The sequence below is a fragment of the Triticum urartu genome, chromosome 4 (genome assembly GCF_003073215.2).
Source record: "Triticum urartu cultivar G1812 chromosome 4, Tu2.1, whole genome shotgun sequence".
In the NCBI taxonomy this organism is placed as follows: domain Eukaryota; kingdom Viridiplantae; phylum Streptophyta; class Magnoliopsida; order Poales; family Poaceae; genus Triticum; species Triticum urartu.
This window is the reverse complement of record NC_053025.1, coordinates 408,171,660-408,243,748: the sequence shown is the minus strand read 5'-3', so window position 1 is coordinate 408,243,748 and position 72,089 is coordinate 408,171,660. Positions and strand designations below refer to the sequence as shown.

General features: G+C 45.4%; 1 long non-coding RNA gene across 1 annotated transcript; it reads right to left on the bottom strand.

Moving 5' to 3' along the window:
• Positions 1 to 26,173: 26,173 nt before the first annotated feature.
• LOC125553881 lies at positions 26,174 to 28,131 on the bottom strand. Its single transcript, XR_007304251.1, has 2 exons — positions 27,692 to 28,131; positions 26,174 to 26,493 (listed from the first exon to the last, which is right to left on the bottom strand). It is a non-coding gene; the product is annotated as an uncharacterized LOC125553881 (long non-coding RNA).
• Positions 28,132 to 72,089: the final 43,958 nt, after the last annotated feature.

Here is a 72,089-nt window from a genome sequence, read left to right as displayed (position 1 = left end):
AGGTCCTGTCCACGAAAAGCGGATTGAATGAGGCCTTCGTGAGCCTGCTAAGAGGCTTCGAGGTTTGTGTTGTAATATGTTCGATTGTGTTTTATTCACAAAATACACATGTGTACAGATAGTAGCCCCTGAGACTTGCTACCTCTTGAGCACTGCGTTGGTTTTCCCCGAAGAGGAAGGGATGATGCAGTAAAGTAGCGTAAGTATTTCCCTCAGTTTTTGAGAACCAAGGTATCAATCCAATAGGAGGCTACGCGCGAGTCCCTCATACCTGCACAAAACAAATAAATCCTCGCGGCCAATGCGATAAGGGGTTGTCAATCCCTACACGGCCACTTACGAGAGTGAGATTTGATAGATATGATAAGATAATATTTTTGGTATTTTTATGATAAATATGCAAGGTAAAATAAAAGCAAAGTAAAAGCAAAAGGAAATAACTAAGTATTGGTAGATTAATATGATGAAGATAGACCCGGGGGCCATAGGTTTCACTAGTGGCTTCTCTCGAGAGCATAAGTATTCTATGGTGGGTGAACAAATTACTGTTGAGCAATTGACAGAATTGAGCATAGTTATGAGAATATCTAGGTATGATCATGTATATAGGCATCACGTCCGAGACAAGTAGACCGACTCCTGCCTGCATCTACTACTATTACTCCACTCATCGACCGCTATCCAGCATGCATCTAGAGTATTAAGTTAATGAAAACAGAGTAACGCCTTCAGCAAGATGACATGATGTAGAGGGATAAACTCATGCAATATGATGAAAACCCCATCTTGTTATCCTCGATGGCAACAATACAATACGTGCCTTGCTGCCCCTACTGTCACTGGGAAAGGACACCGCAAGATTGAACCCAAAGCTAAGCACTTCTCCCATTGCAAGAAAGATCAATCTAGTAGGCCAAACCAAACTGATAATTCGAAGAGACTTGCAAAGATAACCAATCATACATAAAAGAATTCAGAGAAGATTCAAATATTGTTCATAGATAGACTTGATCATGAACCCACAATTCATCGGTCTCAACAAACACACCGCAAAAAGAAGATTACATCCAATAGATCTCCACAAGAGAGGGGGAGAACATTGTATTGAGATCCAAAAAGAGAGAAGAAGCCATCTAGCTACTAACTATGGACCCGTAGGTCTGAGGTAAACTACTCACACTTCATCGGAGGGGCTATGGTGTTGATGTAGAAGCCCTCCGTGATCGATGCCCGCTCCGGCGGAGCTCCGAAACAGGCCCCAAGATGGGATCTCGTGGATACAGAAAGTTGCGGCGGTGGAATTAGGATTTTGGCTCCGTATCTAATCATTTAGGGGTACGTAGGTATATATAGGAGGAAGGAGTACGTCGGTGGAGCAACAGGGGGCCCACGAGGGTGGAGGGCGCGCCTGGGGGGGTAGGCGTGCCCCCCTACCTCGTGGCCTCCTCTTTTGTGTCTTGACATAGGGTCCAAGTCTCCTGGGTCTTGTTTGTTGAGAAAATCACGTCCCCGAAGGTTTCATTCCGTTTGGACTACGTCTGATATTCCTTTTCTTCGAAACCCTGAAATAGGCAAAAAAACAATAATTCTGGGTTGGGCCTACGGTTAATAGGTCAGTCCCAAAAATAATATAAAAGTGGATAATAAAGCCCAATAATGTCCAAAACAATAGATAACATAGCATGGAGCAATCAAAAATTATAGATAGTTGGGGAACGTTGCAGAAAACAAAAATTTTCCTACTCGTTTCACCGAGATCCATCTAGGAGTTCATCTAGCAACGAGTCATCGGATGCATCTACATACCTTTGTAGATCACGCGCGGAAGCGTTCAAAGAACGGGAATGAGGAAGGTGTATTCGACGTGATCCAAATCACCGATGACCAAGCGCCAAACGGACGGCACCTCCGCATTCAACACACGTACGGGACAGGAGACATCTCCTCCTTCTTGATCCAGCAAGGAGGAAGGAGAGGTTGATGAAGATCCAGCAGCACGACGGCGTGGTGGTGGATGCAGGGCGTCAAAGTAGGAGGGCTTCGCCTATACTACGCGAGAGAGACGTAACGGGGGAGAGGGAGGCGCCAGGGGCTGGTGTATCAAGTCCCTCCTCTCCCCCACTATATATAGGAGGGCCAAGGGGGGTGGTGCGCAGCCCTAGGAGAATCCAATCTCTAGGTGCGGCGGCCAGGGAGTTTCTCCCAAGGCAACCTAGGGGTGCCTTCCCACCCTTGGACTCTTCCTTTGGAAACCCTAGGCGCATGGCCTAGTGGGGGCTGGTGCCCTTGGCCCATGTAGCCAAGGCGCACCCCTAACAGCCCGTATGGCCCCCGGGACAGGGTGCCCACCCGGTGGGCCCCCGGGACCCCTCCGGTGGTCCCGGTACAATACCGATAACCCCGAAACTTGTCCCGATGGCCGAAACAGCATTTCCTATATATAATTCTTTACCTCCGGACCATTCCGGAACTCCTCGTGACGTCCGGGATCTCATCCGGGACTCCGAACAACATTCGGGTTTCTGCATATACATATCTTCACAACCCTAGCGTCACCGAACCTTAAGTGTGTAGACCCTACGGGTTCGGGAGACAAGCAGACATGACCGAGACGACTCTCCGGCCAATAACCAACAGCGGGATCTGGATACCCATGTTGGCTCCCACATGCTCCACGATGATCTCATCGGATGAACCACGATGTCAAGGATTCAATCAACCCCGTATGCAATTCCCTTTGTCAATCGATATGTTACTTGCCCGAGATTCGATCGTCGGTATCCCAATACCTCGTTCAATCTCGTTACCGGCAAGTCACTTTACTCGTACCGTAATGCATGATCCCGTGACCAGACACTTGGTCACTTTGAGCTCAATATGATGATGCATTACCGAGTGGGCCCAGTGATACCTCTCCGTCATACGGAGTGACAAATCCCAGTCTTGATCCATGTCAACCCAACAGACACTTTCGGAGATACCCGTAGTATACCTTTATAGTCACCCAGTTACGTTGTGACGTTTGGTATACCCAAAGCACTCCTACGGTATCCGGGAGTTACACGATCTCATGGTCTAAGGAAAAGATACTTTGACATTGGAAAACTCTAGCAAACGAACTATACGATCTTGTGCTATGTTTAGGATTGGGTCTTGTCCATCACATCATTCTCCTAATGATGTGATCTCGTTATCAATGACATCCAATGTCCATAGTCAGGAAACCATGACTATCTGTTGATCAACGAGCTAGTCAACTAGAGGCTTACTAGGGACATGTTGGTGTCTGTTATTCACACATGTATTACGATTTCCGGATAACACAATTATAGCATGAATAAAGACAATTATCATGAACAAGGAAATATAATAATAATGCTTTTATTATTGCCTCTAGGGCATATTTCCAACAGTCTCCCACTTGCACTAGAGTCAATAATCTAGTTACATTGTGATGAATCGAACACCCATGGAATTCTGGTGTTGATCATGTTTTGCCCTAGGGAGAGGTTTAGTCAACGGATCTGCTACATTCAGGTCCGTATGTACTTTACAAATCTCTATGTCTCCATTTTGAACATTTTCACGAATGGAGTTGAAGCGACGCTTGATGTGCCTTGTCTTCTTGTGAAACCTGGGCTCCTTGGCAAGTGCAATAGCTCCAGTGTTGTCACAAAAGAGTTTGATTGGCCCCGACGCATTGGGTATGACTCCTAGGTCGGTGATGAACTCCTTCACCCATATTGCTTCATGTGCTGCCTCCGAGGCTGCCATGTATCCGCTTCACATATAGATCCCGCCACGACGCTTTGCTTGCAACTGCACCAGCTCACTGCTCCACCATTCAACATATACACGTATTCGGTTTGTGACTTAGAGTCATCCAGATCTGTGTCGAAGCTAGCGTCGACGTAACCCTTTACGACGAGCTCTTCGTCACCTCCATAAACGAGAAACATTTCCTTAGTCCTTTTCAGGTACTTTAGGATATTCTTGACCGCTGTCCAGTGTTCCTTGCCGGGATTACTTTGGTATCTGCCTACCAAACTTACGACAAGGTTTACATCAGGTCTGGTACACAGCATGGCATACATAATAGAACCTATGGCTGAGGCATAGGGGATGACACTCATCTCTTCTATTTCTTCTGCCGTGGTCGGACATTGAGCTGAGCTCAATTTGTACCTTGCAACACAGGCAAAAATCCCTTCTTAGACTGATCCATATTGAACTTCTTCAATATCTTATCAAGGTATGTACTTTGTGAAAGACCAATAAGGCGTCTCGATTTATCTCTATAGATTTTGATGCCTAATATATAAGCAGCTTCTCCAAGATCCCCTTCATTGAAAAACTTTTATTCAAGTAGGCCTTGATGCTGTCCAAGAGTTCTATATCATTTCCCATCAAAAGTATGTCATCTACATATAATATGAGAAATGCTACAGAGCTCCCACTCACTTTCTTGTAAACGCAGGCTTCTCCATAAGTCTGTGTAAACCCAAACGCTTTGATCATCTCATCAAAAGCGAATGTTCCAACTCCGAGATGCTTGCACCAGCCCATAAATCGAGCGTTGGAGCTTGCATACCTTGTCAGCATTCTTAGGATCGACAAAACCTTCCGGCTGCATCATATACAATTCTTCCTTAAGGAAACCATTAAGGAATGTCGTTTTGACGTCCATTTGCCATATTTCATAATCATAGAATGCGGCAATTGCTAACATGATTTGGACGGACTTCAGCTTCGCTACGAGTGAGAAAGTCTCATCGTAGTCAACCCCTTGAACTTGTCGATAACCCTTAGCGACAAGCCGAGCTTTATAGATGGTCACATTACCATCCGCGTCTGTCTTTCTTCTTAAAGATCTTTATTTTCTAAGCTCGCCGATCAACGGGCAAGTCAGTCAAAGTCCATCACTTCGTTTTCATACATGGATCCTATCTCGGATTTCATGGCTTCAAGCCATTTGTTGGAATCTGGGCCCGCCATCGCTTCTTCATAGTTCGAAGGTTCACCGTTATCTAACAACATGATTTCCAAGACAGGGTTGCCGTACCACTCTGGTGCGGAACGTGTCCTTGTGGACCTACGAATTTCAGTAGTAACTTGATCTGAAGTTTCATGATCATCATCATTAACCTCCTCTCTAAACGGTGGAGGCACCTCAGGAACATTTTCTTGAGTTGCGCCGTTTTCCGGTTCAAGAGGTAATACTTCATCAAGCTCTACTTTCCTCCCACTTACTTCTTTCGAGAGAAACTCTTTCTCCAGAAAGAGTCCGTTCTTGGCAACAAAGATCTTGCCTTCGGATCTTAGGTAGAAGGTATACCCAATAGTTTCTTTAGGGTATCCTATGAAGGCGCATTTTTCCGACTTGGGTTCGAGCTTCTCAGGTTGAAGTTTCTTGACATAAGCATCGCATCCCCAAACTTTCAGAAACGACAGCTTAGGTTTCTTTCCAAACCATAATTCATACGGTGTCGTCTCAACGGATTTCGACGGAGCCCTATTTAAAGTGAATGCGGCAGTCTCTAAAGCATAGCCTCAAAAAGATAGCGGTAAATCGGTAAGAGACATCATAGATCGCACCATATCTAATAGAGTGCGATTACGATGTTCGGACACACCGTTACGCTGAGGTGTTCCAGGCGGCGTGAGTTGTGAAACTATTCCACATTTTCTTAAGTGTGTGCCAAACTCGTGACTCAAGTATTCTCCTCCACGATCTGATCGTAGAAACTTGATTTTCCTGTCACGTTGATTTTCAACCTCACTCTGAAATTCCTTGAACTTTTCAAAGGTTTCAGACTTGTGTTTCATTAAGTAGACATACCCATATCTACTCAAGTCATCAGTGAGGGTGAGAACGTAACGATAGCCACCGCGAGCCTCAACACTCATTGGACCGCACACATCAGTATGTATGATTTCCAATAAGTTGGTTGCTCGCTCCATTGTTCCTGAGAACGGAGTCTTGGTCATTTTACCCATGAGGCATGGTTCGCACGTGTCAAATGATTCATAATCAAGAGACTCCAAAAGTCCATTTGCATGGAGCTTCTTCATGCGTTTGACACCTATGTGACCAAGGCGGCAGTGCCACAAGTATGTGGTACTATCATTATCAACTTTACATCTTTTGGTACTCACATTATGAACATGTGTAGCATTACGTTCGAGATTCATAAAGAATAAACCATTCACCATAGGAGCATGACCATAAAACATATCACTCATATAAATGGAACAACCATTATTCTCAGATTTAAATGAGTAGCCATCTCGAATTAAACGAGATCCGATACAATGTTCATGCTCAAAGCTGGCACTAAATAACATTATTGAGGTTTAAAACTAATCCCGTAGGTAAATGCATAGGCAGCGTGCCGACGGCGATCACATCGACCTTGGAACCATTCCCGACGCGCATCGTCACCTCGTCCTTCGCCAGTCTCCGTTTATTCCGCAGCTCCTGCTGTGAGTTACAAATATGAGCAACGACACCGGTATCAAATACCCAGGAGTCACTACGAGTACTGGTAAGGTACACATCAATTACATGTATATCAAATATACCTTTTGTTGCCGGCCTTCTTGCCTGCTAAGTATTTAGGGCAGTTCCGCTTCCAGTGACCCTTCCCTTGCAATAAAAGCACGCAGTCTCGGCTTGGGTCCATTCTTTGGCTTCTTCCCGGCAGCTTGCTTGCCGGGCGCGGCAACCTCCTTGCCGTCCTTCTTGAAGTTCTTTTTACCCTTGCCTTTCTTGAACTTAGTGGTTTTATTGACCATCAACACTTGATGTTCCTTCTTGACTTCTACCTCCGCTGATTTCAGCATTGAGAACAACTCAGGAATGGTCTTTTGCATCCCCTGCATGTTGAAGTTCATCACAAAGCTCTTGTAGCTTGGTGGAAGCGACTGGAGGATTCTGTCAATGACCGCATCATCCGGGAGATTAACTCCCAGCTGAGACAAGCGGTTATGTAACCCAGACATAGTGAGTATGTGCTCACTGACAGAACTATTTTCCTCCATCTTACAGCTGAAGAACTTATCGGAGACTTCATATCTCTCGATCCGGGCATGAGCTGAAAACCATTTTCAGCTCTTCGAACATCTCATATGCTCCATGTCTCTCAAAACGCTTTTGGAGCCCCGGCTCTAAGCTGTAAAGCATGCCGCACTGAACGAGGGAGTAGTCGTCAACACGTGTCTGCCAAGCGTTCATAACGTCTTGGTTCTGTGGGACGGGTGGATCACCTAGCGGTGCTTGTAGGACATAATCTTTCTTGGCAGCTATGAGGATGATCCTCAGGTTCCGGACCCAGTCCGTATAGTTGCTGCCATCGTCTTTCAGCTTGGTTTTCTCTAGGAACGCGTTGAAGTTGAGGACTACGTTGGCCATTTGATCTACAAGACATATTTGCAAAGATTTTAGACTAAGTTCATGATAATTAAGTTCATCTAATCAAATTATTAATGAACTCCCACTTAGATTAGACATCCCTCTAGTCATCTAAGTATTACATGATCCAAGTTAACTAGCCGTGTCCGATCATCACGTGAGACGGACTAGTCAACGTCGGTGAACATCTTCATGTTGATCGTATCTTCTATATGACTCATGCTCGACCTTTCGGTCTTCTGTGTTCCGAGGCCATGTCTGTACATGCTAGGCTCGTCAAGTTAACCCTAAGTGTTTTGCATGTGTTCCGAGGCCATGTCTGTTACTCGTACCGTTGTATGTGAACGTAAGGATCCATCACACCCGATCATCACGGCGTGCTTAGAAACGACGAACTTTAGGAACGGTGCACAGTTAGGGGAGAACACTTCTTGAAATTGTTATGAGGGATCATCTTATTTACTACCGTCGTTCTAAGTAAACAAGATGCCATGATATCACATGCAATCAAATAATAATCGTGACATGATATGGCCAATATCACATAGCTCCTTTGATCTCCATCTTGGGGCTCCATGATCATCTTGTCACCGGCTTGACACCATGATCTCCATCATCATGATCTCCATCATCGTGTCTCCATGAAGTTGCTCGCCAACTATTACTTCTACTACTATGGCTAACGCGTTTAGCAATAAAGTAAAGTAATTTACATGGCGTTTCTCAATGACACGCAGGTCATATAAAAGAATAAAGACAACTCCTATGGCTCCTGCCGGTTGTCATACTCATCGACATGCAAGTCGTGATTCCTATTACAATAGCATGAACATCTCATACACACATATAGATCATTCATCATTCATCACAACTTTGGCCATATCATATCACAAACCACTTGCTGCAAAAACAAGTTAGACGTTCTCTAATTGTTGTTGCAAGTTTTACGTGGCTGAATTAGGGTTCTAGCAAGAACGTCTTCTTACCTACGTTAAAGCCACAACGTGATTTGTCAACTTCTATTTACCCTTCATAAGGACCCTGTTCATCGAATCGCTCCAACTAAAGTGGGAGAGACAGACACCCGCCAGCCACCTTATGCAACTAGTGCATGTTAGTCGGTGGAACCGGTCTCACGTAAGCGTACGTGTAAGGTTGGTCCGGGCCGCTTCATCCCACAATACCGCTGAAGCAAGATAAGACTAGTAGCGGCAAGAAAGTTGACAAATCTACGCCCACAACTAATTGTGTTCTACTCGCGCAAGAAGAACTACGCATAAACCTAGCTCATGATGCCACTGTTGGGGAACGTTGCAGAAAACAAAAATTTTCCTACTCGTTTCACCAAGATCATCTAGGAGTTCATCTAGCAACGAGTCATTGGATGCATCTACATACCTTTGTAGATCGCGCACGGAAGCGTTCAAAGAACGGTGATGATGTAGTCGAACACGACGTGATCCAAATCACCGATGACCAAGCGCCGAACGGACGGCACCTCTGCGTTCAACACACGTACGGGACGGGAGACGTATCCTCCTTCTTGATCCAGCAAGGGGAAGGAGAGGTTGATGAAGATCCAGCAGCACGACGGCGTGGTGGTGGATGCAGGGCGTCACAGTAGCAGGGCTTCGCCTATACTACGCGAGAGAGACGTAACGGGGAGAGAGGGAGGCGCCAGGGGCTGGTGTATGAAATCCCTCCTCTCCCCCACTATATATAGGAGGGCCAAGGGGGGTGGTGCGCAGCCTAGGAGATCTGAACTCCTAGGTGCGGCGGCCAGGGGGAGGATTCCCTCCCCCCCAAGGCACCTCGGGGTGCCTTCCACCACTTGGACTCTTCCTTGTGGAAACCCTAGGCGCATGGGCCTAGTGGGGCTGGTGCCCTTGGCCCATGTAGGCCAAGGCGCACCCCCTACAGCCCATGTGGCCCCCCGGGACAGGTGGCCCCACCCGGTGGGCCCCCGGGACCCCTCCGGTGGTCCCGGTACAATACCGATAACCCCGAAACTTGTCCCGATGGCCGAAACAGCACTTCCTATATATAATTCTTTACCTCCGGACCATTCCGGAACTCCTCGTGACGTCCGGGATCTCATCCGGGACTCCGAACAACATTCGGGTTACTGCATATACATATCTTCACAACCCTAGCGTCACCGAACCTTAAGTGTGTAGACCCTACGGGTTCGGGAGACAAGCAGACATGACCGAGACGACTCTCCGGTCAATAACCAACAGCGGGATCTGGATACCCATGTTGGCTCCCACATGCTCCACGATGATCTCATCGGATGAACCACGATGTCGAGGATTCAATCAACCCCGTATGCAATTCCCTTTGTCAATCGATATGTTACTTGCCCGAGATTCGATCGTCGGTATCCCAATACCTCGTTCAATCTCGTTACCGGCAAGTCACTTTACTCGTACCGTAATGCATGATCCCGTGACCAGACACTTGGTCACTTTGAGCTCAATATGATGATGCATTACCGAGTGGGCCCAGTGATACCTCTCCGTCATACGGAGTGACAAATCCCAGTCTTGATCCATGTCAACCCAACAGACACTTTCGGAGATACCCGTAGTATACCTTTATGGTCACCCAGTTACGTTGTGACGTTTGGTATACCCAAAGCACTCCTACGGTATCCGGGAGTTACACGATCTCATGGTCTAAGGAAAAGATACTTGACATTGGAAAACTCTAGCAAACGAACTATACGATCTTGTGCTATGTTTAGGATTGGGTCTTGTCCATCACATCATTCTCCTAATGATGTGATCTCGTTATCAATGACATCAATGTCCATAGTCAGGAAACCATGACTATCTGTTGATCAACGAGCTAGTCAACTAGAGGCTTACTAGGGACATGTTGGTGTCTGTTATTCACACATGTATTACGATTTCCGGATATACACAATTATAGCATGAATAAAGACAATTATCATGAACAAGGAAATATAATAATAATGCTTTTATTATTGCCTCTAGGGCATATTTCCAACAAGTATGGAGACATATCAAGCATCCCCAAGCTTAATTCCTGCTTCCTCGAGTAGGTAAATGATAAAAACAGAATTTTTGATGCGGAGTGCTACTTGGCATAATTTCAATGTAATTCTTATTAATTGTGGCAAGAATATTCAGATCCATAAGATTCAAGACAAAAGTTTAATATTGACATAAAATAATAATACTTCAAGCATACTAACTAAGCAATCAATGTCTTCTCAAAATAACATGGCCAAAGAAAGTTCATCCCTACAAAATCATATAGTTTAGTCATGTTTCATTTTCGTCACACAAGAATGCTCTCATCATGCACAACCCCGATGACAAGCCAAGCAATTGTTTCATACTTTAGTAATCTCAAACCTATAAACTTTCATGCAATATATGAGCGCGAGCCATGGACATAGCACTATGGGTGGAATAGAATATAATGAGGGGGGTTATGTGGAGAAGACAAAAAAGGAGAAAGTCTCACATCAACAAGGCTAATCAATGGGCTATGGAGATGCCCATCGATTGATGTTAATGCAAGGAGTAGGGATTTCCATGCAACGGATGCACTAGGGCTATAAATGTATGAAAGCTCAACAAAAGAAACTAAGTGGGTGTGCATCCAACTTGCTTGCTCACGAAGACCTAGGGCACTTGAGGAGGCCCATTGTTTGAATATACAAGCCAAGTTCTATAATGAAAAATTCCCACTAGTATATGAAAATGACAAAACAAGAGACTCTCTATCATGAAGATTACGGTGCTACTTTGAAGCACAAGTGTGGCAAAGGATAGTGACATTGTCCCTTCTCTCTTTTTCTCTCATTTTTTCTCTTTTTTGGGCCTTCTCTTTTTATGGCCTTTCTCTTTCTTTTTTTATAATTCCTCACTTGGGACAATGCTCTAGAAAATGATGATCATCACACTTCTATTTATTTACAACTCAATGATTACAACTCGATACTAGAACAAAAGATGACTCTATATGAATGCCTCCGGCGGTGTATCGGGATATGCAATGAACCAAGAGTGACATGTATGATAGAATTATGAACGGTGGCTTTGCCACAAATACTATGTCAACTACATGATCATGCTAAGCAATATGACAATGATGAATGTGTCATGATAAACGGAATGGTGGAAAGTTGCATGGCAATATATGTCGGAATGGCTATGGAAATGCCATAATAGGTAGGTATGGTGGCTGTTTTGAGGAAGATATAAGGAGGTTTATGTGTGAAAGAGCGTATCATATCACGGGGTTTGGATGCACCGGCGAAGTTTGCGCCAACTCTCAATGTGAGAAAGGGCAATGCACGATACCGAAGAGGCTAGCAATGATGGAAGGGTGAGAGTGTGTATAATCCACGGGCTCAACGTTAGTCTTAAAGAACTCACATACTTATTGCAAAAATCTACAAGTTATCAAAAACCTCGGCACTACGCGCATGCTCCTAGGGGGATAGATTGGTAGGAAAAGACCATTGCTCGTCCCCGACCGCCACTCATAAGGAAGACAATCAAATAACACCTCATGTTTCAATTTTTTTACATAATGTTTACCATGCGTGCATGCTACGGGACTTGCAAACTTCAACACAAGTATTTCTCAATTTCACAACTACTCAACTAGCACGACTTTGATATTATTACCTCCATATCTCAAAACAATCATCAAGCATCCAACTTCTCTTAGTATTCAAAACACTCATAAGAAAATTTTACTAATCTTGAATACCTAGCATATTAGGATTTTAAGCAAATTACCATGATATTTAAGACTCTCAAAATAATCTAAGTGAAGCATGAGAGATCAATAGTTTCTATAAAACAAATCCACCACCGTGCTCTAAAAGATATAAGTGAAGTACTAGAGCAAGACTATATAACTCAAAAGATATAAGCGAAGCACATAGAGTATTCTAATAAATTCCAAATCATGTATGGCTCTCTCAAAAGGTGTGTAAATCAAGGATGATTGTGGTGAACTATGAAGCAAAGACTTAAATCATACAAGACGCTCCAAGCAAAACACATATCATGTGGTGAATAAAAATATAGCTCCAAGTAAAATTACCGATAGAAGTAGACGAAAGAGGGGATGCCTTCCGGGGCATCCCCAAGCTTTGGCTTTTAGGTGTCCTTAGATTATCTTGGGGGTTCCATGGGCATCCCCAAGCTTAGGCTCTTGCCACTCCTTGTTCCATAATCCATCAAATCTTTACCCAAAACTTGAAAACTTCACAACACAAAACTCAAAGTAGAAAATCTCGTGAGCTCCGTTAGCGAAAGAAAACAAAAGACCACTTCAAGGTACTGTAATGAACTCATTCTTTATTTATATTGGTGTTAAACCTACTGTATTCCAACTTCTCTATGGTTTATAAATTATTTTACTAGCCATAGATTCATCAAAATAAGCAAACAACACACGAAAAATAGGATCTGTCAAAAACAGAACAGTTTGTAGTAATCTGTAGCTAGCGCAAGATCTGTAACCTAAAAAATTCTAAAATAAATTGCTGGATGTGAGGAATTTATCTATTAATCATCTTCAAAAAGAATTAACTAAATATCACTTTCCAAATAAAAATGACAGCAGTTCTCGTGAGCGCTAAAGTTTCTGTTTTTTACAGCAAGTTTAACAAGACTTTCCCCAAGTCTTCCCAACGGTTCTACTTGGCACAAACACTAATTAAACACAAAAAACACTACCAAAATAGAGGCTAGATAAATTATTTATTACTAAACAGGAGAAAAAATCAAGGAATAAAAATAAAATTGGGTTTCCTCCCAACAAGCGCTATCGTTTAACGCCCCTAGCTAGGCATAACAAGCAAGGATAGATCTAGGTATTGCCATCTTTGGTAGGCAATCCATAAGTGGCTCTTATAATAGATTCATAAGGTAATTTAATTTTGTTTCTAGGAAAGTGTTCCATGCCTTTCCTTAACAGAAGTTGGAATCTAATATTTCCTTCCTTCATATCAATAATTGCACCAATCGTTCTAAGGAAAGGTCTACCAAGAATAATATGACATGAAGGATTGCAATCTATGTCAAGAACAATAAAATCTACGGGCACATAATTCCTATTTGCAACAATAAGAACATCATTAATTCTTCAAATAGGTTTCTTAATAGTGGAATCCGCAAGGTGCAAGTTTAGGGAGCAATCATCAAAATCACGAAAACCTAACAAATCACACAAAGTCTTTGGAATCGTGGAAACACTAGCACCCAAATCACATAAAGCATAGCATTCATGATCTTTAGTTTTAATTTTAATAGTTGGTTCCCACTCATCATAAAGTTTTCTAGGGATAGAAACTTCCAATTCAAGTTTTTCTTCATAAGATTGCATCAAGGCATCAACGATATGCTTAGTAAACGCTTTATTTTGACTATAAGCGTGAGGAGAATCTAGCACGGATTGCAACAAGGAAATACAATCAATCATAGAGAAATTTTCAGAATTAAATTCCTTGAAATCTAAAATAGTGGGTTTAGCAACATCTAGGGTTTTAATTTCTTTAATCCCACTTTTATCAATTTTAGTATCAAGATCTAAAAACTCTGAATTCTAGGAACGCCTTCTAGGTAAAGGTGGATCATATTCAGTCCCATCATTATCAAGATTCATATTGCAAATAGGGGTGGACTAACGAGCAGCTCGACTCGTTAAGCTCGTGCTCGTTAAGGCTCAGCTCGTTAAGCTTATTAAGATTAACGAGCAGAAAACCCTGCTCGGCTCGACTCGTTTGAAGCTCGTTAAGCTCGTGAGCGCTCGCGAGCGCTCGTTAACAGATTATAATATGTTATGATATACATGATGAATGTGTATGTATGGTTTTCAAGATGAAATATGGTCACTACAAAAAGAAATGAAGTAGTTTGTTGCCTCATATGTCGATTAGATTAAATAGATGGGCTGAGGTGCTACAAAAAGTTTGTCACATAAGATAAAAATATATGTTGTGTTGTTACTAACGAGCTTAACGAGCTACTCGTGAAACTCGTTAGCTCGCTCGTTAAGCTCGTTATGCTTAACGAGCTAAAATCAATGATTGGCTCTGTTCATTAAGAAGCGAGCTACGAGCTTAACGAGCTGAACTATCGAGCGCTCATTAAGCTCACGAGCTACGAGTTTTTGGTCCAGCCCTAATTGCAAAACAAAGATTTAATAGGGGACACATCAATAACTTTTAGATCTTCATCTTTATTTTCATAGCAATCCAGTTTAGTGGCCATCCTATTAACTAAGGTAGCCTGCCTATCCGAAATTTCAGCAGTCAATTTCTCAAGATGAGCAATTTGGGATCTTAAACCATCGAATTCTTTAGACATATCATCAAGCTCTTTTTTCATAAAACCCATAAAACTGTTCTGTTCCTTAAGCTCGTTTCTAAAGAAACTATTATGTTTAAATTGCAAAACCATAAAACTCCTGACATTGGTTTCGATCTCTTCTAACCTTTTAAGGTGAAGGTCACCAAATTTAGGTAGAGCCATCGTGACAAGCAAGCAAACTAACACACAAGCAAACAAAAAGCAAGCGGGCAAAAAGAGGCAAACGGGAAAGAGAAGGAGGATAGAGAGAGAGGGCGAATAAAACTCAAGGGTGAAGTGGGGGAGAGAAAAACGAGAGGCAAATGGCAAATAATGTAATGCGGGAGATAAGGGTATGTGATGGGTACTTGGTATATTGACTTTTGCATAGACCTCCCCGGCAACGGTGCCAGAAATCCTTCTTGCTACCTCTTGACCACTGCGTTGGTTTTCCCCGAAGAGGAAGGGATGATGCAGCAAAGTAGCGTAAGTATTTCCCTCAGTTTTTGAGAACCAAGGTATCAATCCAGTAGGAGGCTACGCATGAGTCCCTCGTACCTGCACAAAACAAATAAATCCTCGCGGCCAATGCGATAAGGGGTTGTCAATCCCTACACGGCCACTTACGAGAGTGAGATTTGATAGATATGATAAGATAATATTTTTGGTATTTTTATGATAAATATGCAAGGTAAAATAAAAGCAAAGTAAAAGCAAAAGGAAATAACTAAGTATTGGTAGATTAATATGATGAAGATAGACCCGGGGGCCATAGGTTTCACTAGTGGCTTCTCTCGAGAGCATAAGTATTCTATGGTGGGTGAACAAATTACTGTTGAGCAATTGACAGAATTGAGCATAGTTATGAGAATATCTAGGTATAAGATAAGATGGTATAGGTGAGCGGTTCATTTACGTCCGTACGACAAGTAGAACCTGACTCTGCCGCTGATCTACCTACGTGATTTTTGTGTCTTTTCTGATACATTTCGCGATACCGACCCGTTCGACCTATGGTTGCTTCTCATGGCCCGCAGCATGCTTAGAGTATTAAGTTAATGAAAACCAGAAGTAACGCCTTCAGGGCAACGAATGCACATGACGAGAGCTTAAGTGTATTCGACTCGCATCCCGCTGTTTTGTTGATACACAACCGCGCAGTCTTGTGTTGAGCCGTTGCGTCGACTCGGCAGTCATTATCTAATACTCGTCCTTGCTGGCCACCCTAACCTGTCCGTCACGACGTGTCGGTCGGACGGGCCGGACGCTGTTCAGCTTCTACTCTGAGTTCGGGAAGGCACTACGCCGCTTCTGGTAAGATTGACGCCGCAGGACCCAAAGCTAAGCACTTCTCCCATTGCAAGAAAGATCAATCTAGTAGGCCAAACCAAACTGATAATTCGAAGGAGACTTGCAAAGATAACCAATCATACATAAAAGAATTCAGAGAAGATTCAAATATTGTTCATAGATAGACTTGATCATGAACCCACAATTCATCGGTCTCAACAAACACACCGCAAAAAGAAGATTACATCCAATAGATCTCCACAAGAGAGGGGGAGAACATTGTATTGAGATCCAAAAAGAGAGAAGAAGCCATCTAGCTACTAACTATGGACCCGTAGGTCTGAGGTAAACTACTCACACTTCATCGGAGGGGCTATGGTGTTGATGTAGAAGCCCTCCGTGATCGATGCCCGCTCCGGCGGAGCTCCGAAACAGGCCCCAAGATGGGATCTCGTGGATACAGAAAGTTGCGGCGGTGGAATTAGGATTTTGGCTCCGTATCTAATCATTTAGGGGTACGTAGGTATATATAGGAGGAAGGAGTACGTCGGTGGAGCAACAGGGGGCCCACGAGGGTGGAGGGTGCGCCTGGGGGGGGTAGGCGCGCCCCCCTACCTCGTGGCCTCCTCTTTTGTGTCTTGACGTAGGGTCCAAGTCTCCTGGGTCTTGTTCGTTGAGAAAATCACGTTCCTGAAGGTTTCATTCCGTTTGGACTCCGTTTGATATTCCTATTCTTCGAAACCCTGAAATAGGCAAAAAAACAGCAATTCTGGGCTGGGCCTCCGGTTAATAGGTTAGTCCCAAAAATAATATAAAAGTGGATAATAAAGCCCAATAATGTCCAAAACAATAGATAACATAGCATGGAGCAATCAAAAATTATAGATACGTTGAAGACGTATCAAGACTCTGATTGGCTTCTCGAGGAAGGCGATCAGAGGATCAAAAGATATGCCCAGGAAATAATCTGATTAATTGGAACATAAGCTGTGACCTCCCCGATAACTTCCCGGACTACAGAAGTTGCGGATTTGCAACGCAAGATTGATTAGGAGGATAATGATATCACACTTATCAACAGGCGACTTGACAAGGCATAAGGTATGTTTTTGGGGTAGTCATACTATGCACATGTTTACGATATAAGCATGATGCGAAGAATTGTGTAATAAGATGTATATATTTTCAGATGGTGCTGCCGCAGTCGAGATCCTTCGAGCTGAGCTAGCCCGGGCCAAGGAGCAGGCCCGGATTAGTAATGCGGCACCAAAAAGGCATCTGCCGAGTTAAAGGCCGAACAGGCTGCTCGGCACCAATACGAGGAGAAAATATCCTCGATGATGCTTGAACTAAAGGAGGCCGCTAGCCGATGTGGATTTCTCGAGAGGGATAATAAAGCCAAAATGGCTGATCTTGACAAGGCATTACAAAAGGCAAGAAAAGCCCGGTCCGAATCTAGAGCGGCCCGGGAGGAGATCCGGCAAGCTGGAGAGATTGCGGCTGGCAAGCCCTTTTTATTACAAACTAAGTTCGGCGATCCGAATTATGCCCCGCTTAATCAAGTGTGGAGTTCTCCAGATGCTTTATTGGATTTGCCGAAGAGTGTTTCCGGTGCGGCACAGTTTTACCGAGCGCGAGAGGGGTATGCACCAGAAAAGCTTTCCTGGTCGCAATTTGGTGCGTGAAAGCGCCCATTGTTGCTAAACGAACAGATGACCCAATGGGCAGAACTGCACCGGATATCCGGTGCTGCCATGAAAGACGTCGTAGTCTGGCTGTGGCCGACCGAGCCAATTCCGGATAGTTATTTTGGTTTGGTGCGGCGACTTGCTGACACGGTGCCGCGTATCGACGCCGTTAAGCGATCAACGTCCATTGAAGGTGCACGGATGGCCTTTGCCCGTGTGAAAACATTCTGGACGAAGATGAAGGCCGTCGATGTTGCAGCGAAGAGTCCACCCAAGGGCAAGGACCATCACGCACCAGAGCATTATTTCAAAGATGTCTTAGAGGCTTCCCGGTTGATAGAGGGTCAGTGCTCGAAAGATATGATATTCGAGTGAGATGTATTGACATTACGAAAGATAATATTATGAAATAATAAAGTTTATTTTAGAATTGCTTCAAAGCTTTGAATCCTCCTATGCGGCCGTTTTTTATATAATCTGAAAGATTTCCAGTCATCGGCTTCAGCCCCCTCGTAGGAAATATGGGGGTGTTCGGAAAAGCAATTGATCACTCTTAACCCAACGTCTTGGTCCAAAATGGAGGTGTCAATGCGGTGAGCTAGGCAATCGGACTATAGGGCATTAACACTTTCACTTAGCCATAGGAGTTTTATGGTGGATCTACGATATAGACCATGTTATGTACGCGGTTATCCCAATGCGGTGCGTTACATGTATGACCCGAAAGAAGGTCCTTCGTGTAATACGGGGGAATCGCAAAAGATCCCATTAAGTCGTCGAGCGGTTGACTAGCTCTCGCCGCATCATGACAGTCAGTTTTCGGCTTTCTCTACTGAGGTGTTTGACCAGGTGAACCGGAAACACAATCGCAATAGTTCTCCCTTTACTACCCTAGCCAATAGAGCGGAACGTAAGGTAGCAAGCACAGGAGCCGGGCAACCCAACTATTGACCCAAGACATGATTCGGAGCTGATGCATATAAGGCCGAACTCGCAACGCCAAAGTATGCTATGAAGCTGTTTGGACTTTGTTGGCAAGTCATTTTGTTCCTATGTCAAGCCCCTGGCAAGGTATGCCGGGGTGGGTGTGTGAAACAACCAAAAGGAGCAAAATTCGATTCTTTATAGAAAAGTGAATACCGGATACAGAGTATATTAACTAGAACCTAACTGACATGCCAATTGCCCGTGCGTTGCAACGGGGAAAAATAATATTTTATGCAAGCATAATGTCTCACAACATGGGATTCACTATGAAGAACATGCTGCAATGCAGCATCTTTCTACAAAATGAACATAAAAATGCGTTGCAATTTAGCCGTGTTCGTATTTTCTTTGTCGGGCATAATCTGCCACTGATTTCATTTAAGTATAATCCTTTTAAATGGCATTTAAGTATAATTTTTTCATTAATTACCATGACGTCCTCATCCGTTTTAGTCGGGAATTAGATCCTTCCTTTTCTAGTTTAGTAGCCCCAAACATTGAAGCTTACAGATCTTTCTTTTAATTATCCTACCCTTTTTACCTCAAATCCTTCATGTAAAATTTATTAAGATCACAATCTTTCTTTTAGTTATCACATCGGTTTACCCGTAATCCTTTTTTAATTAGCCACATCCGTTTAAATATTCTATTCAAGCCCACAATCCTTCCTTTATTAGCTCATTTGCTTAATTAGCTCGTCCTAAACATGATGACTGCCACTCGTATATTTAGAGCGAGTTGGGATTAGTAAATGTGAAAGACGCATAGGTTGTTGGTCGTTACATCGAAGAGCTAGACAGGAGGTAATGTGTTTAATTTACGCAATGTTGATTTATTTTGACCCAATTATTTTTTGCGGTTTCTATAAAAGCCCATAAAAGGCCCATCAACGTATAAGTACCTGGACCAAATCACTTTAGCGTGTAATCCAAACGAAAAGGACTAAACCAAACCAAGAATACCTATTCCCTTTAATAGTAGGTATATATAGATAACGCCACAACCCCAGCTATTTGACATGCCAGGGGTCGGCGGCTGAGGAAACAGGCACTTTACATGCTCGAAAAATAGAGAGTGCGGTCTACAAAAAGTTATTTTGGACCTCCTGTCGCACGTCTGCATCGCCTTTCCTCGATGGAGGGGCTCCTTAACAGGAGTAGCCTTTGGGTGAATTTATGAACCCGGACTCTGATATAGTCCATGCGATGACCAGCCTTTACACTACCTATGGCGAAGGATGATGGAAAAAGAAAGAGTAATATAAAAAGGGGAAAAAGGAAGTAGTTTAAGGGAGTACTTGTAGACCCGTACGTGTTGTGCTTCCGCCGATGCCCAGGCTATTTGAAATGCATAGTTATGTATGCGCGGTACAGATTTCGCAGGTATATGAGGCGGACGGCGGAAGCCGAACTGCTAGTCATGCTCCGAACTTGGTCGATCATGTTGAATGGAGACCGGTGGCTTAATGGCCAACAAGGTATGCGGTTTAATGAGACCGCTTTGTACTTCGGCTGAGGTCGCCGTAGTGTGGTCCTCTGTCCGGAGGGAGTGTTTCTCCTGCTCCCCTGTAGAGTTGTGGGTCACGTATACCATGTTCACTGTTTTCACTTCGGGGGAGAATTGCTTCTGACCCCAAGTATTTGGTTGGTGAGCCTCTTCGTCGTCGCTATCGCCTAGCGGCCTCCTCCCCTTGTGTTTGGCGTTGAGCTTGCCGGCCTGCTTGAAGACCCAACAACTTCTGTTGGTATGATTAGCAAGTTTGTCGGGGTGGCCATGAATCTGGCAGGACCGGTCCAGTATCTTGTCCAAATTGGATGGTCCATCTCTGTTTGCCTTGAATGGCTTCTTCCGTTGACTGGATTTGGGGCCGCTGAACCCGTTGTTGACCGCTGTGTCATGCATTCTTTCGTTACCATTGCGGCATTTGTGTTTACCGCGTCGTGGTTTGCCATTGCTGTCCCGGACTTCGGAAGTGCCCGGATCACTGGCGCTGTTGCTTCTACGAGCGAGCCAGCTGTCTTCTCCCGCGCAAAAACGGGTCATCATAGTAGTAAGGGCTGGCATGGATTTTTGTTTTTCTTGACCGAGGTGGCGAGCAAGCCACTCGCCCCGGATGCTGTGTTTGAAGGCCGCTAGCGCTTCCACGTCCGGATATTCGATGATTTGGTTCTTTTTAACTAAGAACCTAGTCCAGAGCTTCCTGGCTGATTCTCCGGGTTGTTGGACAATGTGACTTAAGTCATCGACATCTGGTGGCCGGACATATGTACCTTGGAAGTTGTCAAGGAAGGTCTCTTCCAAGTCCTCCCAGCTGCCAATAGAATTTTTCGGCAGACTGTTTAGCCAGTGCCGAGCTGGCCCTTTGAGTTTTAGAGGGAGGTATTTGATGGCGCGGAGGTCATCTCCGCGAGCCATATGAATGTGGAGAATAAAGTCCTCGATCCACACCACGGTGTCAGTTGTTCCATCGTATGATTCGATATTTACGGGTTTAAACCCTTCTGGGAATTTGTGATCCATTACTTCGTCAATGAAGCAAAGAGGGTGCGCGGCGCCTCTATATCGGGCCGCATCGCGACGTAGGTCCGATGGAGCCCGTCTGCGGTGTTCGGCCCATGCATGACTAGGCTTGTCGCGTCCGAATAGATAGCCGTCGACACGTGTCGAGGTACGCCCTCGTGATCCGTAGATTGATCTGGTATGCCCTACTCTGTTGTTTAGGTCCTGCCGGAGGTCATATGTGTGACCATGAGCTGTTTTATCTTTGCCTTTATAATGAGGCGGGACGGGCTGGTGTTCGGCTTTAGTTGCCGCTTTATCCCGACCACGTGGTAGTCGGTCAGCCCCATTGCGTGATGATGGTATGGGCTCTAGCGCCTCATCATCGAACTGTGGTAGCAATTTGCGCTTCAGGTAACTTTTGGCTGGGCGTTTAAGGCCGTATTCTTCGGCTGCCAGGACATCATCCCATCTATCATTTAGCTGATCTTGATCAGCTTGAAGTTGCTGCTGCTTCTTTTTCAGGCTTCTTGCAGTGGCTATTAGCTGGCGCTTGAAGCGTTCCTGCTCGAGAGGTTCTACAGGCACGATGAAATCCTCGTTGCCGAGGCTCACCTCAACCTCGGAGAGCGGAAGATAATTAATGTCCTCCGAGTCTTCGTTTATGGCCTGTTCATCGGGGCTAACTTGCCCATCTTTCCGTTCTTCTTGTTCGGAAGTTGCTTCAACGGGGTCTTCATTATCGTCGGCACCGTCAGGAGTATTATCTTCTCCTGTGCCGGTATTTCTATCTTGTGCACGACGTGACTTAGAGCGGTGCCACTAACGTCGGCGCTTAGGCTGTGTCCCAGGAGGTTTATCCTCGACTGGACCTTTTTTGTTGTCGTCGTTAGATTCTTTAGGCGTATCCACCATGTATACGTTGTACGAAGAAGTGGCCGTCCAGCGTACGGTAAACGGCGGGTTTTGGCCATGCTCCTCCTCTACATCGTCGTCCATACTGTCGATGTCTTCGGAGCCGTAATTGAGCATGTATATTAAGTCTTTGACAATGGCTATAAAGTGGGTGGCGGGTGGGGAGTGAAGTTTCCCGTCATCAGCTTCCAGTTCGAACCGGATATAGTTCGGCTGTGAATCCCCCACTAAGGATAGATTTTTTAATGAGTTCAACACATCGCCCAAAGGTGAGTGCCGGAAGATGTCCGCGGTGCTGAATTCGGCGATCGATGACCGATCATGCTCGACATGCGCGGACGCATGTAGTTCGGAACTTATAACCGGAAACGAGTCTGGGGTTCCGGTGACACAGGCATTACCAGAAGTTAGGTCTGTGTGCGGCTCCAACGTCGTGGAGTCTGCGGCTTCTGTGGCGGGGTTGAGCTTCCTGTCCTCGGATGGCGCAACCTGCTCTGGATCTAAGGCCAGAGTGGTTACAGGTGCAATTTCCTGGGTATGGCCCGATGACAGATCTAAGTCATGTTCATCGAGGTGACGGGGAGCGACTGCCGTGGTCTCGAATCCGTCGAAGATCAAGTCTCCGCGGATATCCGCGACGTAGTTCAAGCTCCCGAATCTGACCTGACAGCCAGGGGTGTAGCTATCGATCTGCTCCAGATGGCCAAGCGAGTTGGCCCGTAGTGCGAAGCCGCCGAACACGAAGATCTGTCCGGGGAGGAAGACTTCCCCTTGGACATCATTGTTGTAGATGATTGAAGGATCCATCAAACCTTTTGAGGGCGGCACAGTGGAACTCTCAATGGAAACACCAATGTCGGTGTCAAAACCAGTGGATCTTGGGTAGGGGGTCCCGAACTATGGGTCTAAGGTCGATGGTAACGGGAGACAGGGGGCATAATGTTTACCCAGGTTCGGGCCCTCTCTATGAAGGTAATACCCTACTTCTTGCTTGATTGATCTTGATGAATATGAGTATTACAAAAGTTGATCTACCACGAGATCGTAATGGCTAAACCCTAGAAGTCTAGCCTGTATGACTATGATTATGATTGTATATCTATCCGGACTAAGCCCTCCGGTTTATATAGACACCGGAGGGGACTAGGGTTGTACAAGGTCAGTTACAAAGAAAGGAATCTTCATATTGGGTTGGAAAGTTTGCCTCCCACGCCAAGGAGAGTCCCATACGGACACATGAGAGAGTCTTCGGTCTTGTTTCTTCACAACCCATTAGTCCGGCCCACGTCCAACAGGTCGGACGCCCGAGGACCCCTTAGTCCATGATTCCCTCACCGACCGCCGGCGCGAGCGCGACACCTTCCACCCAAATCCCCGACCCCTCCACCAAATAAGCACTGGCCTAAGCCATGGTGCACGCAGTATAGCCAGGACCTCAAGGAGCATTTGGCAGCAGAGAAGCAAATCACGGCCGCATGCGTGGATGAGGTCGCGATGGCTGCCATTCGTGCCGACCCCCAGATCTTGGAGGAGCATCTCGCCGTTGAGGCCACCGTTGACGCCTCGCACGCCGACGCCGCGACGCGGTTTGTTGCTTTAAACGACAGTTCATGGCGTTTTCTCGAGGCCACCGTCGGTGCCTTCGACGAAGACTATGAGGTGTTTTCTCAGCGTGCACGTGCTTACCTCATCTCGAGAGCCAGTAGGTTGGTGCCCGGAGCGGCTCAGGAAACTCACCACTACAATGAGGGCACCCATGATGCGGAGGTCTCGCCCTCTTCCATGTCCAAGGAGCCAATCGTCATCGATATCTACGACAATGAGGAGTAGCTTGTCTTATTAGCTCACTATAAGGACCCATGTTCAGTTTGCTAGCTACTGCCTTTCCTTAACAAATTCTAGTGAATTGTGCTATCTACTTTTACCATGCAATCTTTTGCTGTAGTGTATATGTCCTATATGTCGTGCAATATGGTGTTCAATTAACTGCTTGGTTCAATTCTGCAAATGTGATGTTCAATTCTTCAGGGTGCAATATTTCCAAGTTGTTAAGCATTCTTGGTTTGGTTAACTGTCTGATCTTCTATTAGGAGTATGTTATATTGTTCAATTGGTGTTTAGTTAACTCCTTGGTTCATTTGTTGTGGCTTGGTTCACTTGTTGTGGTGTTTTGTTAACTGGTTGGTTCAATTCTGCAATGCGATGTTCAATTGTTGTGGCTGCATTCTGTTATTGTATACCATGTGAGGAATAAATCGAATTTGGCTGTACTAAATACATGAGAAACAAATACAATTGCTATATTTCCATGTTGTTAAGCATGCTTGGTTTGGTTAACTATCTGATCTTCTATTAGGAGTATCGTTATATTGTGCAATGTGGTGCTCAGTTAACGTTTGGTTCATTTGTTGTGGTGTTTAGTTAACTTCTTGGTTCAATTCTGCAATGCGATGTTCAATTGTTGTGGCTGCATTCTGTTATTGTATACCATGTGAGGAATAAATCAAATTTGGCTGTACTAAATACATGAGAAACAAATACAATTGCTAATTTCCAAGTTGTTAAGCATGCTTGGTTTGGTTAACTGTCTGATCTTTTATTAGGAGTATGTTATATTTTGCAATGTGGTGCTCAGTTAACGTCTAGTTCATTTGTTGTGGTGTTTAGTTAACTTCTTGGTTCAATTCTGTAATGTGATGTTCAATTGTTGTGGATGCATTCTGTTATTGTATACCATGTGAGGAATAAATCGAATTTGGTTGCACTTAATACATGAGAAACATATACAAGTGCTATATTTCCTAGTTCTTAATCATGCTTGGTTTGGATAAATGGGTTTTCCATGTGGCTTGAATTAATCTGATGAATTTGCAATATGCTTATTTTTCATCAACATATTTTACTGATAGCATGCGAACCCTTACTTAATCTAATGACTAACTACCTTATATGTGTTGTAGGGAAACAATCGGAAGCACTGAGGTTTACAAGATGGTACTAACTATTATACCTTGCCTTTTTTATTCCTTTGCCCCATTTCCAATATAGAGAAGATATTTATGCACATCCTTGTTTTCAGTGTTCACTAATGATTATCTCTCAAACCACCTATGTGGTCAGGAGGCGAGGAAAGTTTTCATACAACGCCCACGGTTCAATATTGAAGTGTTCCTGAAGAGGTCGAAGGATGGACGGTCAATCATCGATAGGCACTGGCCTAAAGTTGCAAAGACCTTCAACATGAATGAAGGCTCAATATTCGCCTTCTGCTTCGGCAATTTTCCAAATGAGATGCATCTCTCTATGTACCGTCTGTGATGCTAATTTCAAAAGGTTCTAGATGTTGCATGTGAAACTTGCTGCTGGTGCAGTTGTGTAATGGGGTAGCTGAGTGCTGAAGCTATATCATGTTGTAGTCCGATGTATTTCAATTATGAAATCCTGCTTCCTTAATATGGAAATGGAACATATTATGTGCTTAATATGAATGTCAATTAGATTAGTAAATGGATTATTAATAATAGGGCAATTAGCCCACTAATTGGCCAATTAGCTTGCTAATTGGGTTTTCCTATTGCAAACAGTTAATGAGAAAAACACCGTGGGCGATGACCTCAGGCAACACACACAGTTTCTAGGAATAAACCGTGTTGGATCAATGAACAATCACACACGACATTCTTTTTAAAATTGTTTGCATTACACCACCTTGCGCATACGTTTTCCTTGTAGCGACTGTGTGGGATGTATATACGAACGGAAACGTTTAGCGGGGACTGACTGTGTGGGATGTACTTGCGGCCGGAAACAATTTCGCCATATAATTGTATTTTTTAGCACCACTGTACGTATTTCTGTATTTGAGTGCTCGCTGGTCACACATGACCTCATTTTGCCGAGCGTGTGTGCCAGGAGGGCATATCCCCAACGGTTTCTGGGTCGTGTGGGAAGGACCCCCCTATCGCCCACACTCACTTGGCGACGGTTTCGATTGCCATCGTGGAAAGGGGTTAAAAACCGTTTATTTAGGACGGATGCGTACCAGTGCAACACAACTCTAAAAATAAATAAGTCATACAAGCATCATAATACAAGCCGAGGGCCTTGAGGGCTCAAATACAAGTGCTCGATCATAGACGAGTCAGCGGAAGCAACAATATCTGAGTACGGACATAAGTTAAACAAGTTGCCATAAGATGGCTAGTACAAACTGGGATACAGATCGAAAGAGGCGTAGGCCTCTTGTCTGGGATCCTTCTAAACTACTTCCGGTCGTCATTGGCAGCCTGCACGTAGTAGTAGGGACCTCCAATCTAGTAGGATTCGTCGTCGGTGGCGTCTGGCTCCTGGGCTCCAATGTCTAGTCGCAACAACCAGGTAAAGAAAGGGGGAAATGGGGGAGCAAAGCAACCGTGAGTACTCATCCAAAGTACTCGCAAGCAAGGATCTACACTACATATGCATTGGTATCAATGAAAAGGGTAGTATCTGTGGACTGAACCGCAGAATGCCAGAATAAGAGGGGGATAGCTAGTCCTATCGAAGACTACGCTTCTGGCAGACTCCATCTTGAATCAAATAGAAGGGAGTAGATGGTAAGTTCACCAAGTATCATCGCATAGCATAATCCTACACGGCGATCCTCTCTTCATCCCATGTTAGAGAGCGATCACCGGGTTGTATCTGGCACTTGAAAGGGTGAGTTTTCTTAAGTATCCGGTTCAAGTGAGGGATGAACGGACTACGTATTCGGATTCGCCTCGTCTTTCTGAGCAACTTTCATATATAAATTATTTGCATATGATTTATGGTTTATTTTATATTAATTTTTAAAGTTTAAATGATTTTCTAGATTTCTAGAACTAATATTAATTCGAAAAATAAAACTATAAATACTTTTGTCACCTAGTGTTACCTAGTGTTACTCTAGCCTATGAGTATGACAGTGGGGCCAATGGGGTGGGTTGACCTAGTCAAAGATTGAATAGTCAAAGGATGAATAGTGTAGGCAGGTCCCATATGTCATTGTCTATGAGTAAACTAGACTTTAATTAAATTAGATTAACTAGTAGTGGGGTCCATTGTCATTGGCTAGTAGTTAACCTAACTATAAATTAGCACCTAAGCTAATTGCACAGGCCGGTTATTGGTGGCTTTGCCCACAGACGCACACACCATGTGTTAGGCCATGGCCACGGCCATTAGTAGTGGCTGGAGCAGCAGTACGTAGCGGCCAGGAGCAGCTAGAGCAACAGCGGCGGCTGGGCAGCAGAGTATAGCAGCAGCTAAAGCAGCAGCAACATGGCAAGCATCGTCAGCAGAAGCAATAACGGCAGCAACGCTGCAGCGGGCAACAGGGGAGCGAGGTCGCTGACAGCGCCGGCGGGGCGCGCGGCCGTGGGCACGAGGGCGCAGGGAAGACGCGTGTGGGTCCGCATGTAAGCGCAGGGGGCGTGGGGTGCTGGTGTGGCTGCAGTCATGGTGGACGACAACGCGGGGGTTTCACGAGACGGCATGCATTCGAGCTAGGGGAGAGAGGGGAAGACGTGAGGGCTCACAGCGATGGTGAGTAGAAGGAGGGCGCGACGGAGATGGTGCATCCACAGTGGACGCCATGGCCTTGGGGAGGAAGGCTCTGGCGCGAGCTCCCCCGCTCGACATGGGTGCGGGCCTGCCGGCGGAGGAGGGTACGGGCGTCGCGTAGAAGGAGCCGGTGGTGTTGGCCGGCTTGCTTCGGTGGCCGACTAGGCGGGGGCCGCCGGTGACGAGGCGGTGGACGGGCGGCTCAGGTGAGCCCACGCGCGCCGGTGAGCGCCGCCCACGGCCGGGCGCGGAGATCTAGGTGGCGGTGCGAGGACGGCGGGAGGAGCTGCGGGGCAGCACGGCCGGGCGGCACGGCAAGGCGAGCATGAAAGTTGGTCAAGCGAGAGCGTGAACGCTTCCCTCTGTGGGTGGCGGCGCGAGGAGGAAAGAGGCAAGGAGCGAGGGGATCGGGAGAGATGGGATCGACCGAGAGGCTGGGCTCACGATCGGCTAAGTTAAGGGGGATTTAGGCGGGCCTTGGGCCATGCTGTTGCCAGATGGTTAAAAGCCCGGGGTACTCTCTTATCTTATACCTTTTAATTTCCTTTACTGTTTTCCCTTTTCACCGTTGTTTGCATTTTTTTATTTGGCCACACTTGATCTTTTGTTCAATGTGAAATTGACCCACAATTACTTGCAATATTATGGGCTGGCACAAAAAGTTTCAAAGTATTTGGGAGAGTTCAACTATTTTTAGAAATTGAAAAGATCAAACAATTGGCCGTTGGTATGCTGTTGTAATTTCCGGTGGCATTCTAAGCATCTCCAAAATGTTTGTTTAATGTAAGACAATTATGCAGTGAATATTTCCAACCTAAGGAACATTTTAGTTTTTTGGTTTGAAGAAATTTTATTTTGACTTTAATTTAAATTTTGAATTTGAATTCGATTTGGACTGAAGTACGGTTTCGCAAATTAATTATGATGACATGGCACCATTAGTGTGCGATTAATGTAGATGAACTACTGGGGTATTACAATCGCCAGAATAGCCGGCACCACCCCGGCGAACCACACTGCCGCTGCCAGCACCACCAAGTGCCCAGCAGCCTCCGAGGGCGCCTGCCTGCCCAACACCACCCCCACCACTAGACAGGGCTGCCACCAGAGACTTTACGCGCTGCACCGCCAGAGCTCTGCCGGACGAGATCCCATCTGGGGTAGGGAGGGAAGAAACACCGCCCAAAGCTGTCGCCACCCAGGCAGCACCACCAGACGAAGCAAACCTACCACCGCCACCTCCGTAGAGCAGGGCTGCCGCTAGAGCCTAGGCGCGCTGCGCCGCCATAAGCTCCACAGACGAGATTCCATCGGGGGAAGGGAGAGGGGGCCGCGATGCCCGAGCCGGTGCCACTGCGCTCGCCAGATCTGGGCCGCCCGGACTTCCCAACGCTTGCGCTACAGCTCCGTGCGCAGCCGAGCCGCGCCACAGTGCGCTCTCCAGGCACGAGATCTGCGCGTGTCCGCGCCGCGACGTGCGCACCAGAACCATCTCGCGCTGCGACCGGCGTGCCAGAGCCATCCTACGCCGCGCCATTGACTTGCCGCGCCGCCGTCTTTCCGCGCTGCCACGAGCATTGCGTCCCCACGCACTCCCGTCGAGGCGAACGGCCCGCGCCGCGAAGCCCAGAAACGGAGGAGGAGAGGGGCCCCGCCGCCGCCAGGCCGCGCGGGCTTTGTCCGGCGACACATGCCGGCGGCGGCGAGGGGAGAGGAGCCGGAGGTGAGGAACCGGTGGCGGCAGCTAGGGCTTACTCCCGGGCTGCCCGCGGGAGCGACACGGGAGTCTTCGGAGAATGGTTGGCCCTAAAAAATTCAAGTGTGAGATCGTTGTGTGAGAAGAATTTTGTACTACATATAAAATGTAGGGTATGTTATTCGTGTATCACCGCATGTGTACATCAACCACAGAAAATAAAAAGAATAATAAACATGTGAGACATGATGAAGATGAATAGAGTAGAGAAGATACGCGAGATGGTGCAAAGCTGTGATGAATTTTTTGGGCAAAGCTGTGGTCCAAAAAAGCGATGGGTGCTCCCTCACCCTCAGCAGGATACGCGCTAGGCACCAAAGCACAGCCCACAGATAAGATGATACCGGTCACATGACATCCAGCAGAAAAGAAAAGGGGCAACCAACAAGAAGACTAATTTTTATAAGATAATATAATAGTACTTCCTGCGCCCGAAAAAACTTGTTTCAAATTTGTCTTGATGTATCTAAACTAACTTGATGTTAGATGCATTTATTTGAGAGACAAGCCTTTTCAGACGAAGGGAATGTGTACTACTAATATAATGCAGAATATGGCGAGACCAGTAATAGCAGAATATGGAGGAATACTAGTTTAGTAGGATTGCCGTTAATGGAAACAAAGATGCTTTTTCCAAGGCAAGGCGATGAGGCGGACAGACGCTCGCAAGTGGCAACATTTGGAGGCGGACGGCGACAACAGAGAGAGGCGGCCCGAGATCATCTACTCCTAGCTAGCATCCGTCGGTCCCAGCACAAAATTCAACTCAGACAAGTAAACAAGGAGCCGGTTCTGGAAATAATAAATAAATAAATGTGGACGAACAGGTGCATATCCAAAGCCATACACAAAGAAAGGAAAAGAGTTAAAAGCACTTGGGAATCCTACAACTTGCTCTGGATGTGATGCTTTAGTCTTACAACTTGTAATTTGACTCTACCCAGTCTCCGAACTTGCATGAAATGTGCAAATTTGGTCCTGACGAATCACAGAGCGACAAGTGGATGCCTGGTACCGGCCTGTGACGCTCGGATAATTAAGCTACAGTAATCTCACTTTAACAAGCCACGTCACCTCCGTTATTGTTGCTAATCTCGCGTTAGTTATAAAAACCGATTTAAATTCAAATTCTAAATCAAGCAAACAATAAAAAATTTCAAATATTAAAACTAAAATGTTCATAGTGAGCCATTTAATTCATAGGAAATTATGGTGGGAAAACCAAATTTTTATAAAAGGTTTAAATGCACTTAGGTAATTAAAGCAGTAGGTAAAACAATTAAATAAATGTCTCTATTTTATAAAGTATAAAAATATCCTATTTAGTTGCCTGAAATTAATGAATCAGTAGCATAACCATTATTGCTAAATTAGGACTTGCTTTTAGGTTTTATAAAACTGTAATAAATCAAAACAAAATAAAAACAAAATAAGAAAGAGTAAAAAAACAAAACAAAAAAAGGAAAGGAGAAAGCCCCCCCCCCCCCTCAACTGGGCCGACTGGCCTAGCTGGCCACTGCGCCCCCTTTGGGCCTCAACCCACCTGGCCGACCCTGGCCGGCCCAACTCCCTCCCCTGGCCCAATTGGCGCCTACAACCCCAGGCTCTAACCCTAACCCCCCACGTACCCCACTCTCCTTCTCGGTCCACTCCTTCCCTCCCACGATCCCGATCTGGATCGGGACCTCGCCTCCCTGACGACGCCGCCCGACGCCTCCTGCCGCCCTCGTCACCGGCCGCCCCATCACCGGACCCCCTTCTCGCCGACCCCCTTTCCCCGACCCTCCTCTACTCGATCCCGTCTGGAACGAGGGGGAAGCAACTCCGACGTCGCCGCCCCGACGCCCGCCGTTGCCTGCCCCGCCAATCACCGCCGCCGCTCGAAGACCCGCCCCCTTGTCGGACGCATCGTCCTCCTCCCCGGACCCACTCAACTGATCCTGGATCGGGGGAGGGGCTCGATCCCGCGCCGCCCCGCGCTTCCGTCGCCGGCACCCAACCCTGGCGCCGCCCTCGCCGGACACGCCGTCTCGCCCTCTCCCTCGCCGGACCTCCCCAAACCTCCCCGAGCCCTCTGCCTAGACCCCACGCTCCCGCGGTGAGCTCCTGCGCCGGCCGCCCCTTTCCCCCTGCTCCATCCTGGCGCTAGCCCCGCCGCACCAAGCAGCGCTCGCGCCCGACGCTGCCGGTGCCCCCTGCCGACCGCGCGTCCCACGGCCCCCCTGCTCGCCGCTGCGCGCCCCTCCTCCCGCTTTCGCCCCTACCGCTGCTCTCCCTCTTCCGCAGCCTCCCTGCTTCCCACTCCGCGCGCCCACCCTTGCCGCGCCGCCCCCTCTACTCGCCACGGCCGGGGCAGCTCCGGCCGGCCCGCGCGCCCGCTGGTGGCTCCGCGCCGGTGTCGTCCCTCACCCGGGTGGGTTTGGCCTCCGCCCGGGCAATGCCCAAACCCGTTATGGCCCAATGGCCCTATGACAAAGGGGTCCCACCCCCAAAACGTTTAAAAAAGATATAAAAAAAAGAGAATTAAAAAAATTAAAATTAATTAATTAAGTAAATTAATTAACTTAATTAATTGAGTTTAACTAACCTAATCAATTAACTAAACTAATTAGATTAACTAAATCCTAACTAATCTAAAGAGAGGATGACAGTGGGACCCACGCGTAAGTTTGTCTAAGTCAACAGGACTGTTGACTTCTGACTGGACCTGCTGACTGTGCTATTGACCCAGTCAATGGCCCCATCTGTCGGGTTGACCAGTCCACCCCTATTGACTGCTGACTTCAGCATGACATCATGCTGATGTCATAAATCCAATTTCGAATTAAATTAGATAATTAATTAAATTCCAGAAATTAATAAATTCTTTTAAAAATCATATAAAATAAACTGCAGCTCAGATGAAAATATTTTCTACATGAAAGTTGCTCAGAACGACGAGACGAATCCGGATACGCAGCCCGTTCGTCCGCCATGCATCCCTAGCATAGCGAACATGCAACTGTCCCCCTCCGGTTCATCTGTCCGGAAACGCGAAACACCGGGGATATTTTCCCGGATGTTTCTCCCCTTCACCGGTACCACCTCATACCGCATTAGGGCACCCCTAGCACCGATACTTGTTATGTCATGCATCGCTATGCAGCTGTTTGCTTAATATTTATCGTTTCTTCCCCCTCTTCTCTCGCTAGACACCGAGACCGACGCCGCTGCTACCCAATACGACTACGGTGTTGACGACCCCTCTCTCTTGCCAGAGCAACCAGGCAAGCCCCGCCTTGATCACCAGATATCGCCTATTCTTCTCTCTACTGCTTGCATTAGAGTAGTGTAGCATGTTACTGCCTTCCATTAATCCTATTCTGTTACATAGCCTGCCATTGTTGCTACAGTTGTTGATACCTTTCTTGCATTCCTAAATGCTTAGTATAGGATGCTAGTTTATCATCAATGGCCCTACATTCTTGTCCGTCTGCCGTGTTATACTATCGGGCCATGATTACTAGGGAGGTGATCATGGGTATATACTTATATACATATACATGATACATGTGATGACTAAAGACGGGTCGGCTCGTAGAGTATCCGCAAGTGATTCCGATGTGGGGGCTGAAGGGGCAGGTGGTTCCATCCAGGTAGTGGTGGGCCTGGGTTCCCGACGGCCCCCGACTGTTACTTTGTGGCGAAGCAACAGGGCAGGCGGAGACCACCTAGGTGAGAGGTGGGCCTGGCCTTGGTCGGCGTTCGTGGTTACTTCAAAATAACACGCTTAACGAGATCTGGGTATTTGATCTGAGTCTGGCTACTAGCCTATATGCACTAACCAACTATGCGGGAACAGTTATGGGCACTCGACGTCGTGGTATCAGCCAAAGCCTTCGTGATGTCAGCGACTGAGCGGCGCGCGCCGGGTTGGACTGGAACGCCTGCTCTTGTATAAGGGAGGCTAGGTCTGCTCGCCGGTCGCGTACGCAACGTGCAAGCGTGCAATGGGCGATGGGCCCAGACCCCTGCGCCATAGGATTTAGACCAGCATGCTGACCTCTCTGTTGTGCCTAGGTAGGGCTGCGACATGTTGATCTTCCGAGACCGGGCATGACCCAGAAAAGTGTGTCCGGACAAAGGGGATCGAGCGTGTTGGGAAATGTGGTGCACCCCTGCAGGGAAGTTAAAATATTCAAATAGCCGTGATCTTCGGTAACAGGACGACTTGGAGTCGTACCTTGACCTTATGACAACTAGAACCGGATACTTAATAAAACACACCCTTCCAAGTGCCAGATACAACCGATGATCGCTCTCTCACAGGGCGACGAGTGGAGGATCATCGGATCGAATTATGCTATGCGATGTTACTTGGTGAACTTACCATCTACTCTCTTCTACATGCTGCAAGATGGAGGTTACCAGAAGCGTAGTCTTCGAAAGGACTAGCTATCCCCCTCTTATTCCGGCATTGAAAGTGCGTTATATCGACTAGAGGGGGGGTGAATAGGCGATTTTTATGAAATTCTTCACTGAGGAATTTGCTGGTGAGGAAATTCCTTAGCAAAGAACTACCAGCAGCGGAATGAGTACTCAAAAGTAAACATAACAGAATACAAGCATAGTCATCATGATAAAATGAAGACAGGCACAGAGTACAGAAGCGTAAACACAGGATAACACAGAATGAAGACAAACAGACTGAAGAAATTGAACTGAGGAAATTGAGAAAGTCTTCAGTCAAAGTCTTCAAACACAGATATGAACAAGCAGACAACACAGTTATGAGGAAATGAAAGAGTTGAGGAAATAGAACCAGTAAGCTTGGTGAAGACAATGATTTGGTAGACCAGTTCCAACTGTTGTCTCAGTTGTACGTCTGGTTGGAGCGGCTGAATATTTAAACTCGAGGACACACAGTCCCGGACACCCAGTCCTAAACACACAGCTCAGGACACCCAGTCCTCACCGTATTCTCCTTGAACTAAGGTCACATAGACCTCGTCCAATCACTCGTGGTAAGTCTTCAGGTGACTTCCAAACCTTCACAAACTTGGTCACTCGGCGATCCACAATTCCTCTTGGATGCTCTAGACCATGACGCCTAACCGTTTAGAAGAAGCACAGTCTTCAAAGGTAGCAAGCGTCGGATCCATGCAGGATCAATCTCTTCAGTGATGCTCAATCACTTGGGGTTTGTAGGTGTTTGGGTTTTTGGTTTTTCCTCACTTGATGATTTTCGCTCAAAGTCCTTGGAGGATGGGTTGCTCTCATATGACAGGTGTCAGTTTCTCTCGGAGCAGCCAACCAGCTAGTGGTTGTAGGGGGCGGCTATTTATAGGCTAGGGAGCAGCCCGACATGATAAGACATAAATGCCCTTCAATGATATGACCGTTAGGTGGATAGATATTTTGGGACAGCTGGCGCATAGCACAGCAACGGTCGGAATTTTGAGTAGCAAAATCCTCAGGGCTATCATGTTCCTCACTGTGTAGGAAATCCGCACTGGCAAATTCCTAACTCCTCAGTCAGAACAAATTCCTCAGAGACCAGAAGAACTTCATCTCTGTCACTGAAGAATATGACTGGACTGTATCAGATTTCCAATGGCTTCACTCGAAGGGATTGGTAGGTGTAGGATTTTGAGTTGAGCATCACATGGAAATTTTTCCTTAGTATTTCCTCGACCTCCTTTAACAGTACGGTGTTTCCTATGACTCAAGAAAGAGAAAATGAAACTATGAAAACAAAAGTCTTCACGCTTTATGTTCCTCGAATGAATACCAAGTCTTCAAAGTCACACCATTTTCTTCACTTTCAAAGTCTTCAGAAAGTCTTCAGAATACCAAAGTCTTCAGACGAAGAACTTCATTTTTAGGGGTCGACTTTCTCTATAAATATCAAACTCCTCATAGACTTATAGACATGTGTACACTCATAAACACATTAGTCCCTTAACCTATAAGTCTTCAATACACCAAAATCACTAAGGGGCACTAGATGCACTTACAATCTCCCCATTTTTGGTGACTGATGACAATATAGGTTAAGTTTTCAACGGGGATAAACATATGAAGTGTAACTACTAATATTAAGGAATTTGATTGCAAGATACAGAAGAACTCCCCCTGAAGATGTGCATAGTGAGGAATTTGCTTTTGAAGCAATGCACACTTGAAGAGTTGAATCATGGAGATCTCCCCTTATATCTTGTAATTCATACACACATTTGATATATAACAGTGAAGAATTTGAAATGCATGATGAAATATGGTGACTGATGTAATTCAGCATGCGTGCAATAATATTAACGAGGAATAAGCATGCAAAAAAAACATATCAAGAGTATCAGAGCACCATCGGGTTTAAGTTTACAACTCGATCCAATAAAGTCGTAGAAGAACGAGAGTTGTAACTTAACAAAAAACGCCCATATAGAAAGACCCGCTTGAAGACTAACTCAAAATTCTCCCCCTTTGTCATCAAATGACCAAAAGGAACGAATATGAGGACTAACGCCCCTGAAGAATATCAAGTTGATGAAGGAGCGCCAGCGTTGTTGGGGTCGTTTGTTGTAGTAGGGCCTGCCGCAGTGTCGTCCAAGTCTTCATTTTCATTAGTGTCGCGCGATGAAGAATATGAGCTGGCCACCAGAGAAGGAACCTTGACCTTCTTGAATTTCTTCGGTGGAGGTGCAGACCAGTCAAAATCTTCTTTGAGACCCATGTTCTTCAGATCTTCTTCACCATACAGATGTGACAGGATTGCCCAGGTGCGACTGAAGACTTGATGGAGGTAGTGGTGGTTTTTCTTCACTGCATTGTGTGTGGCAGTCATGTTGTGAAGAAGTGAACCAAACTAACGCTTAACACATTTGTAATTTCGATCCACCTTCTGGTGAAGACTAAGCAGAAGTTCACGGTCAGTCATCACGCGCGGAGCAGTGGCTTGAGGAGTGGACTTGGGTGCATTGGCAGAGTCATGTGTGGCAGAGTCATCATTGGTGGAATAAGATGCAGCTTTGTGAAACTGACCATCCAATGGACGAATGCCTTCATCTATTACAGCTGGTGCCTTGCCCTTTCCATCAACTGAAGAATATGTCTGCTTGAGGACTTCAATTGGGGGCAAGTAGCTGAGGTGATTCTGGAAATCAGCTTTGTAGTTGAGTGAAGACCTTGTCCTAAGGAATCTCATAATCCAAGGTGCATAAGGCTCCAGCTCAAACGAAGACAGTGCAACATTGGCCATAGTCCTCATGAAGAAATCATGATAATTGACAGGAATGCCATGAACGATGTTGAATACCGGATTCTTCATGATGCCAACAATTTCCTCATCAGATGAGTCGTGGCCTTTGATAGGACTGATTGTCCTCGTAAGAATACGATAGACAGTTCTGGGCACGTACATCAATTCCTTCACGAGGAATTTGGTTCTTGGTGCCTGACCTGGCTTCAAAGGTTTCATCAGCACCTGCATGTAATGATGTGTGAGCTCAGGTTCACTGTAGGTGCAGCGAGCTTCTTCAAGGGGAGGACTGAGTGGTAGAGCACGAAGCAATTCAGAGGCTGGTGCAGTGTAGTGAGTGTTTTCAGACATCCAGTCCAACACCCAGGAATTCACATCTTCACATCTCCAGTGATGTGCAGCGTTGCATAGAATTGAAGAATCAGTTCTTCATTCCAATCGCAGATGTCAGAGCAAAAGTTTAGCAGTCCAGCGTCGTGAAGAACACTGAGGACTGGAGCGAAGCACGGCAGAGATTCCATATCCACGTGAGGAATATGCTCATGGTAGAAGATCTTCTCCTTGTTGAACAACACTAAGGAATAGAAATTGGCTTGACTAGCAGTCCAGAAACGCCTCTTCCTAATGCGAGCAGAGTTATATGGGTTGTAATCTTCGAAGAATACGTGCTCGCCGAAGAAATCATCAGCCTTGAACTTTTTCTTGCGTGAGAATGGGTCCTTTGGCTTCGGCAGAGGAGTGTCAGTGAGTTGCATCACGACCTCAGGAATCTCAATCGCAGGTTCTTTAGGCTGAGGAATTTCTGGTGCCTCCTCAGTGACAGTCTGCATCGTTGGTTGTTCAGCAGGAGCAGTTTCTTCAGCACTAGTGGCTGGAATTTCCTCATGGACAGATGCAGTGGGATGAGTTTCTTCAGAGCCCATATGTACAGTTTGTGTGGGGGACTGAGGAATTTGTTGTAGAGGGGTGAACATTGGTGAGTTTGGATGCTGACTTTCCCAGAATTCATCACTGATTACGGGTGTGGAGCAGCCAATGTCCACATCTTCATCTTCCATTTCTTCAATGCCAGCCTCTTCAGCTGTGAACTGAGGCATAGGCAAGGAGATGATAGGTGTTGAAGGGATCACATCCACTTCAATTTCTTCATCCAACGGTTCAGACGAAGCAGCAGAAGGAGTTTCTTCATCAGATCCGCTGGGGATCACATATTCTTCATCAAAAGGAACAAGGTCCTTTGATGGCCTGGTTGAGATGGGAACATCATCAATTGGATTTGCAAATGAACTTGTCATAGGCTTCATTTTCTTTGGAGCTGAAGAATCTGAAGCAGCTGATGCTTTCCTTTTCTTCACTGCAGCACGCTATGCAGCCTTGGTCTTCTTCACATCCAATGCAGATGGAAGGATTGGAGTTGAAGTTGGTGCAGGAGCAGCTGAGGAATCTGGTTGATTTTCTTCAGGCACAACTGATGCAGTTGCCCTGAGTTCTTCAGTTTCTTCAGGCGGACCACTAGTGGGTGCCCTGGCAATTTCTTCAGTGGCTGGAATGCAGTCATTAGCCTTGGAACTCACATTTTCTTCAGCAGCCTGATTGTCATCAGCGGTGCTGGCATTTTCTTCAGTAGGCTGAGCAGATGCTTCAACCTGAGGAATTTTCTGTTGTGTTGGGGCTGCAACATTGGAAGTGAAGTTATCCGCAAGTTTCACAAAACGAACCTTGGCTCCAAGCCAATCAGCGCGATATGCGTCAAAGTCATCACTGAGTTTCTTAATCTCAGTCTGAATAGTGACAAGTTCTTCAGTTGTCATAGAGACAACGTTTTTCTTCAGATAGCTCTTTCTTGTACTGCGCTTTCTTGATCTTCCTAGCCTTCTCAAATTTCCAGTTTTCTTCTTGAATGAAGTGGGTCAGCATGTGACTCTGGTCAGGAGTCAGCTTGAAGTCAGGCAAGGGAGTGTTGGGGTCCTTATGCCAGACATCAATGTGGTCGAGGATCAACTTGGGATCCAAAAGCAGTGGCACCTCTGATCCTTTGGCTCTAGCGGCCCTGACTTGCCTGTCTCTGATGATTTCTGCAAGTTCATTATCATCAGCTTCGTCTTCTTCAGACGGTACTTGGAAAGTGACTTGTTTCTTTTGAGGACTTGGGCGAGGACCTCGTCCAGCAGTGGCCTTTGTCTTCAGCAGTGAGGGGCCAGCTGAGGAACTTGGTGCAGCTAAGGAACTAGCTGAGACACCTGAGGCAATGGAGATGCCTGCAGTCCTTTGGCACGAGGCGAGATGCACAGGTGCTGAGGATTTAGTCGGAACATCTGAGGGCTTTGGCGGAGGAGCTGAGGACTTTGGAGGAACATGAGCAGCATGAGGAATTGGCCGTGAGGGCTTTGAGGATTCTGGCCGTGAGGACATTGCTGAGGAACTTGGCCTTGAGGGCATTGTTGGTGAAGCACTTGGCTTACGCGCAGGCTTCTTTGACATAGCCTTCTTTGGCTTGATAGCAGAGGCCTCAGCAGAGGCAGCAGCAGCAGCAGCAGAGTCTTCATTGAATTTCCTCACTGCTTCTCTGGCTTGCTTAGCCAACTTAGCTTGGCGCTTGTCCCATTCATCAGGATAGTCCTCACCGCACTTGAGGCTGGTGGGATCAGCGATTTGGCCAGGTGCCAATGGAGGTCTTGGGTATGGAGGATTGAGTGCGAATTTCTTCATGTACTTAGGAGTGACATATCTGTATTCCCTCCACTCTCTTGCCCATCTCCTCTCTATCTTCTGAATGCGCACTTTGCGCTCATTCTTGGTTTCCTCAGTAGGTGTGCAGTACCCAGCATATATTTCATCAGGGATCTCAAACGCTGTATTTACCTCAGGCCTCTTTCCTCCCTTCTGTGGCTTCTTACCATCAGCCATTTTCTTTAGTTGAGGAATTTGAACAATTGAATTCTCTGAAGAAGTATGCAACTTTTCTTCGAGGAACGCTGCAAATGAGTTAAGTTGATGAGAGCCTAGTGATTCAGCAGCTGACATGTGTACCTGTGAACAGAGTATAGTTGCGAGGAATTTGGAGAGGTCATATGCGTTCTCAGAAGGTTTTGTAAAAAGAACAAGTTAGAGGAATTTGACCAGATGAGTCTTGAAGAATTTCACTAAGCGTTCTTTGTCTTAGGTTCCAGAGATGTGTAGATTAAAAATCCACACATTTGAGGAATCTTGAAGAAAAACATGGCTTAGAGAAACGAATCAAGAACAGATGACCTGTGAGGTGTTTAGTGTGTGAATCTATGAAGAAAACACCTTTGAAGATTTTGAAGATAATCATTCGAATCAACGAGGGTAGTAAAAGTAACGTTTTAATTACCCTGGACGAAGAACACGATGAACTGGAGTGAGGAGATGTGAAGTTCGTCTGTGCAGATCTTCCACGCCCTAACTTGGCGGAGGAAGACGACTACGACGGCGGCGGAGTGAAGATTTCCGCGGTCGGCGCGAGTATGTCGGCGACGAGGTCGAGGCAGTGAAGCTCTTCATCACCGGCGGCGATGAAGTAGCGGCGGCGCTAGGGTTTGAGAAGCTCGAGCTGGAGAGAGATCGAGCGGAGTAAAAGAAGTGAGGAAGGGGAGGAGGGGTATTTATAGCCACGGTGAAAAACTGCTCGCCCGAAGAAATTGGACGAACGTGCCCCTGACCCTTCTCATTCGCATGACATGTGTCACCCACGTAGTGAGAGGTGGAGATCGTGTTAGATCGTGGGTGAGTGGATAAGTGTATCGTGGGATGTGGAACGGTTGAGTGGCAAAGCCAAAATTTTCGATAAGATAGGTTTTAAAGTTCCGTTCGCAATTTCTTCAGCTAACAAGGACACAGTGAAGATTTTGAACGAGTTTCAAATAGAACGCACATGAAGAATTTGTGAACAGATTGGGTTGAGTATAGCATAGAGGGGAAGGGTCCGATCACATTCACTTAGCAGAAAACCAACTTGAAGAAATAGCAATAAGTGAATGCTGTAGAGGACATAAACTCATATATATATATATAGCCAATGAAGAAAAACGACGGAACCAGTGAAGACTATGCAAAGTTGAAGAATATGAATAATTTGAGGAATTTCAACTTTTGGTGGTGGCGTGATCCACCGTATAAGAATGATGATTTCAGGCACCGCGTACAATTATCGTAGGGTTCTGAGAATCAAATTCTTCATTAATTTCTTCACACTAAGAGTGTTATTCTTCATTGATTGAAGAAAAACAGTTCTTCATGTGTTGTACATCTAAGTCATCAGTTTTGCATAAGTGTTAGGATGAGTGTCCTTTTCAAAGAACATTCGAAGATTCTAGGATATTTAGCTCACACCGCAACTTGCTAAATCTCTTCTCATCCAAGGGCTTTGTGAAGATATCGGCTAGTTGTTCTTCAGTCTTCACATGCTCAATAGAAATGTCGCCCTTCAACACATGATCACAAAGAAAATGATGACGAATCTGAATATGCTTTGTCTTCGAGTGCTGAACTAGGTTGTGAGCAATCTTGATGGCACTCTCATTGTCACAGAAGAGAGGCACATTCTTCATGTTGACGCCGTAGTCCTTGAGAGTTTGCTTCATCCATAGCAATTGGGCACAGCAAGAACCAGCGGCAATGTACTCAGCTTCAGCAGTAGATAGTGATACACAGTTCTGTTTCTTCGAGGACCAACAAACCAAAGATCATCCGAGGAAATGACATGTACCAGATGTTGACTTGCGGTCCACACGATCACCAGCATAGTCAGAGTCAGAATATCCAATGAGATCAAAAGCCGAGCCCTTGGGGTACCATAATCCAAGTGTTGGTGTGTGAGCTAGATATCGAAGAATATGCTTCACAGCCTTATGGTGTGATTCCTTCGGTGTAGCTTGAAATCAGGCACACATGCAAACACTAAGCATTATATCTGGCCTAGATGCACATAAGTACAATAAAGAACCTATCATGGAGCGGTATACCTTATGATCGAAGTCAATACCATTTTCATCAGTGCACAGATGGCCATTTGTGGGCATAGGAATTTTGACGCCTTTGCAATCTTGCATGCCGAATTTCCTCAGTACATCCTTGAGGTATTTCTCCTGAGATATGAATATGCCATTGCGTTGTTGACGAATTTGAAGACCTAAGAAGAATTTCAACTCTCCCATCATAGACATTTGATATTCTTCACTCATCATATAGGCAAATTCATCACTATAACGTTAGTCAGTACATCCAAAGATAATATCATCAACATATATTTGGCACACAAACAATTCACCATCACAAGATTTAGTGAAAAGGGTAGGGTCGAGTGAACCGGGTTTGAAGCCTTTCATCATGAGGAATTCCTTCAAAGTATCATACCAAGCCCGTGGGGCCTGCTTGAGACCATAGAGGGCCTTGTTGAGTCTGAAGACTTTGTCAGGATTCTTTGGATCTTCAAAACCTGGGGGTTGAGCAACATATACTTCTTCCTCAAGCTTACCATTGAGGAATGCACTTTTCACATCCATTTGATATAAAGTGATATCATGATGGTTAGCATAAGCAAGTAATATGTGAATAGCCTCAAGTCTAGCAATAGGTGCAAAAGTTTCATCGAAATCAATTCCTTCAACCTGTGTGTAGCCTTGAGCTACAAGCCGTGCCTTATTCCTCACCACAAGGCCATTTTCATCTTGCTTGCTGCGGTAGATCCACTTTGCGCCGATGATATTGTGCTTGCGAGGATCTGGATGTTTGACCAGTTCCCAGACATTGTTGAGCTCGAACTGATGTAATTCTTCTTGCATGGCCTGAATCCACTCAGGCTCCAGAAATGCTTCATCTACCTTAGTGGGCTCTGTAATAGAGACAGAAGCATAGTGCCCACAAAAGTTAGACAAATGTGAAGCTTTTGAGTGTGTGAGAGGACCTGGCGCTTTGATGTCATTGATGATCTTTTCAACTTGCAGTTCTTTTGCAATGCGAGGATGAGCTAGTTGTCGTTGAAGAATTTGATCAGCGTTTTCTTCAACACCATTTTCTTCAGCATTTTCTTCAGGTGCATTAGCTCGACGTTCTTCATGTTCTGGAATGAATTCTTCAGCAAATTCTTTAGTAGGAATGACATCCTCAGTAGCCTTGAACTTGATAGTTTCCTCAGGTGCTGGTTCATCTATCACAATAGGTAGGTGCTCTCTTTACAAGCCATTAGTTTCATCGAACCGCACATCTACAGTTTCAACAACTTTGTGAAGAACGTTGTTGAAGACTCTGTAGGTGTGCGAGTCCTTTCCGTAACCAAGCATAAAACCTTCATGTGCTTTCGGTGCAAATTTTGAGTTGTGATGAGGATCTCTAATCCAACATTTAGCACCGAAGACTTTGAAATAACTTACATTGGGTTTCTTATCAGTGAGGAGTTCATATGAGGTCTTTTTGAAGACTTTGTGAAGACATACTCTGTTGATGATGTGGCACGCAGTATCAATTGCCTCAGCCCAGAAACGACGAGGTGTTTTGTATTCATCAAGCATAGTGCGAGCCATCCTAGCAAGAGTCCTGTTCTTGTGCTCCACGACGCCATTCTGCTGAGGAGTATAAGGAGCAGATAACTCATGAGTAATACCAAGTTCATCAAGATAGTCATCGAGACCAGAATTCTTGAACTCAGTGCCATTGTCACTTCTGATGTGCTTGATCTTCACACCAAAGTTGGTTGAAGCCCTCGAGGAAAATCGTTTGAAGACTTCCTGCACTTCATGTTTGTAAGTAACAAGGTGTACCCATGTGTAGCGAGAATAATCATCAACAATAACAAAGCCATATTGAGATGCTTCATTTGAAATAGCAGAATAATGATTAGGACCAAAGAGATCCATGTGAAGCAATTCAAATGGGCGAGTGGTGGTCATGATAGTCTTCGCTGGATGCTTGGCCTTGGTCATCTTCCCAGCTTCACAGGCTCCGCATAGGTGATCCTTGAGGAATTTGACATTCTCGATGCCAATGACATGCTTCTTCTTCGCAAGCGTGTGAAAATTCCTCATGCCTGCATGACCAAGTCGTCGATGCCAGAGCCAGCCTTATGAAGCTTTTGCAAGTAAGCACACGGCTGGTTGTGGTCCTGTAGAGAAATCAACAATATACAGGTCTCCTCTCCTAAAGCCTTCGAAGACTTTGGAATTGTCAGCTTCCATAACCACAACACAATGGTACTTGCCAAAGACAACAACCATATCAAGATCACAAAGCATTGAGACAGACATAAGGTTGTATCCTAAGGACTCAACAAGCATGACTTTGTCCATGTGTCGATCCTTTGTAATCGCAACCTTACCTAGACCCAATACCTGACTTTTGCCTTTGTCAGCAAAGATGATATGCTTCAGATGTGACGGAGATAATGGAGCATCCATCAATAGATTCTTGTCACCAGTCATGTGGTTTGTACATCCACTATCGAGGACCCACTCAGTGGCTTTGGGTTGATCATCCTGCAGATGAATTAGTGCAGCTTACAAACTCATATACTTCATCAGTGAAGAATATGACATCAATACATCAGATCAATTTCATCAAGTAAAAGAACTGATAAAGCAATATGAGGACGTGAGAAATGAAAGTTCATTTCTTCATGATTAGCCTGCGTCCTATCAGGCATACTTAGGTCTCCAGAAAATTCTTCAGACGATTATGTACGTCTGGAGACCTGACCCTGCAGAAGAGATTAGTTCTTTTTCTTCACCACCCACATCTGAAGGGGTGGCAAAGAGTTCATCATTCTGCGAGCTCCATACGAGAAGGATGGCATATAAGCCAGTCCATTTCGTTTCATATAAGAGGGGTTAGAGTAAGCATAAGAGTATGCAGAGAAATTCTTCGAGGAATTATGGACATAATGATTTGAAGAATAATGCACATATCCATAATCCTTAGATCCTCCCTGCGAAATAGACGGGTTAGCACGATGATGTTCATATGAGGACTTTGATCCATATGAGGAATTTGGTCCGTATGAGGACTTGAATCCATATGAAGAATTTGATCTGGGGTTCCTATTCTTCACAGATGGCGTCATGATGACATTCACCTGAAGATTTTCAAGGCATCTTTTGGGAACCTAGATTTTCTTCATAGGGGAGCCGTTCCTGGAGTAAGTGCCAACATATCTAGCAAATACTTCACCATTCTGATTTTTGAACAGTTTATAGTTGGAGTCAATTGACTCATCATCAGAATGAGGATATTCACATGCAAATCTAGATAAGTTAGATGGATCAACTGGAGGTCCCTTTGCAACAACCCATGTAGTTTTGGGGTACTGCTCAGGCTTCCAATATGTACCATCAGCATTGAGTTTCCTCTCAAAGGCGATACCCTCTTTCCTAGGGTTCCTGTTGAGGATCTGCTTTTTAAGCACATCACAAAGAGCCTGATGCCCTTTGAGGCTTTTGTACATGCCTGTCGTGTACAATTCCTTCAGCCCTGCATCATCAGTGATACTAGCAATGTCCTCAGATGAGGAATTAGTGATAGCAGAGGCATGTGAAGAATTTGAAACATTAGCAGCATTTGAACATTCAGGTGAAGAATTAGCAGATTCATGTTCAATGCACTTCAAGCAGGGAGGAACAAATTCTTCCTGAGAAGCGCTGATTTGTTGAGCAAGTAATGAATCACGCTCCTTCTGAAGATCTTCATAACTCACTCTTAGCTTCTCAAGGTCAAGCTTTCTTTGAATAAATTCATAAGAAAGCTTCTCATGATCGGATAAGAGAGTGTTATGATGACTTTGAAGATTGTCAAACCTAGTCTGAAATCTCTAAAGATTTTCAGTCAGGGCTTTAGTGCGATCCAATTCTTCACCCAACATATCATCACTTTTGTCTAGCATGTTTTGAACCTTTTCTAAAGCCCTTTGTTGTTTTACAGCAATCTTAGCAAGTTTAGAATAGCTGAGCTTAAGATTTTCATCAGATTCATTCTCACTTGATTCAGATGAGGTATATTTGAGTACCTTGGCACCCTTTGCCATGAAGCAGTAGGTGGAAGCGTAGTCATCATCCCCTTCATCAGCTTTGTTGGTGAGGTTATTTTCTTCAGTGTTGAAGATAGACTTGCTGACGAATGCAGTAGCGAGAGCTAGGCTCGCCACTCCGGATTCAGACTCCTCAGATGACTCCTCTTCCTCATTTTCTTCAGATTCAGCCTCAGAATCCATTTCCTTGCCAATGAATGCCCTGGCCTTCTTGGAGCTGCTCTTCTTATGATATGAAGGCTTTGAGGATTTTGATGATGAGGATTTTGTGGATTTCTTCTTTTTCTTCGCATCATCAAAACTGTAATCCGTGTATTTCTTCTTCTTTGATTCCTTTTCCCATTGAGGACAATCTTGAATGTAATGTCCAGGCTTCTTGCATTTGTGGCAGAGCCTCCTCTTGTAGTCACTTGATGAGGAATACTGCTCCTTGAGGGTCTCCCAAAGCGACCACGTCTTGAGAACTTTTGGAACTTCTTCACAAGCAGAGCCAGATCATGGCTTAGTTCTTCAGGATCACCAAGGCTGCTACCAGAGTCTTCATCTTCGGACTCAGATAAGGCCTTGGCCTTCAGTGCACGTGTTCTGCCATAGCTTGAACCATAGAGATCTCTCTTTTCAGCAAGTTGGAACTCATGAGTATTTAGCCCTTTGAGAATATCAACGGGATCAAGTGACTTGTAATCAGCATGTTCTTGTATCATCAATGCCAGAGTGTCAAATGAGGAATCAAGCGATCTCAGCAATTTCTTCACCACCTCATGGTCGGTGATGTCAGTGGCACCAAGTGCTTGAAGCTCATTTGAGATGTCAGTGAGGCGATCGAAGGTTTGTTGAACATTTTCATTGTCGAGTCTTTTGAAGCGGTTGAAGAGATTGCGAAGAACATCAACTCGAGAGTCACGTTGAGTTGAGACTCCTTCATTCACTTTGGACAACCTGTCCCAGATAAGCTTCGCTGTCTCCAAAGCACTCACTCTGCCATACTGTCCTTTGCTCATATGGCCACATATGATATTCTTCGCTTGAGAGTCGAGTTACTTGAATCTCTTCACATCAGCAACATTCAGAGAAGGTGTGACTGAGGGAACACCATTTTCCACAACATACCAGAGATCGTTATCAATCGCTTCAAGATGCATTCGCATCTTATTCTTCCAGTAGGGTTAGTCCATCCCATCGAAGGTAGGACACCCAGCAGAGACCTTGATCAAACCTGCGGTCGACATAACTAAAACTCCAGGTGGTTAAACCAAAATCACACAGAACAAGGGAGTACCTTGCTTTGATACCAATTGAAAGTGCTTTATATCGACTAGAGGGGGGGTGAATAGGCAATTTTTATGAAATTCTTCACTGAGGAATTTGCTGGTGAGGAAATTCCTTAGCGAAGAACTACCAGCAGCGGAATGAGTACTCAAAAGTAAACATAACAGAATACAAGCGCAGTCATTATGATGAAATGAAGACAGGCACGGAGTATAGAAGCGTAAACACAGGTTAACACAGGATGAAGACAAACATACTGAAGAAATTGAACTGAGGAAATTGAGAAAGTCTTCAGTCAAAGTCTTCAAACACAGATATGAACAAGCACACAACACAGTTATGAGGAAATGAAAGAGTTGAGGAAATAGAACCAGTAAGCGTGGTGAAGACAATGATTTGGTAGACCAGTTCCAACTGCTGTCTCAGTTGTACGTCTGGTTGGAGCGGCTGAGTATTTAAACTCGAGGACACACAGTCCCGGACACCCAGTCCTGAACAGGCAGCTCAGGACACCCAGTCCTCACTGTATTCTCCTTGAACTAAGGTCACACAGACCTCGTCCAATCACTCGTGGTAAGTCTTCAGGTGACTTCCAAACCTTCACAAACTTGGTCACTCGGCGATCCACAATTCCTCTTGGATGCTCTAGACCATGACGCCTAACCGTCTAGAAGAAGCACAGTCTTCAAAGGTAGCAAGCATCGGATCCACGCAGGATCAATCTCTTCAGTGATGCTCAATCACTTGGGGTTTGTAGGTGTTTGGGTTTTGGGTTTTTGTTTTTCCTCACTTGATGATTTTCGCTCAAAGTCCTTGGAGGATGGGTTGCTCTCAAATGATAGGTGTCAGTTTCTCTCGGAGCAGCCAACAAACTAGTGGTTGTAGGGGGCGGCTATTTATAGGCTAGGGAGCAGCCCGACATGATAAGACATAAATGACCTTCAATGATATGACCGTTAGGTGGATAGATATTTTGGGACAGCTGGCGCATAGCACAGCAACGGTCGGAATTTTGAGTAGCAAAATCCTCAGGGCTATCATGTTCCTCACTGTGTAGGAAATCCGCACTGGCAAATTCCTAAATCCTCAGTTAGAACAAATTCCTCAGAGACCAGAAGAACTTCGTCTCTGTCACTGAAGAATATGACTGGACTGTATGAGATTTCCAATGGCTTCACTCGAAGGTATTGGTAGGTGTAGGATTTTGAGTTGAGCATCACATGGAAAATTTCCCTTAATATTTCCTCGACCCCCTTTAACAGTACGGTGTTTCCTATGACTCAAGAAAGAGAAAATGAAACTATGAAAACAAAAGTATTCACGCTTTATGTTCCTCGAATGAATACCAAGTCTTCAAAGTCACACCATTTTCTTCACTTTCAAAGTCTTCAGAAAGTCTTCAGAATACCAAAGTCTTCAGACGAAGAACTTCATTTTTAGGGGTCGACTTTCTCTGTAAATATCAAACTCCTCATAGACTTATAGACCTGTGTACACTCATAAACACATTAGTCCCTTAACCTATAAGTCTTCAACACACCAAAATCACTAAGGGGCACTAGATGCACTTACAGGCATTCTGCAGTTCAGTCCACATATGATACCCCTTTTCCATTTGATACCAATGCATACATATGTAGTGTAGCTCCTTGCTTGCGAGTACTTCGGATGAGTACTCACGGTGGCTTTTCTCCCCCTTTTCCCCCCTTCCTATACCCGATTGCTGCGACTAGATGATGGAGCCCAAGAGCTAGACGCCACCGTTGACGACGACTGCTACTACTCGGGAGGTGCCTACTACTACGTGCAGGCCGCTAACGACGACCAGGAGTAGTTTAGGAGGATCCTAGGCAGGAGGCCTGCGCCTCTTTCGATCTGTATCCCAGTTTGTGCTAGCCTTCTTAAGGCAAACTTGTTTAACTTATGTCTGTACTTAGATATTGTTGCTTCCGCTGACTCGTCTATGATCGAGCTCTTGTATTCGAGCCCTCGAGGCCCCTGGCTTGTAATATGATGCTTGTATGACTTATTTTATTTGTAGAGTTGTGTTGTGATATCTTCCCGTGAGTCCCTGATCTCGATCGTACACGTTTGCGTGTATGATTAGTGTACGGTCAAATCGGGGGCGTCACAAGTTGGTATCAGAGCCGACTGCCTGTCGGAATCCCCCTTCCACCCTCCTTGGCCGAAGTTGAGTCTAGTCGATGAAAATTGTTTTACTAACTTGGCTGTGCGGCCCATGGGCCCACGTCGCCATTGGGTGGTATTAGGATCTTTTATTCCTCGTCTATACTCTGGGACTCTGATCTCTCTCTTCTATTTGGGTTAAATGATTTTGCTAAAAACAAAACTAACTTTAGGTTCTCGATAATACTTCCTTCCGGAGAGCCCCTTATTACAGATGATCGCCTGTTGCACCAGATGATTTTGAAGATACTCTCCAATGTTATCCCGAGAACTTGTCCTCATTGCATTTGCAACTCCCTTCCACCGTCAACCCCTATAGATAACTACATACACTTGCCATTCTTATCTTAGTCCCCAGTTGCTCCTGTTATTACAAGATACCCTGAAATACTCATTGTTGTTCCAAGAATCTTTGTGCCTACTGCCTTGCAGTTCCTTGTCACCTGAATACACCTACAAATTAATCCTCACACACATCAAGGATTTGTTTCTCCCCAGTTGTTCATGTGTTTCACCAAAATATTTGAAATACTATTTGATCTTCCAAAAATCCTCGACAGCCTATTGCTCTTGAAATTCTTGCTTGCTTGCATTATGAATAACCGCATAAGTCTGGTAATCTTATTGGCATCCTTTGCCATTATCATTTTGAATCCACTGATTCAATTTGTTGTGAACGCTCGCAATCCTCAACCAGATCCTAGAATTCATCCTTCCGGCTCAGACGCCATTTTAAACACGAGCTGGATCTCGACCAACCAAATTGCCATCGATTGTACCCCTAAGGCTATTCAACTTATCCATCCCTAATCAAAGCATTGCTTTTGATCCCTTGTCTTGGAATTCATAATTCCTTTGCATTTGAGCTTTGAGTTAGTCAGTTGTTTCTATAATTTGATCTCCTTGCATTGTTTCTTCTTCTGATTGTGTGCCCATGCTCACATCAGCTCCGTTATGGACCGTCAGATCCTTTGTTGGATTTTATCCGACAGTGTCCTTCATATTCAATAACCTTGTGAGCCTTGCCATGGATATATAATGCCTATGGTAAATTGTATCATCTTCTTTGTGAACCATGCTCTACTTTCGAGCTTGTATTATTTACTATCGAAGCTTGTGGTATATGTTTCTACGATGCCCCGATGGGTTGAACCTAGGCGTTCCTTAAATCTGTGAGAACCCGAAAGATTTCACGGGTCATACTTATCTCGTATTGCACCAGGTAAAAGCTTTCAACAGCTAATGTCATTTTCGAAATACGAGAGGTGAATGAAAGGTTATGCATTGAACAAGTGGGAGTCGACCTTGAACCCTGTATTCATGCCCATGGACACGATGTATACCTTATCATGGAAGCTTCTTGTAATAATAACTATTTCCTTGAAATAATATCCTTTGGCATCGATGAATTTATCCGTTGCAACCATGTTTCCAACCATATGTTCTCTCTAATCCCATTTCACGGGCAAGTTTAAGCACTTGTCTTCTGTGGATCAATACACCAGTCCAACCTTTACTTTGATCTACCGTCTAGCATTACACCCTGGTATCTCGAGAATATCATGGAACTACATAACTCTTTATGAGTTCTTCATCTACAATTAATTCTCACAGATTCCAATCTTTCATCGGGTTATAAGTTATTAGTCACTCGAGAACACCGATAATTGAATCGAGTCCGCACTATGTTTCAACAACTCTTATTAACCATCATTACTTACGGGTTTGAACTCGATCACATCCTTCCTAGCAGGATTGGCTATATCATTATTGTGCTAATTTTAACTATGCTACACGGTCCTTATTCTCGGAGCACCAATTTGCGATGATGGCTAAGCTTACGTCAATATTCCTCGTCGTACCCTTTCACCTTATACAACAAGCTTGATTTCGAGTTTGTGTCGTAACTGTGGTTCCAATAACCTCTTGCTTCATCATTCCTTTGACTTGATGTCATCGCTGATCGATTACATCTTCATGAAATATCGCGACAAAATTTGTCGTGATCATCATCAACATTTTGACTTCTTCTAGGATATCAATTGAATCCTTGATGAGAAATACCATCCTTGCCCCTCAAAGATTTGTGTTATCATTTGCAACTTTATTGCCCCCTCCAACACAAACTTGTCCATGTTTTGTGTTATACCTTGAGTTCCTTGCTATCCAGCGTTTGTTCTTCTTTAGCTTGGAATATTACCACCTTTTAGGACAAGAATGTTGTCAGAATTTCACCACCTATTGAGAGTTCTAGATACGAGTGATACTTCTCACCATCACCATTCCTTCTTGGTCCCCGTGTTGTTTCTAACCGGAATACCGGCAAATGGACTGAGAGGTGTAAATTTCAAAACTTATAGCAACCCTATTTCTTTGAAGTTAATGGTCGATAGTTTCATTCTGAGTCTATTGCTTATTGGATCATCATTCAAACATTGATCGTGCTACCTAGTCCAGATTTCCGGGTGCACCCTTCTATCATTGTTAAATTGTGCATGTTCTCCCTCGAGCATACATCATTATATCATTCGATATGACTAATGTTATCTCCTTGTACACATAATTGTGGAAATACATCTTTTTGGAAATCCTAATGAATTGTCGCTGAGACCATCAACCACCCCTCATTCTCCCCTTGGTTTAATGATGAACTCTTGTTTCGGAACTCTCTTCCATAGTTCATTTCCTAAGAATCTTACAATGTCATCTCGACAATAGGTGTTGCACCTGTTTCTCACGCATCCTGAGTATGAGGTATCCTGACACCAATCAGATCTAAATCTCAGTCAGATATGATGGTTGGAACATATTTTCAGGAGTTATGACGTTGGTCTTGGTATGACCCGGTAAGGTGATGTCATGCCTAGCACACCTGGCCGGAGGACCTATTGTTATAGTTCTTCCTTTTTAGCAAAGTTATCCATTCTTCCATAAGGAAATTGTAAGACTTATTCTATAAATTGTTCCTGATGGATCCTTTGTGCATCCAAATTCCGACCCTTACTTGATGGCCATGTCAATGCTATCTCGAAGCATGTCTGTGGTACTTTGATCATCGATAAGAACATTTGAAGCACCATGCTAAATTTCCTTTATCAATTATTCAAACACCGTTGTTTGGATAATGTCATGAACTTCCTCTCCCCTAACCTAAATGGTTTTGTATGTTATATCCTGACATGGATATCATGCTCTTCTTGTCCTTGGGAAGGATATACCCTCGAAATATGTGTTTAAACACATTTTTCTTTCCATTGTTCTGATTAAACCCGATAGACACTTTTCCCTTTCCATTGGTTTGTTTAAACCCTTTCTATGATCTATATGATATAAGCAGTAATAATTCCCTACTTGTGCAAACACCTCGGTGTACAACTCTATCAGTAAGACCCTGTTACTATTGTTGATGACATTCCGGTAGCCACCGATGGATGAGAACCTTGCCTATTGGTCTGCCTCATCTTAACGAGCAGGAAAATGGTTCTCTTCGTCCCTTGCCCTTGGTACCAACGTTGTTGCCAACATAATTGACAGGCTATCCTCTGACCTGCCTTGCTATGATGACCGTGCAAATGTTAGCACCCTTCCTGATTTTAACCCACATGGTGGGCCCATAACCCACAGTCCCACAGGATCGAAACCTGACTCTCCTGTACACCCCAGCTCCTAAAGGTTATTCCTCTTGCTTGGCTTCGTATGAAATTCATGAGCCACCTTCCAAGAGATCATCAATTCTGGTATCAGACATAATACTTATTCCTGTTGCTCTAAAACCCTTTCACACTCTGTTTTTAGGCAACAAACGATTGACTAGCCACTTGAAACTTCTTACCGTACCTTCTTGCTCGGCTCTCGATGTGTTCCATTTGACCAATTCGAGAGTTACTCATGTGATCATTCATGGGATAAACCCCAGATGATTTCCCCTGATAGCATTCTATCGTTGTTGCGCTGCCCCTTTCTTATTGGTAAGTACGATGGAGTTCAGCAAGAAAGGTTGATGACTTACCCTGATAACCCGAAGCTAAGGAATGACGACATCAACGAAAGCGGTCAACTTCTTCGAGAAGAGCATCCACGACCGAGAAGATTCGTTAGAATTTCGTAACCTAATCCCTTCCCCTTACTCCCCCTCCTAAATCTCAGGACGAGATTTCTTGTAGTGGAGGAGAATTGTGACGCCTGGATAATTAAGCTACAGTAATCTCACTTTAACGAGCCACGTCACCTCTGTTACTATTGCTAATCTACCGTTAGTTAAAAAACCCGATTCAAATTCAAATTCTAAATAAAGCAAACAATAAAAAATTTCAAATATTAAAACTAAAATGTTCGGAGTGAACCATTTAATTCATAGGAAATTATGGTGGGGAAACCAAATTTTTATAAAAGGTTTAAATGCACTTAGGTAATTAAAGCAGTAGGTAAAACAATTAAATAAATGTCTCTATTTTATAAAGTATTAAAATATCCTATTTAGTTTCCTGAAATTAATGGGTCAGTAGAATAACCATTATTGCTAAATTGGGACTTGCTTTTAGGTTTTATAAAACTGTAATGAAACAAAATGAAATAAAAACAAAATAAGAAAGAGTCAAAGAAAAGAAAACAAACAAACAAAAAAAGGAAAGGAGAACCCCCCCCCCCCGTCAACTGGGTCGACTGGCCCAACTGGCAACCGCGCTCCCCTTGGGCCTCAGCCCACCTGGCCGACCCTGGCCGGCCCAACTCCCTCCCCTGGCCCATCCGGTGCCAACAACCCCAGGCTCTAACCCTAACCCCCACGTACCCCACTCCCCCTCTCGGTCCACTCCTCCCCTCCCACGATCCCGATCTAGATCGGGACCCCGCCTCCCCGACGACGCCGCCCTCGTCACCGGCCATCCCATCACCGGACACCCTTCTTGCCGACCCCCTCTCCCATGACCCTCCTCTGCTCGATCCCGCCTGGATCGAGGGGGAAGCAACTCCGACGTCGCCGCCACCCGACGCCGGTGCCCCGACGCCTGCCGTTGCCGGTCCCGCCAATTGCAGCCGCCGCTCGAAGACCCGCCCCCTCGTCGGACGCATCATCCTCCTCCCCGAACCCCCACTCAACTGATCCTGGATCGGGGGAGGGGCTCGATCCCGCGCCGCCCCGCGCTTCCGTCGCCGGCACCCAACCCCGGCGCCGCCCTCGCCGGACACGCCGCCTCGTCCTCTCCCTCGCCGGACAACCCCAAACCTCCCCGAGCCCTCTGCCTAGCCCCATGCTCCCGTGGTGAGCTCCTGCGCCGGCCGCCCCTTTCCCCCTGCTCCACCCTGGCGCTAGCCCAGCCGCACCAAGCAGCGCTCGGGCCCGATGCTGCCGGTGCCCCCTGCCGGCCGCGTGTCCCACGGCCCACCTGCTCGCCGCTGCGCGCCCCTCCTCCCGCTTTCGCCCCTGCCGCTGCTCTCCCTCCGCCGCAGCCTCCCTCTTTCCCCTCTCCGCGCGCCCACCCTTGCCGTGCCGCCCCCTCTGCTCGCCGCGGCCGGGGCAGCTCCGGCCAGCCCACGCGCACGCTGGTGGCTCCGCGCCGGCGTCGTCCCGCACCCGGGTGGGTTTGGCCTCCGCCCGGGCATTGCCCAAACCCGTTATGGCCCAATGGCCCTATGGCAAAGGGGTCCCACCCCCAAAACGTTTAAAAAAAGATATAAAAAGAGAATTAAAAAATTAAAATTAATTAATTAATTAACTCAATTAATTGACTTTAACTAACCTAATCAATTAACTAAACTAATTAGATTAACTAAATCCTAACTAATCTAAACAGAGGATGACAGTGGGACCCACGCGTAAGTTTGACTAAGTCAACAGGACTGTTCACTGCTGACTGGACCTGCTGACTGTGCTGTTGACCCAGTCAATGGCCCCATCTGTCGGGTTGACCAGTCAACCCCTATTGACTGCTGACGTCAGCATGACATCATGCTGATGTCATAAATCCAATTTTGAATTAAATTAGATAATTAATTAAATTCCAGAAATTAATAAATTCTTTTGAAAATCGTATAAAATAAACCGTAGCTCAGATGAAAATACTTTCTACATGAAAGTTGCTCAGAACGACGAGACGAATCCGGATACGCAGCCTGTCCGTCCGCCACGCATCCCTAGCATAGAGAACATGCAACTTTCCACCTCCGGTTCATCTGTCCAGAAATGCGAAACACCGGAGATATTTTCCCGGATGTTTCCCCCCTTCGCCGGTACCACCTCATACCGCGTTAGGGCACCCCTAGCACCGATACTTGTCATGTCATGCATCGCTATGCATCTATTTGCTTAATATTTATTGTTTCTTCCCCCTCTTCTCTCGCTAGACACCGAGACCGACGCCGCTGCTACCCAGTACGACTACGGTGTTGACGACCCCTCTCTCTTGCCAGAGCAACCAGGCAAGCCCCCCCTTGATCACCAAACATCGCCTATTCTTCTCTCTACTGGTTGCATTAGAGTAGTGTAGCATATTACTGCCTTCCTTAATCCTATTCTATTGCATAGCCTGTCATTGTTGCTACAGTTGTTGATACCTTTCTTGCATTCCTAAATGCTTAGTATAGGATGCTAGTTTATCATCAGTGGCCCTACATTCTTGTCCGTCTGCCGTGCTATACTATCGGGCCATTATTACTAGGGAGGTGATCATGGGTATATAATTATATACATATACATGATACATGTGATGACTAAAGACGGGTCGGCTCGTAGAGTACCCGCAAGTGATTCCGATGTGGGGGCTGAAGGGGCATGTGGTTCCATCCAGGTAGTGGTGGGCCTGGGTTCCCGACGGCCCCCGACTGTTACTTTGTGGCGAAGCGACAGGGCAGGCGGAGACCAGCTAGGTGAGAGGTGGGCCTGGCCCTGGTCGGCGTTCGCGGTTACTTCAAAATAAAACGCTTAACGAGATCTGGGTATTTGACCTGAGTCTGGCTACTGGCCTATATGCACTAACCAACTACGTGGGAACATTTATGGGCACTCGACGTCGTGGTATCCGCCGAAGCCTTCGCGACGTCAGCGACTAAGCGGCGTGGGCCGGGTTGGATTGGAACGCCTGCTCTTGTATAAGGGAGGCTAGGTCTGCTCGTCGGCAATGTACGCAACGTGCAGGTGTGCATTGGGCGATGGGCCCAGACCCCTGCGCCATAGGATTTAGACCGGCGTGCTGACCTCTCTGTTGTGCCTAGGTAGGGCTGTGACGTGTTGATCTTCCGAGACCGGGCATGACCCAAAAAAGTGTGTCTGGACAAAGGGGATCGAGCATGTTGGGAAATGTGGTGCACCCCTGCAGGGAAGTTAAAATATTCGAATAGCCATGATCTTCGGTAACAGGATGACTTGGAGTTGTACCTTGACCTTATGACAACTAGAACCAGATACTTAATAAAACACACCCTTCCAAGTGCCAAATACAACCGGTGATCGCTCTCTCACAGGGCGACGAGGGGAGGATCATCGGTTAGGATTATGATATGTGATGTTACTTGGTGAACTTGCCATCTACTCTCTTCTACATGCTGCAAGATGGAGGTTACCTAAAGCGTAGTCTTCGATAGGACTAGCTATCCCCCTCTTATTCCGGCATTCTGCAGTTCAGTCCACATATGATACCCCTTTTCCATTTGATACCAATGCATACATATGTAGTGTAGCTCCTTGCTTGCTAGTACTTTGGATGAGTACTCACGGTTGCTTTGCTCCCCCTTTTCCCCCTTCCTATACCCGATTGCTGCGACCAGACGATGGAGCCCAGGAGACAGACGCCATCGTCGACAACGACTGCTACTACTCGGGAGGTGCCTACTACTACGTGCAGGCCGCTGACGACGACCAGGAGTAGTTTAGGAGGATCCCAGGCAGGAGGCCTGCACCTCTTTCGATCTATATCCCAGTTTGTGCTAGCCTTCTTAAGGCAAACTTGTTTAACTTATGTCTGTACTCAGATATTGTTGCTTCCGCTGACTCGTCTATGATCGAGCTCTTGTATTCGAGCCGTCGAGGCCCCTGGCTTGTAATATGATGCTTGTATGAATTATTTTATTTGTAGAGTTGTGTTGTGATATCTTCCCGTGAGTCCCTGATCTCGATCATACATGTTTGCGTGTATGATTAGTGTATGGTCAAATCAGGGGCGTCACACGACCCGATCAGCGTGACATTTTGCAAATAGGCCCCTGCCTTTGGTTTGAATCAACCCGCACTACAGCAATGAGTGAGAAGCACCTGAATTAACTATTGTCATTTATTCTGTCGAGAGTGGTGAAGGAAATATGTCCTAGAGGCAATAATAAAGTTGTTATTTATATTTCCTTATATCATGATAAATGTCTATTATTCATGCTAGAATTGTATTAACCGGAAACTTAGTACATATGTAAATACATAGACAAACAGAATGTCTCTTGTATGCATCTACTTAACTAGCTCGTTGAATCAATGATGGTTATGTTTCCTAACCATAGACATGAGTTGTCATTTGATTAACGAGATCACATCATTAGAGAATGATGTGATTGACTTGACCCGACCGTTAGTTTAGCATGATGGTCGTTTAGTTTGTTGCTATTGCTTTCTCCATAACTTATACAAGTTCCTATGACTATGAGATCATGCAACTCCCGAATGCTGGAGGAACACTTTGTGTGCTATCAAATGTCACACCGTAACTGGGCGATTACCAAGGTGATCTACAGGTGTCTCCGATGGTGTTTGTTGAGTTGGCATAGATCGAGATTAGGATTTGTCACTCCGATTGTCAGAGAGGTATCTCTGGGCCCTCTCGGTAATGCACATCACTATAAGCCTTGCATGCAATGTGACTAATGAGTTAGTTATGGGATGTTGCATTACGGAACGAGTAAAGAGACTTGCTATTGGTTATTGACCGGACATGTGTCTCGTTCATGTCTACATAGTACTCGAACCCGTAGGGTCTGCATGCTTAACATTCTGTGACGATTTGTATTATGAGTTATGTGATTTGATGACCGAAGTTTGTTTAGAGTCCCGGATGAGATCGGGGACATGACGAGGAGTCTCGTAATGGTCGAGACGTAAAGATCGATATATTGGAAGGCTATATTCAGACATCGGAAAGGTTCCGAGTGATTCGGATATTTTTTGGAGTACCGGAGAGTTACGGGAATTCGTATTGGGCCTTAATGGGCCATACAGGAAAGGAGATAAAGGCCTCAATGGTGGCCGCGCCCCTTCCCCATGGACTGGTCCGAATTGGACTAGGGAAAGGGGTCGTCCCCTTCCATCCTTCTCCTTCTCCCTTCCCTTTTTCCTGTTCCATGTCGGAGGTGGAATCCTACTAGGACTAGGGAGTCCTGGTAGGAGTCCACACTTTGGGCGCGCCCTATGAGGGCCAGCCTCCTCCTACCTCCATCCTTTATATACGTGGCCAGGGGGCACCCCATAGACACACAAGTTGATCACTGATCTCTTAGTCGTGTGCGGTGCCCCCCTCCATAATCCACCTCGGTCGTATCGTAGCGGTGCTTAGGCGAAGCCCTATTCCGGTAGAATGATCATCACCATCATCACACCGTCGTGCTGACGAAGCTCTCCCTCGACACTCTGTTGGATCGTGATTTCGTGGGACGTCACCGAGCCGAACGTGTGCAAATCGCGGAGGTGTCGTACTTTCGGTACTAGGATTGGTCGATCGTGAGGACGTACGACTAAATCAACTACGTTGTCATAATGCTTCTGCTTACGGTCTACGAGGGTGCGTAGACAATACTCTCCCCTCTCGTTGCTATACATCACCATGATCTTGCGTGTGCATAGGAATTTTTTTGAAATTACTACGTTCCCCAACAGTGGCATCCGAGCCAGGTTTATGCGTAGATGTTATATGCACGAGTAGAACACAAAGGAGTTGTGGGCGTGGGTATATACATATTGTTTGCCATCACCAGTTGTTTCTTGATTCGGCGGTATTGTTGGATGAAGCGGCCCAGACCGACATTACGCGTACGCTTACACGAGACTGGTTCTACCGACGTGCTTCGCACACAGGTGGCTGGTGGGTGTCAGTTTCTCCAACTTTAGTTGAATCAGATTCAATGAACAAGGTTCTTTCTGAAGATCAAAAACCAATCACTATGTCGCGTTGTGGTTTTTTGATGCGTAGGTAAGAACGGTTCTTGCTCAGCCAATAGCAGCCACGTAAAACTTGCAACAACAAAGTAGAGCACGTCTAACTTGTTTTTGCAGGGCATGTTGTGATGTGATATGGTCAAGACATGATGCTAAATTTTATTGTATGAGATGATCATGTTTTGTAACATAGTTATCGGCAATTGGCAGGAGCCATATGGTTGTCGCTTTATTGTATGAAATGCAATCGCCATGTAATTTCTTTACTTTATCACTAAGCGATAGCGATAGTCGTAGAAGCAATAGCTGGTGAGACGACAACGATGGTTCGATGGAGATCAAGGTGTCAATTCGGTGACGATGGTGATCATGATGGTGCTTTGAAGATGGAGATCAAAGGCACAAGATGATGATGGCCATATCATATCACTTATATTGATTGCAAGTGATGTTTATCCTTTATGCATCTTATTTTGCTTAGTTCGGCGGTAGCATTATAAGATGAGCTCTCACTAAATTTCAAGGTATAAGTGTTCTACCTGAGTATGCACCATTGCAACAGTTCGTTGTGCCGAGACACCACGTGATGATCGGGTGTGATAAGCTCTATGTTCACATACAACGGGTGGCAAGCCAGTTTTGCACACGCGGAATACTCGGGTTAAACTTGACGAGCCTAGCATATGCAGATATGGCCTCGGAACACTGGAGACTGAAAGGTCGAGCATGAATCATATAGTAGATATGATCAACATAGTGATGTTCACCATTGAAAACTACTCCATCTCACGTGATGACCGAACATGGTTTAGTTGATTTGGATCACGTGACCATTTAGATGACTAGAGGGATGTCTATCTAAGTGGGAGTTCTTAAGTAATATGATTTATTGAACTTTAATTTATCATGAACTTAGTCATGATAATATTTGCATAACTATGTTGTAGATCAATAGTTTGCAATGTAGCTCCCCGTTTATTTTTAATATGTTCCTAGAGAAAAACTATGTTGAAAGATGATAGTAGCAATGATGCGGACTAGGTCTGTGATCTGAGGATTATCCTCATTGCTGCACAGAACAATTATGTCCTTGATGCACTGCTAGGTGACGGACCTATTGCAGGAGCAAATATAGACATTATGAACGTTTGGTAAAGCTCGGTATGATGACTACTTGATGTTTAGTGCACCATGCTTTATGCCTTAGAACCGGGACTTCAAAAACGTTTTGAACGCCACAGAGCATATAAGATGTTCTAAGAGTTGAAATTGGTATTTCATACTCATGCCTGTGTCGAGAGGTAGGAGACCTCTGACAGTACTTTGCCTACAAGATGGAGGAGAATAGCTCAACCAGTGAGCATGTGCTCAGATTGTCTGGGTACTACAATTGCTTGAATCAAGTGGGAGTTAATCTTCCAGATAAGATAGTAATTGACAAAGTTCTCTAGTCACTATCACCAAGTTACTAGAACTTAGTGATGAACTATAATATGCAAGGGATATCATCAAGTGTTTCCCAAGCTCTTCGCGATGCTGAAATCGGCGAAGTTAGAAATCAAGAAATAGCATCAAGTGTTGATGGTTAACAAGACCACTAGTTTCAAGAAAAGGGCAAAGGGAAAGAAAGAGGAACTTTAAAGAAGAATAGCAAGCAAGTTGCTGCTCCCATGAAGAAGCTCAAAGCTAGACCCAACCCTGGAACTGAGTGCTTCTGCTGCAAAGGAAATGGTCACTGGAAGTGGAACTGCCCTAGATACTTGGCGGATAAGAAGGATGGCAAAGTGAACAAAAGTATATATTTGATATAACATTATTGATGTGTACTTTATTTGTGTTTATAACAACACCTTAGTATTTAATACTGGTTCAGTTACTAAGAGTAGTAACTCGAAATGGGAGTTGCAAAATAAACAGAGACTAGTTAAGGGCGAGGTGATGTGTGAGTTGGAAGTGATTCCAAGGTTGATAAGATCACCATCGCACACTCCCTTTACCTTCGGTATTAGTGTTGAACCTAAAATAAATGTTATTTGGTGTTTTTGTAGAGCATAATATGATTGGATCATGTTTATTGTAATACGGTTATTCATTTAAGTCAAGGATAATTGTTATTCTGTTTACATGAGTAAAACCTTCAATGGTCATACACCCAAGGTGAATGGTTTATTGAATCTCGATCGTAGTGATACACATATTCATAATATTGAAGCCAAAAGATGCAAAGTTAATAATGATAGTGCAACTTATATGTGGCACTGCCGTTTAGGTCATATTGGTGTAAAGCGCATGAAGAAACTCCATGCTGATGGGCTTTTGGAATCACTTGATTATGAATCATTTGATGCTTGCGAACCATGCCTCGTGGGAAAGATGACTAAAACTCCGTTCTCTGGAACAATGGAGCATGCAACTGACTTATTGGGAATAATACATACTGATGTATGCAATCCGATGAGTGTTGAGGCTCGCGGCGGGTATCGTTATTTTCTGATCTTCACAGATGATTTGAGCAGATAGGGTATATCTACTTGGTGAAACATAAGTCTAAAACATTTGAAAAGTTCAAAGAATTTCAGAGTGAAGTGGAAAATCATCGTAACAAGAAAATAAAGTTTCTGCGATTTGATCATGGAGGAGAATATTTGAGTTACGAGTTTGGTCTTCATTTGAAACAATGCAGAATAGTTTTGCAACTCACACCACCTGGAACACCACGGCGTAATGGTGTGTCCGAACGTCATAACCGTACTTTATTAAATATGGTGCGATGTATGATGTCTATTACCGATTTATCACTCGGAACATTTATTTTAGGGTCAACACTAATACGCCACTCGGAAAGGTTCCAAGTGATTCGGATATTTTTCGGAGTACCGAAGAGTTACGGGAATTCGTATTGGGCCTTGATGGGCCATACAGGAAAGGAGATAAATGCCTCAATGGTGGCTGCGCCCCTTCCCTATGGACTAGTCCGAATTGGACTAGGGAAAGGGGGCGTCCCCTTCCTTCCTTCTCCTTCTCCTTTCCGTTTTTCCTATTCCATGTAGGAGGTGGAATCCTACTAGGACTAGGGAGTCCTGGTAGGACTCCACACTTTGGGCGCGCCCTATGAGGGTCGGCCTCCTCCTCCCTCCATCCTTTATATACGTGGCCAGGGGCACCCCATAGACACACAAGTTGATCATTGATCTCTTAGCCGTGTGCAGTGCCCCCCTCCACCATAATCCACCTCGGTCATATCATAGCGGTGCTTAGGCGAAGCCCTGTTCCAGTAGCATCATCATCACCGTCATCACGCCGTCGTGTTGACGAAGCTCTCCCTCGACACTCAGCTGGATCGTGAGTTCGTGGGATGTCACCGAGCTGAACGTGTGCAGATCGCGGAGGTGTCGTACTTTCGGTACTAGGATCAGTCGATCGTGAGGACGTACGACTACATCAACCGCATTGTCATAACGCTTCCGCTTACGGTCTACGAGGGTACGTAGACAATACTCTCCCCTCTCGTTGCTATGCATCACCATGATCTTGCATGTGCGTAGTATTTTTTTTGAAATTACTGCGTTCCCCAACAAGTGGAACTCCTATAGCGTATCCCCATCCTTCTCCATCCTTCTCCCTGTTGGCGCATGAGCGGTCGTTGCTGACGTCAGTAACAATGGTTGCCTCGCCAGAGCTCTTCGGCGGTACGATGCTTCCTCCATCCACTCATCTAGTTTGCCGTTGTCTTTCCTCCAAACTATCGTGAGAAGACCTCTTCTCTGCACCTCCTCTCTCCCCTGTTCCTTTTCTTTATGTGTCCAGCCAAGTATGGCCTAGTACGGCGGATCCGTGCGATTTGGAAGCTGATTCAACTTTCTGAGTTGCTTTGATCTTGCAATGTGGCAGTCTTACCATGAAAGCAAGCTAGGGTTTTGAGCGATCCATTTAGTCTAAGGTTTCTGCATCAAGATATGGGTTTCGAGCATGAAGATGATGCCTTTGCGTGGAAGCACCTATGTTGTATTACGAATCATAGTGAACTGTCAGTTAGGGTGAATGTGTTTTGTTTTATGATGAATAAGGTGGCCCATTAGCTATTAATTCATTATATATGTAATTGAGTACTCTATTTAATTTATCTGAATTTGTGTTGCAATCACTGCATATTTATGTTGTTGCTTATATTTCAGTTAACTTAATTTGTGCAGTTCATTCATGTTTAGTTAACTGGACAGTGTTATATTAAGTTAACTGAATTTGTATGCACTGTGTGACTCATTAATGGGACAGAGTGTTCACACTCCTTTCTTTACATTGGAACTGGTACATGGTGGTCTTTTATGTGGACCTATCACTGCCCCAGAGTACTATAACTCTTCTTTGGAGGTCCTTGACTATGTTGATGCTTTCACATTTTCATATGCAGTCTTAGAAGAACACCTAAAATGGTTGGGATATCCTGCCAATGAGCACATAATATACCGGTGCTTACTTGAGAAAACGATGACAAATGGGTTGGTTAGAACTAGAGTTGATGAAGATTTGCAGCATCTTATCATAGCTAGTGCTCGGCACAAAGTTGTTGCAATTATGGTTGACCATGCAGACTTCATCAGCAATTTCAGAGAAGATTTGATATTGAAGATGCCATGTGCTGAAAGCCTTGTCAGAATGGTCAACTTAATTGTTGGTGCAAGCAGTGCAACATCTACTCACAACATCATTTCTGTGAATGTTGAAGATCCAATTTCAGAGGTTGCAGCTGATGGGACAGAAGAAGAGGATATTCTGACATATTTGCTTAATTCTGTTGCAGACCCAAATTTGGTGACATATTGTGCAGAGCCAAATGGTGGTGTTAACCCAAATTTTCTTCTTGCTGGTGCAGAGCCAAATTTGCTGGTTGCTGGTGTAGAGCCAAATTTGCAACCTCAAGATGTTGTGCTGTCAGATTCAGAATTCAGTGACAGTGATTACGACATAGATGATGGAGATGATGATCTTTATGAAGATAACATTGACTTTGATGTTGATGAAGAGGTTGAGCAAGAGGAGGTAGAGGTTGAGCCTGACTATGTACTTGAAGATAAAGATCTGAACCTCTCCACTGAAGCACAAGATCAACTGAAGTACAAATTCAAAGCTTTCAATTCCAAGGTGGACATGAAATCCCCTTATTTAAATTATGTATGATATTTGCTGATGTGGTTGAGTTGAGGAAAGCTCTTAAGGCATATCAATAAGGAACAAAGTGCAGATCAAGAAGCTGAAGAATGACAAGATCAAATTGGAGGCATTTTGTCATGGTGGTGGTTGTCCATGGGTGCTGAAGGCTGGAAATGACAACAGGACTGGAGGTTTTGTCAACAAGGCATACAATGGAGGGCATAACTGCCAGAAGAAGTGGAAGTTAAAGAATATGACAGAAAAATTCCTGTGCAATTTTTTCATTGATGAGTTCAGAGATGACCAGAAGATGTCCATTGGAACATTTTCAAGGAAAATAACAAAGGAATCCAATGTTACTCCTAATAGATGGAAGCTTGCTAGGGCTAGAAAGCAAGCACTTAAGGAGATACATGGTGATGAGGAAGAGCAGTTCAGCAGGCTATGGGATTATGGGCATGAGCTAAGGAGCAAAATCCATGGGTCTACATTCCTGATAACAACTACACTTGTCAAAGATACAAAATTTCCAATGGGCATAAGATGCTTGCAAACATTATATTGGTCATATGATGCTTGTAAGAGAGGATGGCTAAAGGGTTGCGGGCCTATTCTCTTCATTGATGGTTGTCATATGAAAACAAGGTTTAAAGGAGTGCTCCTTAGTGTTGTTGGAATTGATTCTAATGACTGCACTTTCCCCATTGCAATGGGCTGGGTGGAAGTAGAGTGCAAAGGTTCATGGGAGTGGTTTCTGACCACTCTAAAAGATCATATGAACATTACAAACACATCTCTTTTCACAGTTATGAGTGACAAGAAGAAAGGGTTAATAAATGATGTGCACAAGGTTTGGCCAGATGCAGAACACAGGTTTTGTGTGAGGCATATTTACCAAAGTTTTAATGAGAAGCACAAAGGAGAGGTAGTGAAGCAAGATATGTGGGCCATTGCAAGATCACGGTGAAGTGGAGAGAGAACTATCAGAAAATGGATGATCACTGCCCAGCTGCCTTTCACTGGACTGAGAGACTTGAGCCAAACACATGGTGCAAGGCATTTTTTAGGGAATTTCCCAAATGTGACATACTGCTGAATAATAACTCTAAAGTGTTTAACAGCTACATTCTTGATGGCACAGAGATGGCAGTGCTTAGTATGCTTGAATATATCTTCTACAAGATCATGCACAGGCTAGTGAGTAAACAAAAGGAAGCTATAGAAATGTGGGTAGGGCAGAGAGTATGCCCAAAGATTCAGAAGAAGTTGGATAAGAACACCGAGTTTGCTGCAAACTGCCATGTATCTGAAGCTGGCCAACAAATGCTCAAAGTACAGTCTGGTAACAATAGTTACACAATGGATCTTGCTTTTGCACACATGTGATTGCAGAAGATGGCAGTTGTCTGGAGTACCATGTGGTCATTGTATAGCATGTTGCAGGGAGGAGAGGATTGACCCAGAGACAATGGTTCATGACTGCTATGCAGTTCAGACATATCTCAAGGCATATGGATACACTCTTGTTCCTCTTGCAGACCCAATGAATTGGGAGAAATAGAATGGGTACAAGGTGCATCCACCAGTGTTCACTAAATAGTTGGTAAGGCCCAAGAAAAATAGGAAGAAGGCACCAGAGGAGAATATCAAGAATGGTGTTAGGGTTTTGAACAAAAAAGGTGTTACAATGCACTGCTCAATCTGTGGCAGAGCTGATCACAACAGAAAGGGGCACTACAAATAGCCGGAAAATCTCATTCAAGATGGGATAGAGGTGGTTGATGAAAGCTATGATGACCCTACCTTTCTTCAGGTATATGCTAGTTAACTAAACTGAACTGCATTTGTACTGTATTTATCTCATTGTAGAAATTAACTACATAGCAAGCACTTAACTACATAGAACTAAATGTGCTTAAATGAATATGTGTATAACATTTTCCCAAACAATGTAGACCCTCTATTGGATCCAATTTATTCACCAACAAGTATGGTTTTTACCATGGCTCAAAGAGAAATTGCTACAAGAGCTCCTCAAAGGGTATATGGCCCACTACCACAACAGTCTGCCTTTGTTGCTGCTGCTGGTGCTGCAATACCTCAGCCAGTGGTCACCACAGAGATGATCATTGGTAGGCAGACAAGGGCAAACACAATAGCTCATAGAGAAGAAGGAAGAGCAAGTAAAAGATAAAGAAATGCACCTCATGGTGCAGGCAGAGGAACAGGTGCAGCTCCAGATGCAGTAATAGGAAGAGGACCAGCTCCAAATGCAGGTACAGGAAGAGTTGCATCTCCAAATGCAGGCATAGGAAGAGGTGCAACTCCAAATGCAGGCAGAGGAAGAGGTGCAGCTCCAAATGCAGGCAGAGGAAGAGGTTCAACTCCAAATGCAGCCAGAGGAAGAGGTTCTGCTCCAAATGCAGGCAGAGGAAGAGGTTCTGCTTCAAATGCAGCCAGAGGAAGAGGTTCTGCTCCAAATGTAGGTAGAGGAAGAGGTGCTGCTCCAGTTGCGGGGAGAGGGGGTTTTCCAGGTGAGAGGGTGTTGGGGAACGTAGTAATTTCAAAAAAATTCCTCCACACACGCAAGATCATGGTGATGCATAGCAATGAGAGGGGAGAGTGTCGTCCACGTACACTCGTAGACCGTTAAGCGGAAGCGTTATAACAACGCCGTTGATGTAGTCGTACGTATTCACGATCGACCGATCCTCAGCACCGAACGTACGGCACCTCCGCGTTCAGCACACGTTCAGCTCGGTGACGTCCCGCGAACTCACGATCCAGTAGAGCTCGGGGAAGAGTTTCGTCAACATGACGGTGTCGGTGGGAAACGACACCTATGGGATCACAAGAATCCCTACTACGGTTGCCAGGGCGCGGGGTCGTGAGGAGAGGAGGATTAGCAGTCAGCATGAGGATCGTTTACCCAGGTTCGGGCCGCGAGGATGCGTAAAACCCTAGTCCTGCTTTGGTGGATGTATTGAGTGTTCTTGGGCTTTCGAACTAGCTACGACGGCTGTGTAGTTCAAAAGAGCCGAATCCCCCTCCAGTATGCCGTAGGCCTCCTTTTATAGTCGAAAGGGGCTGCCACAGTGGCACACAGGAGGTGGAAAGGCCTACAGTACTACGAGCTTATCGCTTGTATTACAGGACAAGACGCATTTAATGCATCGCTTAGGTGTCCCATAGCTTTATCGGGGACGGGAACGAGGCCCGTTGTAACGCCCCGAGACCGATGTGCCAGGTGTCTTCCAGTTATTCGCTGTCGTTGCCATGTCATTTGCTTGCGTGTTGCATCTTGCCATGTCATCATCCGCATTGCATCATCATGTTTTCAAAACTTGCATCCGTCCGAGTTCCCCAGTTCCGTCCGTTGTTCGTTCTGAGCCCAGACACACTTGCACGCGCCCGCGGCACGTCCAAAATATTATTTTATAAGTGGCCGAAAATGTTCTCAGATAGGGTTGAAAGTTGGCGTGTGGTCTTATTATAGTGTAGATAGACCGCCTGTCAAGTTTCATCGCATTCAGAGTTCGTTTGATAGCTCAACCGTTAAACTATAGCGGCATTATAGTCGGGCACACGTCGGACGTTTTCGGACTCCGGAAACAGTCACCGGGCCTCTCTCTCTTCTCTTCTCTTAGCCTGAGGCCTTCTGCACAGTCCACTACCTACCGCCAGGCCCTACCTAACCTCTCTCGTCAGCCCGCGGCCCTCCTCGAGCGCGCGTTCGAAAAGCTGTCCCGGACCCGACCCGAACAGTTGTCACCATTGGATTCAGATCATCCCCAAATGTCTACAAAACATCTCTATTTTCTTATTTGGACTCCCTAACTATTTTATTCGTGATCATCCGATTACGATCGGAGGGACGAGTTAGCCCCTAACCTAAATCCAATACTATAAATAACCAGTCAAACCCTAGCCTATCCTGTCCAATCCACCAATCCTCCTCGCCGCCGCCACTCTCTTCATCGGGATCCTCCCAGATCCATCCACCCATTCCCAGCCGATCCCGACCAACTCCCTCGTTTTCAGCACCGGGGCAACCTCCTCCTCCCCTCGATCCACCCAATCCCGCAACCTCCTCCTCGCGAGAGCCCCGGCCAGAGCACCACCGAGCAGAGCATCGGACAACCCCGAGCGCCGCCCTCACCCTCGAGCTCCAGCAGGCTGCTCTGCGCCTCCTCCCCTCCTCCCGTGCCTCGATCCAGGATGGATCGAGAGCAGCACCACGCCGTGGCCCCGGCCGTCAAGCCGCATTGACCCGCAGGTCCTCCTCACTGCGCCTCCTCCCTGTTTCTCGTTGTTCTTCTCCTACTGCTGCTGCTAATCGTGTGGTCGCCCTGTTTCTTCTGCAAGGTCAGCACCACCGAGCCGAAGAACGTCGCCGGCCGCCTCAACTCTCCTCGCTTGCAATCGCCTCGCCGGAGCAAGCAAGCCGCCGCCTGGAAGAGCCCATGGTCATCCCATTTCGCTGCGTCGTCCTCAACCGGGGCCCTCTGTCCCAAGCCGTTGTCTCCCTACTTCCCGTCACCGGCCTGAAGCCCCCGCACCATGGCTGCTTTCTTCTTCAGAGAAAGGCGTCGGCCGCCGGATCGGGTTCTTCTCAGCGTCCAAGCTCGTTCCCGGCCAGATCCGGACGCCTAAGACCACGCCGCCCCGCTCGCCGGAGCTCTGCTCCCAGCCCCGCTGACCTCTGCTTCCACTCCTTCGAGCAGGAGCGCTTGTCCAAGTCACGTGCGGCCTCTGTTGGAGAGGAGGACGACGGGGTCGACTCCCGCGTTGATTGCGCTGCGTCCACAAGCGTTCGTCGGGTGGGCTCAAAGGCCCAGCTGCGCGTCCTGCGGATCTCCCTCCTCCACCGAATGGGCCGAGGCCCATGGTGAGCCTCCAGCACCCCTGCAACTGTTGGGTCAGGCTGCAAATTTGGCCCAGTGTAGTTTTTTTCCGTGTCTGCGATTTTGTCTTTTATCCGGAGTTTACCTGTTTTGCAGAAAAACCCTCAACATTCATGCATTCAATAACTAATTAACCGTGCATCAGAATTAATCAAACTTAATATGAAAGTTGCTTAGAATTTTGTCTAGTTTCATAATATATCACTTTCATGCATGTTTAAAATGCTTAAAATGATGTTTTCTTTTATATGCTTAATTGCCATGTTAAAATGATTTAATTCATAACTAAATAACCGTAGCTCGGTTTTTAATAAACTTTAGATGTAAATGGGGTGGAAAAATGCCTAGTTTAACATGGTTGCCTCACTTTGCATGTTTAATAACTCTAAAATATGTTTTAGGGAAGAACAATACCCAAACCTAATATATGCATATGAGGATTTTCTGGAATTGTTGTTCGTTGTTTCCGGCCTCATTTAAACTTGACTAGATAGGTAGTTTTACTTTGCTTCACCCCTTGCCATGCTAAACATTATTTAATATTGTTGAGTTCATAAACGAGATCGAACTAAATAAGTCATCTGGTGTTTCGTCAATATGCAACTCGTTGCATATTGAGCTCCACTTAATTTGTAGGGTTGTTTGTGCACTTTGCCATGCCATGCCTCATTAAACCGGACATGCATCATACTTGTTTGCGCATCGTGCCATGCTTATGTGATGTTTGTTCACTATGTTGTTTGCTTTCTTTCTGGTGTACTTCTTCTCGGTAATCCGGTAAGGTTGCGTTTGTGAGGATACGTTGGCTACGTTCGTTTGTCTCCTTCATGGACTCGTTCTTCTTCCTTGCGGGATCTCTGGCAAGATGACCATACCCTCGAAATCACTTCTATCTTTGCTTGCTAGATGCTCGCTCTTTTGCTATGCCTATGCTGTGATACCTACCACTTGCTTATCATGCCTCCCATATTGCTAAGCCAATCCTCTAACCAACATTGTCCTAGCAAACCGTTGTTTGGCTATGTTACCGCTTTGCTCAGCCCCTCTTATAGCGTTGTTAGTTGCAGGTGAAGATTGGAGCTTGTTCCTTGTTGGAACATGATTTTTGTTGGGATATCACAATATCTCTTATTTATATTAATGCATCTATATACTTGGTAAAGGGTGGAAGGCTCAGCCTTATGCCTGGTGTTTTATTCCACTCTTGCCGCCCTAGTTTTCGTCATATCGGTGTTATGTTCCCGGATTTTGCGTTCCTTACATGGTTGGGTTATAATGGGAACCCCTTAACAGTTCGCCTTGAATAAAACTCCTCCAGCAAGGCCCAACATTGGTTTTTCCATTTGCCACCTAGCCTTTTCTTTCCCTTGGGTAGGCCTGCCCAAGGGTCATCTTTATTTAAACCCCCGAGCCAGTGCTCCTCTGAGTGTTGGTCCAAACTGAGCGATGTCCGGAGCTACCAGGGGCAACTCTAGGCTGGCCCACCCGATGTCTGGCTCATCCGGTGTGCCCTGAGAACGAGATATGTGCAGCTCCTATCAGGATTTGTCGGCACATCTGGGTGGCTTTGCTGGTCTTGTTTTACCATTGTCGAAATGTCTTGTTACCGGGACGCCGAGTCTGATCGGATTGTCTTGGGAGAAGGAATATCCTTCGTTGATCGTGAGAGCTTGTGATGGGCTAAGTTGGGACACCCCTGCAGGGTTATGAACTTTCGAAAACCGTGCCCGCGGTTATGGGCAGATGGGAATTTGTTAATGTCCGGTTGTAGAAAACCTGAAACTTAACTTAATTAAAATGCTTCAACAGCGTGTGTGGCCGTGATGGTCTCTTTCCGGCGGAGTCCGGGAAGTGAACACGGTGTTGGAGTTATGCTTGACGTAGGTTGTTCTAGGATCACTTCTTGATCATATTTTCTCGAATGTGCTTTGCCTTCTCTTCTCGCTCTCATTTGCGTATGTTAGCCACCATATATGCTAGTGCTTACTGCAGCTCCACCTCATACCTTTTCCCTACCCATAAGCTTAAATAGTCTTGATCGCGAGGGTGTGAGATTGCTGAGTCCCCGTGACTCACAGATACTTCCAAAACCAGTTTGCAGGTGCCGATGATACCGTGCAGGTGACGCAACCGAGCTCAAGGAGGAGCTCGATGAAGACCGTGTTCGTTATGTTGTTTCCGTTTTTAGTTGATCAGTAGTGGAGCCCAGTTGGGACGATCGGGGATCTGTGTAGCATTTGGGGTAGTCTTCTTTTATTTTGGTTCCGTAGTCGGACCTTGATTGTATCTGGATGATGTAATGCTTTATTCATGTATTGTGTGAAGTGGCGATTGTAAGCCAACTATGTATCTCTTTCCCTTATGTATTACATGGGTTGTGTGAAGATTACCTCACTTGCGACATTGCTTACAATGCGGTTATGCCTCTAAGTCGTGCTTTGACATGTGGGAGATATAGCCGCATCATGGTCGTTACAAGTTGGTAATCAGAGCCTTCCCCGACTTAGGAGCGCCCTGCTTGATCGAATCGCTGGCGTTGTTGAGTCTAGAAAAATGTTTTGAGTCTTATAGGATTATATATATCGGAGAGTAGGATTCTTTTTACTCCTTAGTCCCTTCGTCGCTCTGGTGAGGCCTCATGATGTAGAGTTTTGACTCTTCTCTTCTCAAATTTCACTAAAAAAAATTAGGATCACGCGGGTATCT